General features: G+C 44.6%; 2 protein-coding genes across 8 annotated transcripts in view; one reads left to right on the top strand and one right to left on the bottom strand.

Moving 5' to 3' along the window:
- Positions 1-19,399: 19,399 nt before the first annotated feature.
- LOC132387377 (zinc finger protein 271-like) lies at positions 19,400-63,804 on the bottom strand. 5 transcript variants are annotated; one of them, XR_009509872.1, is made up of 4 exons: positions 62,578-62,930; positions 32,749-32,918; positions 24,929-25,099; positions 19,400-19,710 (listed from the first exon to the last, which is right to left on the bottom strand). XR_009509872.1 is itself a non-coding variant. In XM_059959747.1 (3 exons), the coding sequence occupies exon 3, from the start codon at positions 51,366-51,368 to the stop codon at positions 49,911-49,913; it is 1,458 nt and encodes a 485-aa protein (XP_059815730.1). In that variant the 5' UTR covers positions 51,369-51,749; positions 62,578-62,745; positions 63,722-63,804; the 3' UTR covers positions 48,080-49,910. The 5 variants fall into 5 exon arrangements, 2 of the variants coding, with proteins under 2 accessions (XP_059815730.1, XP_059815729.1); XR_009509873.1 differs by having other exon boundaries at positions 24,929-25,045; XR_009509874.1 differs by lacking the exon at positions 24,929-25,099.
- Positions 63,805-70,183: 6,379 nt separating this feature from the next.
- The window catches only part of LOC132387382 (zinc finger protein 226-like), a 12,527-nt gene continuing 10,621 nt past the window's right edge, over positions 70,184-72,089 (top strand). For 2 of the 3 annotated variants that reach the window (XM_059959754.1, XM_059959755.1), the window contains exons 1-2: positions 70,184-70,245; positions 71,374-71,479. The gene's annotated coding sequence lies outside the window, so the exon portion shown is untranslated. The remainder of the gene's footprint in view (positions 70,246-71,373; positions 71,480-72,089) is intronic. The other variant, XM_059959756.1, reaches the window with a different exon arrangement.

Genomic DNA, 72,089 nt, shown 5'->3' with positions numbered 1-72,089 from the left:
AATAGTCAAATTTAAAGTCACATCCACAATTGCAACATTGTGACTTCCCAAAGGACACTCTTTCCATCCTTTGGTATAAGTCATAGCTTATGTTACCCACATAAAACCTCCCTTTATCATCATCACAAGTACCCAGTACCCTATGGAATATTTAATGTTTTATCCACACACATCAAACCATCTACCCCAGCATAATACAAATTCGAGTCTTCCATTTCTTCCACATGCGCCCGTATTACCCTATCCGTTGAGGAAAGTTTCTTCATATAACGACGTTGTTGTTGACAAGTTCATTGGCAGTAATGTTTCTGAAGCGCAACCAATCATCACCCCAGTCATGGTCAATTCCATCACCATAAAATGCATTATTCTCTTCATATTAAATTAAATCTGTAAATACACAAACGGTAATATCTGCTCTTATTTCCAGTTTCAATCTTGAATTACTTTAAATCCATGTTTTCTATCTGGTTTTCAAACCCATTCAATCTAGGCTGCCAATCATCTTTGTACTCAAGTCGTCCATCTTTTCTCCCCCAATTCCGTTTCAAGACAGGGGAGGCAGCAACCAATGTATTTCTCCTCTTTGTTTTATTTACACATCTCCCCTGTTTTTCAAACTGAAAAAATGGACAAACTCCTTCTTGGTCAGATCTGTTGCCATCCTCTCGGAATAACTGTTCCAAATTGAGATCTTCCAAATCAGAACTATTGTGTACATCAATTGTCAAGTCTCCAAAATTGGGACTATCATGTACATCAATTGTTACATGTCGATGATGATAATTTTCCTTTTTCTCCCCCACCAATTTCAAGTGGTTGATGTGGTACCATCCAATTTTATCTGGAGAAGTTAGCACCCTGTATACTGATGGACTTGCTTTGTCTATGATTTCATAGGGCCCTGCAAACCTTGGATTTAAAAATGAAGTGGGTTGGTGTATATTAATCATCACTCTTTGTCCTGGGCTTAATTTTATGGGAAAGACCTTTGAGTCAAAGTAGGCTTTACTCTGCTGCTTCTTCTTTCCTATTTGATGAGCCGCCACATAATTGGCACTCTTTCACTGTCTCTACCAACTGTTGTACCCACTTTTCTGACACAATCCCATCTATTTCAGGTTCTGACAAATCTAACCCTAACAACTCCTCTAACCCTCTCATGTTTCTTCCAGTCATGAGTTTATAAGGGGTGTAACCTGTTGAAGATGCCACTGTATTCCTTATTACCATAAGGCAGAACTGTTTGCCATGTTGTTCGATGTTGTTGGACCATTTTGGCCATCATGTTTTTTAAAGTTCGGTTCATTCTTTCCAAAATTCCACTAGACTGTGGCCTATAGGGTATATGAAATCTCTGCTTAATTCAGAAAAGTGCCATGGCATCTTGCATTATCTGGGTTGTAAAATGTGTGCCTTTCTCTGATCCTATACTCCGAGGTAACCCCCAATGAATAAAAACCCTTTCCAATAAGACTTTTGCAGTAGCTTTGGCTGTGTTAGTCTTAGTTGGGAAAGCTTCCACCCATTTGGTGAAAGTGTCTACTACTACAAATATACATTTGCACCCTCCTGTGGTTGGTGGCAAGGGTCCAACATAATCTATCTGCAAATTAGTCCAAGGTCCTTCCACTGGTCTGGTATGTCGGAGGGCTCCTTTCTTTACATTTCCGTCAGCATTATATTGCGCACAAACCAAAAAATTCTTGACATCCTCCTTCATCCTAGGCCACCAACACACCTCCTTGAATTTTTTAAGTGTTCTTTCAGCTCCCAGGTGTCCCCATAAATCATGGTACCAGTGGATCATCTGATTTCTTCCTAACTCTGGAACCACAAACTTTCCTTCATATAGGACTACTCCATCTTTAACATGTTACACCCTTGTATTCTTCATACATTTCTGACCTTACTCCTTCTATTATTTTTTTAAATTCTTTATCCTTCTTCAGCTCCTCGGATAAATCCATAACCTTAATCTGTTGTTCCTTCTGCCTTCCCATCTCCCCAATCTGTGATTGCCATTCCTGTCCATTTAAAGCACCTTGCTTTGCTAACTCATCAGCCTTTTTATTCCCCCCAGGGGACAATTTAGAGTGAGCTTTCACCTTTACAACTCCATATTCTTTCCTCTTTGCTTCTTCAAATATATATTGCAGCAAAGCAGCAGATGGAAGGGGCTTTCCGTCAGCTGAAACGAACCGTCTTGCTTCCCACAGAGGCAAATGGCTGTTACAAACATACATACTATCAGAGGGTATGACTGATCCGGGTGGAAAATATTCTGGGTGGCTAACCGCATATGCTACCGCTGCCAATTCTGCTGCTTGTGCGCTCATGGTTTTGGGTAGCTTTAAAGCTATACTATACCTTTCCTGTCCTTGTTCATCCTCTATGTAAATGTCACACCCAGTTCTCTCTCACCATCCTGTACTGATGAGGAGCCAACTGCAAAAATTTTAAAATAGGTTTTTCCCTTCTCCTTTGTGTCTTTGGTCTCAAAGATTATTTTCTCTGATTTGTCTCTACCCCTCCTGTTTGTTTTGATACAAATGGTCCCTTGGGATCATTTGCTATCAGAACCTGACACTCATGTTCACCACCTTGGGACACCAGGTTGTCAGCTAACATAGTGGTTGCACTTATTCGTTTTGCAGTTATATTTCTCCCTTGCAACAGCAATGCCCACCTGGCAATTCTGTTTTGGCTTACTGAGCCATTTTTAATCCTTCCACCTAACAGTAATTGTATGTGGGTATGTTCTGTCAATATCGTAAGTGGATTACGTCCCACTATGTAGTTGAAATGTTGTACTGCCCAGAAACCCGCTGTCGTGTTTTTCACGTACAGTATATTTCTCCCTTGCAACAGCAATGTCCACCTGGCAAATCTGTTTTGGCTTCCTGAGCCATCTTTAATCCTTCCATCTAACAGTAATTGCATGGGAGTATGTTCTGTCATAATAGTAAGTGGATTAAGTCTCATTATGTAGTTGAAATGTTGTACTGCCCAGAAAACCGACAACAAGTGTTTTTCACATACAGTATACCCATGTTCTACTGGTCAGAGCATGCGTGATGCATACGCTACAGGTCGTAACATCCCATGCGTCTCCTGTAATAGGACTGCTGAGAGGGTGGTATCAGTTGTCGCCACCTCCAATCAGAATGGTTCATCCGGATTTGGGGTTTTCAAAGGCGCCATGGCCATTGCTTGCTTCAGAGCTGTGATAGCCTGGGAGTGTTCTGATTTCCATTCCCATGCCGCATTCTTTTTTCAGTAATTCCATTAAAGCAGCTGTCTTAGTGGAAATTCCATCAGTGTGATTTCTACAGTATCCTATTAGCCCCAGGAAGGACCTCAGCCCTTTCACATCTTGAGGAATAGGCAGTTTCATAACCGACTCTACTCTTCGTTTATCCACTTCTCTTTTTCCCGGTGTCAAGGGCATTCCCAAATAACGAACTTCTTGTTTCATCACCTGTGCCTTTTAGGATTTACCTTTAGTCCCAATGCATGCAATAATTGCAACAGTTCTGTCAATAGCTGATAATGTTCCTGCTTAGTTTTCGGCTGCAGGAGTAAATCATCTACACATTTGACCAAGCATTCAGGCATTGAGACCCTCTTTAAGCTTTCCCTTAAATGCTGATGAAATATAGATGGGGAATTATAAAACCCCTGTGGTAGGGCAATCCATGTATATTGCTGTCCCCGAAAGGTAAATGCAAACGTGTATTGACACTCTCTTTCTAATGGGATTGACTAAAACCCATTGTTTATATCTAAAACAGTAAACCCTTGCGCTTTTTCATTCTGTTTGACTACTGTTTCTGGGCTATTGCTACAGTTGGGGCTGTTAAAGGGGTTACTTTATTCAGCTCTCGATAGTCTATTGGCAATCTCCAACTACCATCTGGTTTCCTCACTGGCCTTATGGGTGAGTTACTAGTTAAGGTTACTGGCCTCAGTAACCGCTGCTGTACCAAACTCTGTATTACCTTACCTACATCTTCCTCAGCTCTCTTTGGAAATCCATATTGCTTCTGTGGCTTGGGGTCTGGACCTTGTATGCACACACTGCCAGCCATCTTTTCGCAGACATGATTGTACCGTGCAAATGCCCCTGAGTTTTGCGTAATGATTTACTGTACCATATGATCATTGCTCATCTCCTCTGGTTTTATCCACATTTCCCCCATGGTGCAGATTCTATCCTGATATTCACCTACTGGAATTTGTCTGTGACATGTATCATTCATACCGGTTTGCATTCGCCAAATCATGCAGTTAACTGGATCAAAACAAAGTCCCTCTTTGGCCATGTAATCACTCCCCAGTATATGTTCCTGCTCCCGGGGTAATTCAACTAGCACTATGGAATGTTCTAACGCTATGTCTCCTATTCTAACTTCTAAGGATGCAGTCACATGTCCCACTTGTGAATGATCTGTAAATCCACTTAAGATAATTTTACCTTGTATTTCCCAGTTTGCATTAGTTACGTTAGTGGTGTTGACGGTGGTTCGGGATCCTCCAGTGCCCCATAAAAAGGTAACAGGGCGGCCTCTGACCCTACCATTTACTAGAGGTCTTCCAGTTTCGTCCCACCTTGTGTTACACACCCATGTTGGTGAGACCTGACACCGTCATTGAAGCTCGGGTACAATACCCCAGATGGCGATGTCTCCACCACATTGTTTTGTGGGCTTGCTCTGTCTGGCCCCTCCAAGGTCAGACCTCCTTGCCCTAGTCTCCCACTTCTCAGGTTTGGACATTTTCTCTTGATGTGTCCCTCTTGACTATAATTATAGCATTTAAACACTCCACCTCCAAGTCTCTCTGTTCTCGACACTGTTTCATTTCCTCTGGTTTTCCGAGTCACTTGATAGTGTGGTGGGGTGATATTTGGAGTGGGTCCCCCACCCTCATTTTTCCAGGCACTTGCATTACCTCCAACAGCCAGCAATTTCCCATTAGCGGGTTTATTTGGCCTTTGTGTCTCCTTTTCCCATGCTCTACTCATTTTCCTCAGTATCCACGCCTCATTATGTGTACGGCCAGTGGGACGAAACATGTCTAATACCTTTTTAGATTCATCGGTAGAGTGAGCCACCGATTAACCATCTATTTAAGGGCCCTGGTCCTAAATGGTCTCGATCTACTTTTGCTCCATATACTCCTTGGAACACCGTCCATAAACGGGAGGCAAACGCTGTGGGATGTTCACCTCTCCTCTGGTAACATTTGGCTAACGCCTCTACAGGATCGACTCTGTTAATACCCATAACCGTCAATATTGCCGTCTTTAATTCCTCATTTGTGCCCCCACCTTGTTGTTGTATATTTGGCAAAGCCCAGTGTATATTTGGATGCAAACACATTATAATCAATTTCCTTACCTCGGTGTCATCCAGACCGTGTATTATTCTCTGATGATTAGTGGCTAGAAACAGTTCCCGAGGATAATCTCCGAACCCACAAATACCTATATCTTTGGCAATATCTCTGAGCTGCTGTACTCCGAACGGAGTAGTGTATGTTATATTCTGGTTTTGATTTCCTGCTACAGCTCCCCACTCTCGAATAGTAACTACGGGAGCTAGTGGTGCCGTTGGCACAGGCGATTCCTGAGTATTGTATGCGGGCGGGGGATCCTCAGGAAAAAGCGCTTCATCATTATCAAGACTATATCTAGTCGCATCATCGGCTAAACCGTTCCAATCTATATCTGCATATTCACTCTCTTCCCCTCTTTCTGATCCAAAAGTGCATATTATCCCCTTCTGTGCAGAAAGTTGGTCCTGCAGCTTTTGTATCTGCTTTAAACACTTTGTATGGTCACTAATATTACTTCTCTTCTCAGAAACTGATTTCTGTATCATATTTATAGCTGTTGTTAAATGACTGCACTTTTTCTTTAACTCTTCTGCTTGACTCGGCTACATTAGCTTCCTTTTCCAGTTTACTCTGTTCTTTAACGAGTTTCCCGCATTTCAGCTGAAACTGATCCATATGCACCAAATCCATACTTCTTTGTCCCTGTAAATATGTAAAATTTCCCTTGAGGATTTGTAACTCCTTTCTAAGCATTCTGTTTTTGTTTTCTAACTCCTCTCGGATTCTTTTGTTTTCGTCTGCTAACTTATCTCTCTCAGCGTCGGCTTTTTTTGCGATTTCCTATTAATTCCTGAGGGAGGCAGGTAACTGCTACTGGCTTCAGTAATCGCCTAAATTCCTTGTCCGACAATTTTCCTCGGGCAATTCTAAACAACACTTCGCCGCCTTTACCGCTGGTGTGTCCAGCACACACCCCGTATTTTGGCTATTCCCCAATAAGTACTTCTGGAGGAATTCCCTCCGATCAAAGCTAGCCAAGTCCTTCGGACTTGCAGATTTCCCTAAATTCTTCATCCTGGGTCTCTACCAACCAGTTACCCAGCCCCGATTTCTCTATTTCTCACCCACGTGGTCCGGCTCGAGTCTCGTGCTGACTCAACAAGAGATTTAACCTCGAGCCCACCCAGGGACGCCAATTCTGTTCGAAAGAGAGAGAGACAGATACCGCTTCTACCTCTTCCAATTATTCTGAGTGAGGTACAGAGAGTTCTGTATTTACTGACAATTACCTGTATTGTTCAAACTAACTGATACTTGAAGTCATACACTAAATACCCTGTGCGCACACCTGCTGAGTACCCCTGACTCTGCTGGATAGTCAAGGAATATCAAAGGTATTACCCGGGCGGAAGAATTTACGCTGGTCAGACGCTCCTTGTCCCTCGTGATCCCGACACACTCTCCACGTGCTTCACGCAGGGTTCTTCTCGCTTGTGTCTACGATGGTTATTCTTCGAAGTTACCACCCCCCAGCACCCACAAGGCATCCACTATTATATCCATTCCTTATCAATTCAAACGTCGCATTCCGCAGGTCATGTGTCTGGCCTTTAACACCTGGTCATTGGCCTTGGTCCAAAGCAGCATCCATCTATTGTCCTCTCCCCATCAAGGGACAGTTGCTGACTCATGGCTCTTTGTTTTCAGTCAGCAATGAGCTCGAATCACCTCAGGCATTCACAAGTCTGCATGTTATAGCCAACCAAAAAATACCTCACAAACAAATTCCTTATTTGAAAATGACCTCCAGTCCAAGAGTTTAGTGGTCATTGTGTCTTCTTTAAAACACTAATCAAGTCCAGCATGTCAAGCTCACAAAATGGAGAATCGAGTGTCTTCACAAAATGGCAGTTTCCATCCCCCAAACACACGGCAAGAACAAAGACTGTTCCACTGTCCTTGATTCATTTGAATTCACTGATTTGAAGATTGTCATTATTTCTGGCCAACACCTCAAACTCCATTTCTGTAGTTTGCCTTTTGGTTCCCACACAACCAAAGCAGATAAGGGAATGTACCCCAATCAATTCACCAGCCCCCAAATTGGTAACCATCTCCCGGACCAGCCCCCAATTTGTGCCGTACCCCGTAACTGGGTTGCCAAACCAGCCGAAATGGAAGACACTTTGGAATCTGGTGGTACTGTAACTAAAGGTGTTTATTAGCAAAGTACGTAATACAATACAAAAATAAAATGCAAATATGTATATATTACAGGATAACAGGATATACATGTTGTCCAAAATAGGGAGAGGTTAGCAGCGATAAGGAGGGGTGTAGGAGGCTGGAAGCCAACTCTGCAAGTGGATGAAGTGCCCCAAACCTCTCTCCTCACTACCATTCAGGGTCCAAAACAGTCCTTCCCTTGTGAGGCAACTCTTCAGCTTCGTGCCTGTTGAAGTTATCTTCTGTTTTCTGTCCTCCCGGTGTGGCCTCCTTTACAGTAGAGAGACCCGATGTAGTCTCTGCATTGAGACCTAATGAGATTCTGCAGATGTTGGAGATGCAGAGTAACATACACAAAATGTGTGAAGAACCCAGAAGGCCAGGTAGCATCTACGGGGGGGAGAAGCATAGCATACATTTATTCCTAAGACCCTTCCTCGGAAATGGAAGGAGGCTGAGTAAGATGTTGGGCAGAGGAGGAGGCGTACAAGCTGGCAGATGATAGTGAAGCCAGATAAGAGTGAAGGTGAGTGGGTGGGGGAGGTGGAAGATGAAGTGAGAAGCAGTGAGGTGGTAGGCAGAAAATGCAAAGGGCTGAAAATAAGGACTCTGAGATGAGAGCGGACTATGGGAGAAAAGAATGGAAAGGAGGCATCAGAGGGAGATGACCAGCAGAGTGCAAGAGAGGAGGTAAGAGGGGATGCAGAACCGAGAGCGTGGGGTGTGGGTGGAAATAAGTGGAGGTGGAAGTTAAAAGCATCGATGCTGTCAGGTTGGAAGCTACACAGAGGTGTGGCTCTCATTATGTTTGTCCAACAATGGACCGATATGTTGGAATGGGAGGCAGAGTTGTTTTGAAATGATGAGCCACCAGGAAATACATTTTATTGTGGAATGTGCTTGACAAAGAAATTTTCCAATCTACATCAGGTCTCACTCAGGTACAGGAGGCCGCACTGGGAGCACAGGATACAGTAGAAACTGACAGACCCGCAGGTGACACGTTGCCTCACCTGGACGGAGTTTGCAATCCTGAATGGTGCTGAGGGAGGAGGTAAATAGGAACGTGTGGCACTTCCCTCGCTTTGCAAGGATACGTTCCAGGAAATAGATTAGTGGGGGGAGATGAGTGGACTAGGAAATCCTGATGGAAAGCAGTGAGATGGGGCCGGGGGTGGTTAGAAAAAGATGCGTTTGATGGTTGGAGTTAAGAGAAGTTGTGGAAGTGACTGGAATATGGAGTGAAGGCAGATTTTCAGGAAATAGAGCAATTGGGTGTGAGATTGGCCTCAGTGGTGGTGGAAGGGAAACTGCATTCTTTGAAGGAGGACATTTCGGACGATCTAGAAAGCAAAACTTCGCCCTGTCAACGAATGTGGCAGAGACAAAATAGCTTTTTTTAAAAAACAGCGAACAGCATGGGAGGAGGTTTAGTCCAGATATCCATGCAAATCGGTATTTTTATAAACAAAAAGCGCCACTGGCAGTGTCTTTCTCGGGTCAGCTGTCGCCTGAATACTCCAGTGTGGATGGTGGAGGGGTTTGCAGAGATGGCGAGTGCTGTAGGGGTCAGAGGGGTTTACAGAGATGGTGAGTGCTGTAGGGGTCAGAGGGGTTTGCAGAGATGGCGAGTGCTGTAGGGGTCAGAGGGGTTTACAGAGATGGTGAGTGCTGTAGGGGTCAGAGGGGTTTGCAGAGATGGCGAGTGCTGTAGGGGTCAGAGGGGTTTACAGAGATGGTGAGTGCTGTAGGGGTCAGAGGGGTTTGCAGAGATGGCGAGTGCTGTAGGGGTCAGAGGGGTTTGCAGAGATGGCGAGTGCTGTAGGGGTCAGAGGGGTTTACAGAGATGGTGAGTGCTGTAGGTGTCAGAGGGGTTTGCAGAGATGGCGAGTGCTGTAGGGATCAGAGGGGTTTACAGAGATGGCGAGTGCTGTAGGGTTCAGAGGGGTTTACAGAGATGGCGAGTGCTGTAGGGGTCAGAGGGGTTTACAGAAATAGCGAGTGCTGTAGGGGTCAGAGTGGTTTACAGAAATGGCGAGTGCTGTAGGGGTCAGAGGGGTTTACAGAAATGGCGAGTGCTGTAGGGGTCAGAGGGGTTTGCAGAGATGGCGAGTGATGGAGGGGTCAGAGGAGTTTGCAGAGTTGGCGACTGCTGTAGGGGTCAGAGGGGTTTACAGAGATGGCGAGTGAAGGAGGGGTCAGAGGGGTTTACAGAGATGTCGAGTGCTGTAGGGGTCAGAGGGGTTTACAGAAATGGCGAGTGCTGTAGGGGTCAGAGGAGTTTACAGAGATGGCGAGTGATGGAGGGGTCAGAGCGGTTTACAGAGATGGGGAGTGATGGAGGGGTCAGAGGGTTTTGCAGAGATGGCGAGTGCTGCAGGGGTCAGAGGGGGTTACAGAGATGGCGAGTGCTGTACGGGTTAGAGGGGTTTACAGAAATGGGGAATGCTGTAGGGGTCAGAGGGGTTTACAGAGATGGGGAGTGATTGAGGAGTCAGAGGGGTTTACAGAGATGGCGAGTGCTGTAGGGGTCAGAGGAGTTTACAGAGATGGCGAGTGCTGTAGGGGTCAGAGGGGTTTACAGAGATGGCAAATGCTGTAGAGGTCAGAGGGGTTTACAGAGACGGGGAGTGATGGAGGGGTCAGAGGGGTTTAAAGAGATGGGGAGTGATGGAGGGGTCAGAGGGGTTTGCAGAAATGGCGAGTGCTGTAGGGGTCAGAGGGGTTTGCAGAGATGGCGAGGGCTGTAGTGGTCAGAGGGGTTTACAGAGATGGCGAGTGCTGTAGGGGTTAGAGGGGTTTACAGAAATGGGGAGTGATGGAGGGGTCAGAGGGGTTTGCAGAGATGGTGAGTGATGGAGGGGTCAGAGGGGTTTACAGAGATGGCGAGTGCTGTAGGGGTCAGAGGGGTTTACAGAGATGACGAGTGCTGTAGGGGTCAGAGGGGTTTACAGAGATGGCGAGTACTGTAGCGGTTAGAGGGGTTTGCAGAGATGGCGAGTGCTGTAGGGATCAGAGGGGTTTACAGAGATGGCGAGTGCTGTAGGGGTCAGAGGGGTTTACAGAGATGGCGAGTGCTGTAGGGGTTAGAGGGGCTTACAGAAATGGGGAGTGATGGAGGGGTCAGAGGGGTTTACAGAGATGGCGAGTGCTGTAGGGGTCAGAGGGGTTTACAGAGATGGCGAGTGCTGTAGGGGTTAGAGGGGCTTACAGAAATGGGGAGTGATGGAGGGGTCAGAGGGGTTTGCAGAGATGGTGAGTGCTGTAGGGGTCAGAGGGGTTTACAGAAATGGCGAGTGCTGTAGGGGTCAGAGGGGTTTACAGAGATGGCGAGTGCTGTAGAGGTCAGAGGGGTTTACAGAGATGGCGAATGCTGTAGGGGTTAGAGAGGTTTACAGAGATGGCGAGTGCTGTAGGGGTCAGAGGGGTTTGCAGAGATGGCGAGTGCTGTAGGGGTCAGAGGGGTTTACAGAGATGGCGAGTGCTGTAGGGGTCAGAGGGGTTTACAGAGATGGTGAGTGCTGTAGGGGTCAGAGGGGTTTACAGAGATGGGGAGTGATTGAGGGGTCAGAGGGGTTTACAGAGATGGCGAGTGCTGTAGGGGTCAGAGGGGTTTGCAGAGATGGCGAGTGCTGTAGGGGTCAGAGGGGTTTACAGAGATGGCGAGTGCTGTAGGGGTCAGAGGGGTTTATAGAGATGGCGAATGCTGTAGGGGTCAGAGGGGTTTACAGAGATGGGGAGTGATTGAGGGGTCAGAGGGGTTTACAGAGATGGCGAGTGCTGTAGGGGTCAGAGGAGTTAACAGAGATGGCGAGTGCTGTAGGGGTCAGAGGGGTTTACAGAGATGGCAAATGCTGTAGAGGTCAGAGGGTTTTACAGAGACGGGGAGTGATGGAGGGGTCAGAGGGGTTTAAAGAGATGGGGAGTGATGGAGGGGTCAGAGGGGTTTGCAGAAATGGCGAGTGCTGTAGGGGTCAGAGGGGTTTACAGAGATGGCGAGTGCTGTAGGGGTCAGAGGGGTTTACAGTGATGGCGAATGCTGTAGGGGTCAGAGGGGTTTACAGAGATGGCGAGTGCTGTAGGGGTCAGAGGGGTTTACAGAGATGGTGAGTGCTGTAGTGGTCAGAGAGGTTTACAGAGATGGCGAGTGCTGTAGGGGTTAGAGGGGCTTACAGAAATGGGGAGTGATGGAGGGGTCAGAGGGGTTTGCAGAGATGGTGAGTGCTGTAGGGGTCAGAGGGGTTTGCAGAGATGGCGAGTGCAGTAGGATTCAGAGGGGTTTACAGAGATGGCGAGTGCTGTAGGGGTCAGAGGGGTTTACAGAAATGGGGAGTGCTGTAGGGGTTAGAGGGGCTTACAGAAATGGGGAGTGATGGAGGGGTCAGACGGGTTTGCAGAGATGGTGAGTTCCCTAGGGGTCAGAGGGGTTTGCAGAGATGGCGAGTGCAGTAGGATTCAGAGGGGTTTACAGAGATGGCGAGTGCTGTAGGGGTCAGAGGGGTTTACAGAAATGGGGAGTGCTGTAGGGGTCAGAGGGGTTTACAGAAATGGGGAGTGATGGATGGGTCAGAGGTGTTTACAGAGATGGCGAGTGCTGCAGGGGTCAGAGGGGTTTACAGAGATGGCGAGTGCTGCAGGGGTCAGAGGGGTTTACAGAGATGGCGAGTGCCGTAAGGGTTAGAGGGGTTTACAGAAATGGGGAGTGATGGAGTGGTCAGAGGGGTTTGCAGAGATGGTGAGTGCTCTAGGGGTCAGAGGGGTTTACAGAGATTGCGAGTGCTGTAGGGGTTAGAGGGGTTTGCAGAGATGGCGAGGGCTGTAGTGGTCAGAGGGGTTTACAGAGATGGCGAGTGCTGTAGGGGTTAGAGGGGTTTACAGAAATGGGGAGTGATGGAGGGGTCAGAGGGGTTTGCAGAGATGGTGAGTGATGGAGGGGTCAGAGGGGTTTACAGAGATGGCGAGTGCTGTAGGGGTCAGAGGGGTTTACAGAGATGACGAGTGCTGTAGGGGTCAGAGGGGTTTACAGAGATGGCGAGTGCTGTAGGGGTCAGAGGGGTTTGCAGAGATGGCGAGTGCTGTAGGGGTCAGAGGGGTTTACAGAGATGGCGAGTGCTGTAGGGGTCAGAGGGGTTTATAGAGATGGCGAATGCTGTAGGGGTCAGAGGGGTTTACAGAGATGGGGAGTGATTGAGGGGTCAGAGGGGTTTACAGAGATGGCGAGTGCTGTAGGGGTCAGAGGAGTTTACAGAGATGGCGAGTGCTGTAGGGGTCAGAGGGGTTTACAGAGATGGCAAATGCTGTAGGGGTCAGAGGGGTTTACAGAGACGGGGAGTGATGGAGGGGTCAGAGGGGTTTAAAGAGATGGGGAGTGATGGAGGGGTCAGAGGGGTTTGCAGAAATGGCGAGTGCTGTAGGGGTCAGAGGGGTTTACAGAGATGGCGAGTGCTGTAGGGGTCAGAGGGGTTTACAGAGATGGCGAATGCTGTAGGGGTCAGAGGGGTTTACAGAGATGGCGAGTGCTGTAGGGGTCAGAGGGGTTTACAGAGATGGTGAGTGCTGTAGGGGTCAGAGAGGTTTACAGAGATGGCGAGTGCTGTAGGGGTTAGAGGGGCTTACAGAAATGGGGAGTGATGGAGGGGTCAGAGGGGTTTGCAGAGATGGTGAGTGCTGTAGGGGTCAGAGGGGTTTGCAGAGATGGCGAGTGCAGTAGGATTCAGAGGGGTTTACAGAGATGGCGAGTGCTGTAGGGGTCAGAGGGGTTTACAGAAATGGGGAGTGCTGTAGGGGTTAGAGGGGCTTACAGAAATGGGGAGTGATGGAGGGGTCAGACGGGTTTGCAGAGATGGTGAGTTCTCTAGGGGTCAGAGGGGTTTGCAGAGATGGCGAGTGCAGTAGGATTCAGAGGGGTTTACAGAGATGGCGAGTGCTGTAGGGGTCAGAGGGGTTTACAGAAATGGGGAGTGCTGTAGGGGTCAGAGGGGTTTACAGAAATGGGGAGTGATGGATGGGTCAGAGGTGTTTACAGAGATGGCGAGTGCTGCAGGGGTCAGAGGGGTTTACAGAGATGGCGAGTGCTGCAGGGGTCAGAGGGGTTTACAGAGATGGCGAGTGCCGTAAGGGTTAGAGGGGTTTACAGAAATGGGGAGTGATGGAGTGGTCAGAGGGGTTTGCAGAGATGGTGAGTGCTCTAGGGGTCAGAGGGGTTTACAGAGATTGCGAGTGCTGTAGGGGTTAGAGGGGTTTGCAGAGATGGCGAGGGTGTAGTGGTCAGAGGGGTTTACAGAGATGGCGAGTGCTGTAGGGGTTAGAGGGGTTTACAGAAATGGGGAGTGATGGAGGGGTCAGAGGGGTTTGCAGAGATGGTGAGTGATGGAGGGGTCAGAGGGGTTTACAGAGATGGCGAGTGCTGTAGGGGTCAGAGGGGTTTACAGAGATGACGAGTGCTGTAGGGGTCAGAGGGGTTTACAGAGATGGCGAGTACTGTAGCGGTTAGAGGGGTTTACAGAGATGGCGAGTGCTGTAGGGGTCTGAGGGGTTTACAGAGATGGCGAGTGCTGTAGGAGTTAGAGGGGTTTACAGAAATGGGGAGTGATGTCGGGGTCAGAGGGGTTTGCAGACATGGTGAGTGACGGAGGGGTCAGAGGGGTTTACAGAGTTGGCGAGTGCTGCATGGGTCACAGGGGTTTACAGAGATGGCGAGTGCCATAAGGGTTAGAGGGGTTTACAGAAATGGGGAGTGATGGAGTGGTCAGAGGGGTTTGCAGAGATGGTGAGTGCTCTAGGGGTCAGAGGGGTTTACAGAGATTGCGAGTGCTGTAGGGGTTAGAGGGGTTTGCAGAGATGGCGAGGGCTGTAGGGGTCAGAGGGGTTTACAGAGATGGCGAGTGCTGTAGGGGTTAGAGGGGTTTACAGAAATGGGGAGTGATGGAGGGGTCAGAGGGGTTTGCAGAGATGGTGAGTGATGGAGGGGTCAGAGGGGTTTACAGAGATGGCGAGTGCTGTAGGGGTCAGAGGGGTTTACAGAGATGACGAGTGCTGTAGGGGTCAGAGGGGTTTACAGAGATGGCGAGTACTGTAGCGGTTAGAGGGGTTTACAGAGATGGCGAGTGTTGTAGGGGTCTGAGGGGTTTACAGAGATGGCGAGTGCTGTAGGAGTTAGAGGGGTTTACAGAAATGGGGAGTGATGTCGGGGTCAGAGGGGTTTGCAGACATGGTGAGTGACGGAGGGGTCAGAGGGGTTTACAGAGTTGGCGAGTGCTGCATGGGTCAGAGGGGTTTACAGAGATGGCGAGTGCTGCAGGGGTCAGAGGGGTTTACAGAGATGGCGAGTGCTGCAGGTGTCAGAGGGGTTTACAGGGATGGCGAGTGCTGTAGGGGTTAGAGGGGTTTACAGAAATGGGGAGTGATGGAGGGGTCAGAGGGGTTTGCAGAGATCGTGAGTGCTGTAGGGGTCAGAGGGGTTTACAGAGATGGCGATTGCTGTAGGTGTCAGAGGGGTTTACAGAGATGGCGAGTGCTGCAGGGGTCAGAGCGGTTTACAGGGATGGCGAGTGCTGTAGGGGTTAGAGGGGTTTACAGAAATGGCGAGTGATGTAGGGGTCAGAGGGGTTTACAGAGATGGCGAGTGCTCTAGGGGTCAGAGGGGTTTACAGAGATGGGGAGTGATGGAGGGGTCAGAGGGGTTTGCAGAGATGGCGAGTGCTGTAGAGTTTAGAGGGGTTTACAGAGATGGTGAGTGCTGTAGGGGTCAGAGGGGTTTACAGAGATGGCGAGTGCTGTAGGGGTCAGAGGGGTTTGCAGAGATGGCGAGGGCTGTATGGGTCAGAGGGGTTTACAGAGATGGTGAGTGCTGTAGGGGTCAGAGTTGTTTACAGAGATGGGGAGTGATGGAGGGGTCAGAGGGGTTTACAGAGATGGGGAGTGATGGAGGGGCTGGAAGGTTTTTTTCCACAGATGGCGAGGCGTGTTTGGGAGCTTCTCCACCACGACGGAAATGCACTTTACCTCTAGTTCAAAAATGGCAATTTGCTTGTAACAAAATGAAATTGTCTCCGAGTGTTTCGCCTCTAATGCAACATTAAGCTGAGGTAACCTGTGCACCAAAGGGCAGACCTGTAGCCCCTGCACTGTATTCCATCTCCTGTTTCTTTGCCCATTCCTTTAATCTGATGAAGTTGTTTTATTACCTCTCTACTTCTTCAAAACTACCTGTCCCTCCACCTGTCTTGGTATCATCAGCAAACTCTGCAACAAAGCCATCAATTCTAACATCTATGTCATTACCATATAATATGAAAAGAATCTGTCCCAACACAGGTCCCTGTGGAACATCAATAGTCACTGCCATCCAACCGGAAAGGGTTCCCCATATTACTATCTTTGCCTCTTGCGAATCAGCTACTGCTTTATCCATGCAAGAGACTTTCATGTAATATCATGGGCTCATTACTTGTTAAGCAGACCCATGGGTGGCACCTTGTCAAGTACCTTCTGAAAGCCCAGGTGCCTATCATCAACTGATTCCCCTCCATCTACCTTGCTTATTACTTCTTCAATAAATTCAAAGAACGTCAACATACTTGTCAAGTATGATTCTCCCTTTAAGACAACATGATGAAAATGGCTGATTGTATCATGTGCCCCAAATACCCTGAAAATACATCCTCAACATCCGAATCCAATATCTTCCCAAACAGTGAGGTCAGACTACCTGCCTCATAATCTTGTATCTTCTACCTCTCTACCTTCTTGAAGAGTGGAGTGATATTTCCAAATTTCCAGTCTTCCAGAACCATACCAGAGCCCACTGATTCTTGAGGCATTGTTACTAATCCCTCCAGAATCTTTTCAGCCACCTCTTTCAGAACTCTCAGATGTGCACCATCTACTCCGGGTGACCTGTTTACCTTCAGACCTTTCTGCTTCCCAAGAACCTTCTCATGAGTAATGTAACTTTACATAATTCTGACCACTGACATCTAGACATTTATCATCCTGATCGTGTCTTCTGGAGAGAAGACTTATGTAAAATACTTATTCAGTTCATCTGCCAGCTCCACGTTCCCCATTACTACCCCTCCAGCCTCGTTTTCCAGTGGTCTGCTATCCATTCGCACGTTTGTTATATCCATATTAGTGTATTATTTTTTTCAAAATACCTTAGTCCCATTCCAATCTGGAAACTTCACAAAGAAAAACAAGAACTGAAATGACAAATTCAGAAAACCCTATTTACCACTTAGATGAAAATTACCGAGGACAGAACTGGGAAGAGCTATAATAGTCATTTAAAAAAATCAAATGTCTGATAAGATTTCTAAAGTATACATTTTCATACAAAATAAACAGGATTCAGCACACCAGACAGGTATATACAAATCTGATTTGAAATACAGACCAGAAAACTTAAATGAAAGGCCAACTCAGAAAAATGAATCATCACTATGGAAGAAAACATTAACCAGTGGAATGAGTATGACCCTCCATGGGAGACATCCCAATGATCTGAGCAGACCAGATGGTGACAAGGAAGCATCGAGCGCCCGACTCAGAGTTGGAGACCTCTTCCCAGAAACGGGTGCCTTGGGGAATTACATTTTAAAATAAACAGAAATACATAAAAGACAAACAAAAAAGGCAATAAATGCAGAAAATGCCGGGAGAAACCAGACACAATCCAACACATTCCAGGATCCTGCAGCAGTTTAACTCAATCTGATTACTTACAAAGGTACAATCAGGTGGTAAATATCATTCACCAAAATCTTGCTTTAAAACACAAACCCATTCATGACCACTATAACTTCATTATAGCACCATGAATTTAGGCCTGATCCAGTTTTAGAGTCAAAATCTTACAAACTATAGGATAATCAATACATTATTGCAGATAGGACAATCCATAATAACCAAATGGATATAATATTACAGGATAAGCAAGCAGGAACAACTCCCTCAATAGAAAAAACTATTCTGAACACACTAGTTCCTCAACCAATGGAGTACCTCACCACAGGCATTATTTGTGTCATCAGTCAGACAATTGAATTATTATCTCTGTCAATTAGCTTCCAAATGTTGCTACTCTGTCATTCGTTGTCCGCCCCGTTGCTGGTTCCCTTCTCCTCATCATACGGTCTTAACCCGACCATCATCCAGAGCCCCAAACTCTGCCCTGTGCAGACCAGCCTCTGGTTTCTAACCCCACTTGGTTGAACTAATGGTTTCCCATTCTGCTTTCAGCCTTTACAGGACAGTGGTGTTTTCTAACAACCCTTTAGAAGCAGGGAAAATGACCCATAATGTGGAAATGAGCCCTGAATAAGGGGGTTAACTGCCAATGTCATTCCTCTTCACCCCAGAAATTGGAGGATTTCAAAGGACTGTCATAGAACTGAATCACTGGCAGGGTTCAACCAGCCTGAATTGACTCTACTGTACTCTAGCTGTGTTATAAATTCACTAAGTACTGGAGACAGAGTTTAAAATAGAACTAATTATTTGTCTCAGACCCACAATATTAAACTCCAGTCCTATTAAAGGTGAATGTGCAGCAGAAGAAACTCCTGCCATGCCCAGTGACCAGGGTACAGAACTGGGTGTGGGGAGCAGCAGCAATAATTGCAGAGTTCATCACCGACAGTCACTCTTGAAATTGCATTCCGCAACGGTGATGGGCAAATCTCCAGCATGAAGCTTACTAAAACTTTCTCCCCAGTGTGAACCCAGCAGTGTGTCACAAGGTTAGATTACTGAGTGAATCCCTTCCCACATTCACAGCAGGTGAACGGCCTCTTCACAGTGTGAACTCAATGATGCACATTTGGCGGAGATGTCTGAGAGAAATTCTTCCCAATGTCTGAGCAGGTGATCAGCCTCCACCCAGTGTGATCTCGCTGGTGTCTCTGTACATGATTGATCGGCGGGATCCCTTCCCACATTTACAGCAGGTGAATGGTCTCTCCCCAGTGTGAACTCGCTGGTGTGCCAATAAGGAAGATGACCGAGTGAATCCCTTCCCACATTCTGAGCAGCTGAACTGCCTCTCAGCATTGTGAACTGACTGATGTCTCAGTCGGTGAGATGAGCAAGTGAATCCTTTCCCACAGACTGAGCAGGTGAACGGCCTCTCCCCAGTGTGAATTCGTCGGTGAGCCATTAGGTTTGATGACTGACTGAATCCCTTCCCACAGTCTGAGCAGGTGAATGGCCTCTCTCCAGTGTGAACTGTCTGGTGACTCAGTAGGTGACATGCCAGAGAGAATCCCTTCCCACAGTGTGGGCAGCTGAATGGCCTCTCTCCAGTGTGAACTCGCTGGTGACTCTGTAGATTGGATGATCGAGAGAATCCTTTCCCACATTCTGAGCAGGTGAAAGGCTTCTCCGCGGTGTGAACTCTCTGGTGTCTTTGTAGGTAGGATGACTGACTGAATGTCTTCCCACAGATTGAGCAGGTGAATGGCCTCTCCCCAGTGTGAACTGTCTGGTGTATCTGTAGGTCAGATGATTGAATGAATCCCTTCTCACAGACTGAGCAGGTGAATGGCTTCTCTCCAGTGTGAACACTCTGGTGTCTCTTTAGGTGGGCTGACTGAGTGAATGTCTTCCCACAGTCTGAGCAGGTGAACGGCTTCTCCCCAGTGTAAATTCGCTGATGTAGCTTCAGTTGAGATGAAGAAGTGAATCCCTTCCCACAGTCCATGCAGGTGAACAGCTGCTCCCTGGTGTGAACTCGCTGGTGAGCCATTAGGTCAGATGACCAAGTGAATCTTTCCCTATAACTTCAGCGGCTGACCAGCCTCTGCCCAGTGTGAACTGACTGTGTGTCCACAGGTGGGAAGACCTTCTGAATCCCTTCTCACACACAGAACAGGTGAATGGCCTTGCCCCAGTGTGAACTTGCTGATGTACCTTCAGTTGTGATGACCAACTGAATCCAATCCCACTGTCTGAGTGGGTTCTCCCATGTGTAAGATGATGGGCATGCCAGTCGGTCAGATGATTGAGCAAATCCCTCTCCACAGTCTGAGTAGGAAGGATGGTCGATTGAATCCCTTGCTCCACTCCTAAAATATCTGGACAGAGACAGCAAAACTGGTGTGTTGTGTTTGAATTCCCATAGACAAATTCCTTGTTGTTTTTAACCTGTAAAAAGATTTACAAAATCCATCAATGGGTATAGGTCAAAATTTCAGACGAGATCACTCGAATTGTCAAGGTGTAATCTGGCATCACACTGTTACAGTGAGGTTCTAACTGGGCACAGTGCTGGGTTCAGGAATGACCATCAAACTCTTTGATGCTCTTCCTGTCTCTGTAAGAATGGGACATTTCTGCCGTCTCCAATCTGTGACCTGGCTCAGTTTGACTCTCTCCATTGGTGTCATTCCCTGTTGCCACTGAGCTGTATGGCTGCCTGGCCCCACAGGAACTGAAACAGTCTCACACAAATAGTCTTTCTTGTCACGTAGATGGAATTTATTTGATGTACTGTTAATTTAAACGGCCACAGTTTTAATGCCATGTGAATATCTCCCACTCAGCTGTACAGGATTGTTGGTCAGCACAGAATTCGAGTGAATGTTAGTATTATTTCAGGCACTTGTCACAGTCATGGAAAAATACAATACAGACACAGGCCCTTTGGCCCATCTAGCTTATGTTGAACCATTGAAACAGTCTACTCCCGTAGCCCTACTATCCAGGTACTATACGAACCTCTTAAATGTTGAAATCAAGCACGCATGCACCACATGTGCTGACTACTCATTCCACACCCAGATGATCAACAGTGTCAAGATGTTTCCCCTCAAGTTTCCCTTAACGTTTCACCTTTCACACTTAACCCATGGCCTCTGGTTGTAGTCTCACACCATCTGAATGGAAAAAGCAAACTGGCATTTACCCTATCTATGCCCTTCTTTCACAAACAAATCTCCACTCAATCTTCTATATTCCAAGAAATAATGTCCTGACCTGTTCAGCCTCTCCTTGTAACCCAAGTGCTCCAGACCTGGCAACATCCTTGTGAATTTTCTCTGAACTCTCGGAACCTCTTTTACATCTTTCATGTAGGCAGGTGACCAAAACCGCACACAATACTCCAAATTAGGCCTCACCAATGTCTTGTACAAAGTCAACATAACGTCCATCTCCTGTAATCAGTACGTCGGTTTATGAAGGCCAATGTGACGAAATCTTTCATTCTGTCCCTATCGATCTGTGACACTACTTTCAGTGAAATATAGACCTGTATTCCCAAATCCCTTTCTTCTACAACACTCCTCAGTGCCCGACCAGTCACTGTGTCAGACCTACCCTGGTCTTTGCAGCTGGTCCAGTTCACAGTGCAGGCCATGACAGTCTTCCTCTCTGAACACTACACCACCAGACTTGGTGTCATCCACAAATTTGCTGATCCAGCTAACCACACCATCATCCAGATTACTGATATAGATGACAAACAACATCAGACTCAGCACTGATCCCTGTGGCACACCACTAATCACAGGCCTCCAGTCAGGGAGGCGACCATCTGCTACCACACTCTGGCTTCTCCCAAAGACAGTGTCTCGTCCAATTTACTATCTCATCTTGAATACTGAGTGACTGAACCTTGTTGACCCACCTCCCATGTGAGACTTTGTCAAGTGCCTTGCTAAAGTCCATGTAGACAACATCCGTTGCCTTGCCTTCATCCACTTTCCTGATAACTTCCTCGAGAGACTCTATAAGACTGGTTAGACATGACCTACCATGCACAAAGCCATGCTGCCTATCCTTAATTAATCCACATCTATCCAAATACTTATACATCTGTTTCCTGCACATACGTTCCAATAACTTTCCAATGACGGATGTCAAGGTCACCGATGTATAATTTCCTCGTTTATTATTAGAGCCTTTCTTGAGCAGCGGAACAACATTAGCAACAACATTGGGAACATCCAATCCTCCAGTACCTCACTTGTCACTGAGGATGTGCTTGAGCCCCGACAATTTCTGTACTTGGTTTCTGCAGGGCTCCAGGGAACAACCTGTCAGGTCCAGGGAATATATCCACACTATTTTGCCTTAAGACAGCAAACACCTCCACTTCTGTAATCTGTCCAGGGTCCGTGAAGTTAATGCTGCTTTGCCTCACTTCTATAGATGCTGTGTCCATCTCCTGAGTAAATATAGATGTAAATATAATATTTTAAATCTCCCCCATATATTTTGTCTCCTCATATTGATTACCATTCTGAACTTCAGGAGGATTCATTATTTTCCCTTGCAATCTTTTTGCTCTTAACATATTTGCACAATCCCTGAGGATTCTCCTTCACCTTGTCTGCTGGGGCAACCTCATGCCTTCTTTTATTTCTTTCATAAGTGTTCACTTGAATTTCCTGTACTTCATAAGTATCCCATTTGTTCCTATTTGACTGTACCTGGTATGCAACTCCTTGTTATTGAACTGGGAGAGGAAAGCCAAAGGGGTGATAGAAGATTCATGAGTTTGGGGAACGAAACAAGAATGTGCCTGATATCCCACTGGTAAGGCTTGCCAGTGCTGCACGGTGGGTGGGGTCTGTGAAACTAAAGTTGCAGGGGAATGGGAGCCTGAATAACAGAACAGATAGTGGAGAGTTTGTGGAGACAGATGTTGTTCTGTCCTCAGACAAGGTCAGGAATGAAAAACGTTGAGCATGATGCAGTGAATATGCTGAGCCCTGTATATTTCAATGCAAGGTGCAGCGTAGGAAAGGTGGATGTGTTCAGGGCATGGATCAACACCTGGAATTAAGACACTAGGATCTGGCAACTGTGGACTGGAACAGGCTGCTTTATGGCAAAGGTGTGCTTGGTCAGTGGGAGGCCTTCAAAGCGAAATTTTGAAAGTACAAAGTGGGTATGTGCTTCTCAGAATAAAAGGTAAAGATAGAAATTGTAGGGAACCTTGGATTTCAAGAGATATGGAGACCCTGGTGAAGCACAAAATGAAGTTGCATAACAGGGATAGGCAGGCAGGTTCTAATGGAGTATAAAAAATTCAAGAGGACACATAAGCAATAAATCAGGATGGCTAAAGAACAGCATGAGGTTGTTGTCGCAGAAAAGATGAAGGATAATCCTCAGGGCTTCCAGAGACAGATTAAGAGCAAAAGGATTGTAAGGCAGAAAGTTGGTCCTCTGGAAGACCGGAATGCAATCCATGTGTGGAACCAAAGCAGATGGGGGAGATGTTAAATATTTTTTCATCTCTATTTACTCAGGAGATGGACAAAGCGTCTAAGGGAGTGTGAAAAAGCGGCATTAAAATCGTGGACCCTGTACCAATTAAAGAAGAAAAGTTATTTTGCTGTTCAACATAGAGCATAGATGTCTACAGCATATTCCAGGCCATTCAGCCCACAATGTTGTGCCAACCATGTAACGTACTCTACAAACTGCGTAGAATTTCCCTAGTGCATAGTCGTCTATTTCTCTAAGCTCCATGTTCCTAACTAAGAAGCTGTTAAAAAAAACCTATTTTATCCGCCTTTACCACCGCTGCTAGCAGTACATTCCATGCATGCACCACTCTCGGTGTGAAAAACTTACCCGATATCCCCTCGGTACCCATTTCCAAGCACTTTAAAACTATGCCTCCTTGTGTTAGCTTTTTCAGCCCTGGGAAAAAGCCTCTGACTATCCACACGATCAATGCCCCTCATCATCTTATACACCTAAAAAAAGGCTCTAAACATAAAAAAAGGAAAATATTCTTTGCTTTGAAGATTTGTTAGAAGTACAGAAGTTAGTTTTTTTTTACACAGAGAGTGGTGAGTGTGTGGAATTGGCTGCCAGTGGCGGTGGTGGAGGCGGAAATGAAAGGGTCCTTTAAGAGAGTCCTGGATGGATACATGGAGCTCAGAAAATTAGAGGGCTATGGGTAAGCCTAGGTAATTCTAAGGTAAGGATATGTTTGGCCCGGCTTTGTGGGCCAAAAGGCATGTATCGTAATGTAGGTTTTCTATGTTTCAGTGTAGACAAAATATAAGGCTATAGAACGGGTAAATTCAAGCAGGCTTTTCAAATGATGTTAAGTGTGACAACAACCAGAGGTTATGGGTAAGTGGGGAGGTGAAAATTTATGGGGAACATGTGGAAAATCTCTTCAATGAATTGGCCATGAGAGTGCAGAGTGAAATGCCAGCACAAGTGGTGCAGGCCAGCTCGGATTCACCGTTTCAAAGAAGTTTGGAAGGGAGCCTAGATGGTAGGTGTTTGGAGGGCGATGGTCCCAGTGCAGGTAGATGCATTAGACAGCTTGAATGTACTTTCAGCATTGACTAGATGGGCAAATAGTCTGTTTCCATACTGAACTTCAACATGTTTCTATGACAGAGAAGCTGGCCGAACTTGTTTGGAAATTAGAGAGAGTGCAGAGGCGATTTACTAGGATGTTACCTGGGTTTCAGCAATTAAGTTACAGAGAAAGGTTGAACAAGTTAGGTCTCTATTCATTGGAGCGTAGAAGGTTGAGGGGGGATTTGATCGAGGTATTTAAAATTTTGAGAGGGATAGATAGAGTTGACGTGAACAGGCTGTTTCCATTGAGAGTAGGGGAGATTCAAACTAGAGGACATGATTTGAGAGTTAGGGGGCAGAAGTTTAAGGGAAACGCGAGGGGGTATTTCTTTACTCAAAGAGTGATAGCTGTGTGGAATGAGCTTGCTGTAGAAGTAATAGAGGCCAGTTCAGTTGTGTCATTTAAGGTAAAATTGGATAGGTATATGGACAGGAAAGGAGTGGAGGGTTATCGGCTGAGTGCGGGTAGGTGGGACTAGGTGAGATTAACGATTCGGCACGGACTAGGAGGGCCAAGATGGCCTGTTTCCGTGCTGTGATTGTTATACGGTTAAAATTTACTGGTCCTGATATAACCCGATTAACTGGAATCCACTGTACTGTTGAAATGTAGTCAGTTGTAACGTAGGGAACGAAAACAACCAGGGCAGATAATCTGTTAGTGATTTTGGTTGAGGAACAGAGATTGGTTTAGAAAGAGAGAAGGATTTCCCACTAGACAAAAGGTTATGGCATTTGTTACATTTGCCTGAAAAAGCAAGTATAGATTTAGTTTTGAAAGAGAGCACTTCTGGCATTATGGCGTTCTCCCCGTATCGCTCTGAAATGTCAGGATTGCTTAAGTGTCTGCTCAGGCAATTGAGATTCTAACATAGTGGCAAGGATAAGCCAAGCTGACACCTTTGGAACGCAATAATTTTTCTTACCCTCTGCGAACAGAACTATATAGACTTTTTACAATGTTTACATGATTCTTCAATACAGTTCAGGAAAATTATGTTTTACAGCCTATTGCATTGTTCCTTACAATTGTCCATCCACCTCCAGAGCCTCAAAATCCTGGAACCCTGAAGACAAGGTAGTCTTCTAAGCCTTGTTCTTGGCATATCATATAGTTGTGTGACACTGACAGCTGGTTGAATTCCTGCAAAGAACCAAAGTCAGGGTGTAACTCCAGCTCAGGGTCTTCAAAAGTACCCTGGAAGGGAAAAATAGAGATATTAAAGATAGAAATAGAGCTGTTTCTGAAGATGCCAGCAAAGGAGTCGCCATTAGGCACCTTCGTTCTCCTAAGCTCCTCCTCCTCTAAGGATATCCCAACATCCATGAGACAGTATATCTGATTGGCTTCTGTTCAAAATTAAGGTCAGACATACACAGCAGGAGGTGATTGATTTGCTTGCCCTTTTAAGAGGGACGCAAGGTTTGTAACAGCAGTCTAGCCACTAAATCCTGTTTGAAGATACGCCTAGTTCAAGAGTATCCTAAAGGGCAACAAGAGAATGCTTTCAAGGTGTATGTTATGCTCAAAGACCAGAGCAACAGATCCTTAGCCTGGTCAGTGTTCACTGATCTGTTTGCTATCCATTGTGATTATTCATCCTACATCTTGAACACCTGTAGTAGCCTAATGGAGAGATCAGCTAGAAGAGAGAGAGATTATCAGATTGAAGCATTGAATGGTGACATTACTCTTACACTTCCAACACTAATTGAGTGTAATGACATTCCAGACAGTCAGAAAGAAATACCAACGCCTGAGGCTGCTCTCTAGAACCTTAAGTGTTGTGCCAAACAGATCCCACCTGTAGATGATACAGGCCAAATCCCACTTTGCCTTGGTAGAGATATCCTCACAGCACACAAGGTCAGGAAGGATATCAGTGGTCATGGCAAAGCACCCTTTGCACAGAAGCTGAACCGAGGATGGGTTCTTGTTGGTGATATATGTTCAGGGAACGTACACAGGCCTACTGTTCACAGCTTTACAACAAACATTCTGGAAAATGATGGGGTGGTAAATTGGATTAGTAAATATGCAGATGATACTAAGGTAGGTGGCGTTGTGGATAATGAAGTAGGTTTTCAAAGCTTGCAGAGAGATTTAGGCCAGTTAAAAGAGTGGGCTGAATGATGGCTGATGGAGCTTAATGCTGATAAGTGTAAGGTGCTACATTTTGGTAGGAATAATCCAAATAGGACATACGTAGTAAATGGTAGGGCATTGAAGAATGCAGTAGAACAGAGTGATCTAGGAATAGTGGTGCCAAGTTCCCTGACGGTGGAATCTCATGTGGATAGGGTGGTGAAGAAAGCTTTTGGTATGCTGGCCTTTATAAATCAGAGCATTGAGTATAGGAAATGGGATGTAATGTTAAAATTGTACAAGGCATTGGTAAGGCCAAATTTGGAGTATTGTGTACAGTTCTGGTCATTGAATTATAGGAAAGATATCAACAAAACAGAGAGAGTACAGAGAAGCTTTACTAGAATGTTACCTGGGTTTCAGCACCTAAGTTACAGGGAAAGGCTGAACAAGTTAGGTCTCTATTCATTGGAGCGTAGAAGGTTGAGGGGGGACTTGATAGAGGTATTTAAAATAATGGGGATATATTGAGTTGATGTGGATAGGCTTTTTCCAATGAGAGTATAGGAGATTCAAACAAGAGGACATGATTTGAGAGTTAGGGGGCAAAAGTTTAAGGGTAACACGAGGGGGAATTTCTTTACTCAGAGAGTGTGGAACGAGCTTCCAGTAGAAGTGGTAAAGGCAGGTTTGGTATTGTCATTTAAAGTAAAATTGGATAGGTATATGGACAGGAATGGAGGGTTATGGGCTGAGTGCGGGCCAGTGGGACTATGTGAGTGTTAGCATCGGCACGGACTAGAAGGGACGAGATGGCCTGTTTCCGTGCTGTAATTGTTATATGGTTATATATATGGAAGGGAAAAGGTAGGAGTGACAACGCAGCAGCAATGGCTGGAGTTTCTGGGAACAATTCAGGAGATGAGTGATCGATACATCCCAAAGAAATGGAAGCATTGGAAAGGCAGGAGGACGCAACCAAAGCTGAAATGAGCCAAAGCCAACATAAAAGCCAAAGAGAGAGCAAACAAAAGAGCAAAAACAATTGGGAAGCTTTGAGAAACAAACAGAAGACCGAAAAACAAGTCAGATGAGTTTAGGACATAGAATGATGATTAATGAGTCAGTCATTAAAGAGCCTTGGCAGCACCCAACAGTCTGAGGCATTTAGAGGAACAAAATATCTGGGGCTTCAATATCTCTTGAGAACCAAGGTTCCCCACCAGTTACCTTTCACCTTTTATTTTGACAGGCACATACACACTCTACACCCTCAAAATTTCACTTCTGAAGGCTCCCACTTACCAAGTACTCCTTTGCCAGAAAGCAGCCTGTCCCAAACCACACTTGTCAGATCCTTTCTGATACCATCAAAATTGACCTTTCTGCAATTGAGAATCTCAACCCGTGATCCAGAACTCTCTTTTTCCTTATTTACTTTCAATTTCATGGCATTATGATCTCTAATTGCAGTCACCAGCCATGGATCATTTCCTAACAGCTTATTGCACACTTATACGTCAGGAATTCTAGGTAGTGATTAAGGCCACATTTGACAAACTCTACCCCATCTATTCCTTTTACAGCATGGGAGTCCCAGTCAATATCTACCTTTGTTTCTTGGCATGGTCTGGGACCTCTCTACAAATTTGTTGCTCCAAATCGCTCAGACTGTTGGGTGCAACCAAGTCTCAATAATGGCTAGAATATCATAAATCCCTGTCTTCAGCTCATTTGGAATCTGGACAGAAGGAATGGAGACAGGCTAACCCCTATTGATATCAATGGATCTGGGGTTGAGAGGGTGAACAACTTTAAGTTCCATGGCACAAACGTCACCAAGGATCTCACATGGTCTGCATATACTGGCTGTGTTGTGAAAAAAGCACAGTGCCTCTTTCACCTCAGATGGCTGAAGAAGTTTGGGATGGGGACACAAATCCTAAGGACTTTCTAAAGGAACACAATTCAGAGCATCCTGACTGGCTGCATCACTGCCTGGTATGAGAACTGTACTTCCCTTAATTGCAAGAACCTTTTACTGGTAAAGAGAAGAATTAATTAAATTAAATACCAGCAAATTCTGGAAGCAAACATCATACTGTCCGTAAAAAAGCCGAAGATGAAAAGAGAATGGCTTTTACAAAAAGATAATGATCCTAAACATAACTCAAAATCCACAATAAACTACCTCAAGAGGTGCAAGCTGAAGGTTTTGCCATGGTTCTCACATTCCCCTGACCTAAACATCATCGAGGATCTGTGGATAGACCTCAAAAGATCAGTGCATGCAAGACAGCTCAAGAATCCACAGAACTAGAATCCTTTTGCAAAGGAAGAATGGGCGAAAATCCCTCAAACAAGAATTGAAAGACTGTTAGCTGGCTACAAAAAACATTTAGAAGCGGTGACACTTGCCAAAGGGGGTGTTACTAAATACTGACCATGCAGGGTGCCCAAACCTTTGCTTTGGGCCCTTTGCCTTTTTTGTTATTTTGAAACTGTAAAAGAAGGAAATGAAAAAGCTTTCTTGCTTAAAATATTAAAGAAATGTGTCACCATTTTTGGAAATCAGTTCAAATTTTACTCGTTTAACTACTCACAGTAACAGAAATTTTGACCAGGGGTGCCCAAAATTTGCATGCCAGTGTAATTGAGCAGGCCACTTTTGAAGCGGCCGTCTCCGCCCAGAAGGCTGAGCTGTTCCTGCAACTCATAATACCACGATGACTGTTGTGAAAATATTGCTAAATAACTCCACACTATGGACTTCCAGAAGTGATAAGCTAGGACAATGGGCCAAAATAAATGAGGAAATCTGTAAAGAACTTGCTATAAAACAGCAGTTCCACTGCACCCATCATCTGAACGCAGCGGCATAGTGGAACGAGCCAATGGTACTTTGAAAGGTAAGTTGGCAAAACCTACACAAGAAACTGGATTGAACTGATTGAAGGTTTTACCCTTAGTCCTATTCCATATGAGAATCACACCATCAAGTAAGACAGGGCTATCACCGGCAGAAATCATCTACAGGAAGCCCATGAGAACCCCATGGGGACCCCGACCTTGTCTGCCGCTCCTCCCTGAGAGCTTACCTGCAACATTGGATATGCATACCTTGGGGGAGGAGATGGGAAAATATTTATGCAAAGTAACTAACACTCTCCAAAGCTTGCATTCACAGGTACGACAGGCCTATCGAGACGACGAAACCCCAACTAAAGGTGACTTCTCCACCATCCAGCCTAGAGATTTTGTTCTGCTCAAGAACTGGGATGATAAGAAGTTGGGACCGAGGTGGGGAGGACTGTACCAAGTGCTACTGACAACACCTCCTGCAGTGATGGTGGAAGGGCAGCTCCGGTGGATACATCGAACGGACTGTAAACAAGTTACTGGCAGAACTGATAAGACTGAATGATGTACTGGTTAATGCTGATTTTAATGACCCTAAGGGAACCTGCCCCTGTCTTGGGAGGCCCCCAGTTTAACAGTTTCCTGTCCCTCTACCACACCTACGCTAAGCACGTAGAGCGGGGAGCATGTTGGGTATGTGATGAAATTCCCCAACAGGGTCAGACTATGATCCCCATGTCAGTGGTGCCCTGAATACTAGCGAAGTAAATTCAGATCTGGTGTTTTCTGATAGCCGTAATGGTAGCATTGTCAATGGCACCATATCCAGGTCTGGAAGTTGAGACTGGGGATGGTGTTGCTTTGAGGGTTGGAGTCGTAGATCTCCTCCACAAGACCCCTCCAAGCTATGGCCGGGGATAAGAGTTACATCTCCAGCAGTGGCTAGTACTACTTGTTGGTGTAACTAGAACGAGAGTGCACCCCATCAAGTGGGAAGTAGTAACTGTACCAAGAGTCAAGCTTATGATACCCCTGGACCACTAAATGGAGCTTATTGGGTTTGTGGAAATAGGGCCTACCCCTGGCTGCCGGGAGAAAGAACAGAGCAGCGGCATGGAACCACACCCTACCAGACAGGTTCTCGAAGGGGGACGAGAGTTGGAGTGGTTGTTGCTACTTGGCCGACTTTGTGCCACACTTGAGGATCCTGGCTCAGCCTCAGGATCACCCCCATTGGAATAGACAATGAAGGGTTGCCTGTTAAATTTGGTGGAATGCTTTGAGAAATAATAAGCAGGGTGGCCAAAGGAGAATTGGTAGATATTGTGTACGTGGATTTTCAGACCTTTGACAAAGTGCCACATGAGGCTTCTTAACGAGCTCTGAGCCTGGTTGGGCGGCGATGAGGAAGGAGCTGATCTCGGGTTTGTGTAAATCGAAGGGCGGTTGCAGTGGGAAAGGGCCTGGACCGAGCCAGGCGGCTGCACCGTCTGGGCCGGGAATGTAGGATCAGTTCGTTGTGGTTCCCCAAGTTGTGAGAGTGGATGTCGGTGACGAGGATCTGTCTACATGGATGGGTGTGGGGTAAATGGTGGGAATGTTGTGGGGCTACTGACGGGGTGAGGGAGGTTGGGGACGTGGGTTATCGGACACAGTGTGACCCGGGAGGATGCGTTCTAGGGCAGATTTAGTTGTAAGCAAGGACGGATCTGGTCCATTGCATCAGACAACTTTCAGGAAACAACAAATCTCTCTTTATATTAATCACTGTCTAATTTTGCTGCTACCATTGTGTTTGTCACAGAGCCCAGAGTCTGGGAACAGCTCGATGGTAGGAAGCAGATGGTGATGATGGGAGCAAACACAAGGAAATCTGCAGTTGCTGGAAATTCAAACAACACACACAATATGCTGGTGGAACACAGCAGGCCAGGCAGCATCTATAAGGGGAAGCACTGTCGACGTTTTGGGCCGAGACCCTTCGTCAGGACTAACTGAAAGGAAAGATACTAAGAGATTTGAAAGTAGTAGGGAGAATGCGAAATGATAGGAGTAGACCAGAGGGGGTGGGATAAAGCTAAGAGCTGGAAACATTATTGGCGAAAGTGATACCGAGCTGGAGAAGGGAGAGGATCATGGGACGGGAGGCCGAGGGAGAAAGAAAGGGGGAGGGGGGAAGCACCAGTGGTCGACAGTGTTTCTCCTTATAGATGCTGTCTGGCCTGCTGTGCTGTGTTCCACCAGCATTTTGTGTGTGTTGGTGATGATGGGAGGCTGTTTATTGGAGTCAAGGCCCGTGCCTCCTGGAGCTCCCCAGGGTGACACCCATTGCTACTTGTCATCTATGTCAATAATCTGGTTGAGAATGTACAGGGTATGGGTAGTGAGTCTGCATCAAGTAATTGTAAACAACCACTTCTTTTTGCAGGATAGTAAATATAAACACCCCTCTTTCCCTCTCCACACTCAGAACTGACCAAAAGCTACTTCAGAAGATACAAGTTCTTCAAATGAGCAAACACTGAGGGAATGTGAGTGACTTAAAAGAGCTCGGACACTGACAGTACATTATTGCAACTGGGTCTGAGAGACTTAACTGATACATTCATTCTCACCTCAACTATTCCCTACTTTATTTTGTACAGATACCATAAATTCCAGTGTATAAGCCGAGAATTAGGCCCCAAATTTTGGTCCTAAAATTAGGGGGTCGGCTGTTACAGAGGGTGCCAACTTTGGAAAAACGAATACAGGGAAGACAGGTCGGATTTATTGGTTGTTTTTGAGTCAAATTCATTCCACTCTCAATGCATGAATTCTTTGGTTTGTTTAAAATCACATCTAGTGGCTGGCGCACGGAGATCAAACCACTGGGGATGACTGCAATCTCTGTGTTTTCAGCTTTCAGTGCTGCTTTTGTCTCACCTGACAAGTGCGCTTTGAACACGTCCCAGACAAGTAGCGACTTTTCCTTCCCAAAACCTTCCGAATGTCAACGCCACACCTCTTTAACCCACTTTGTCCATCCAGCAGCGATTTTGAACGTAAACAACAACACCTCGCAGGAATTTTCTGAGTAATCTTTGTTTTTTGTCTCAAGATCGAGTCTATTCATAAATCGGGTGCACCAAATTCGCGTAGCTTTGAAATTTTCACTGACCTCATGGTGTTTTTCGTCCCATTGAACTCGTATCATTTCTCTGGTAACAATGTATCCGGATGATCGCTGGTGATTCACCCACTCTAAAACATTTTCTTCCAGTTCTGGCCACTGGCGTGTTTTCCTGCGGTTTGCACATTTCATCTTTGGCATTTCCCTCAGCGTGTCCTCTGCCTTTCTCCACTCTCTCACTCTCTCTCGTTTACACTAAACTTCTTAGCAGCTGCAGAATTATTTGTTCCTTTGGCAAAATCAACAACCTTCAGCTTGAAGCCAGCACCATATCGCACTCGTTTTAATCTTTTGTACATGGCGGTCGCAAACTCAATACTGAATACATGTACTGATCCCGCCACCCCGTGTTATGTTTTAACGAGATTACGATCGGTGCAAAATGGTTTTGTGGGGGTAATATTTCAGAGGCTTCTTCACCATTGGTGACCTAATCCAAAAGTTTCCTCCCTGATTTATTTATTAAGAATTTGCTGATAACGCTCTTCACTGTGTAAGCCTGTTTTCTTAGCAGGTACCGGTTCACAAAAATTTCAGGCTCCGGTTCCTGCAAAGCTGAGTACAGGCATTGTTTCTGGTTAAATCAAAAACCTTTATAAAAGGGGACAGCTTATACAAAGGTAACATGAAAAAGTCCCTTTTTTAACCTTGAAAATGGGGGTCGGCTTATACTCCGGAATATACGGCATGTGACGTCTAAAGGACCAGTGTTTGAGTAAATGAGACTCACCAGACTTGTTCCCGACTGAATCAATGGAAACCCTGAGTCAAAAGGGTTTCTCTCTAGTCGGTGCTCTCAGTCCTCGTGCTGGTTCGCTTGCTGCTGCTCCCTCATCTTCATTCGTGGTTTGCTTCCAGTTGTGGGTATTTCTTCCAATAAATCTCTCACCGCAGGTCTAACTTTAACACGAACGATAATGAAGCATGTTAACAATACAAATGAGAACAAAATATTTCTGCTTGCTGAAATCTAAACATTGAAGACAAATATAACGGTCTCAGTGAACAAATCTGTAATTGTCCCTGACACGTCACCGAACCTGATATGGGATAGGAAGGAGTCATTGTTCAGTCATGGTAAGATATGAGATGTCGGGACAGAATTAGATGATTCGATCTATCGAGTCTGCTCCACCACTCAACCATGGCGGAGATTTATTCCAACACCATATTCCTGCCTTCCTTCTGTAACCCTGAACCTACTTAGCAATCATCAATATATTAATCTCTGTCATAAATATACCCAAATAGCAGCCTCAACCAACCTCTATGACAACAAATTCCACAGATCAGTCATCTTTTGGCTGAAATTGTTTTTCTCATCACAGTTTTGAAGGGAAGTATCTTTATTCTGAGCCTGTGCTGTCAGATCACAGACTCTCTGTCTAATGGAAACATCCTTTCCATGTCCACTGTATCCAGGCTTTCCAGCATTCGGTAGGTTTACTTAACCACACATCCCTCCGCAACTCCCACCGTCCCTCTGAACTCCATTGAGCACAGGTCCAGAACCATCAAATGCTCCTCATACATAAAGCCCATCATCCCTGAGATTATTCACGTGTACCTTGTTAGCAACAACTGCACTGAACACAATCCCAAACATAACAGACAATCAGGAGATTTAAACCATTCCAGAGTGAAAGCAATAAAAAGAAACTGGATTCACCAGAATCCCTCAAAAGTAAGGAACTGCTGTGGGGATAGCAACAAATTTAAAGATTCAGGTTCACAATCATTTGTCAGAATGGATTCAAAATTTATCATTTTTGTGCAGATCTCCAGTAACCTGAGTGTCTGTTTGATTTCCACTGTCTGACAGACAGGTGACAGCAAGGAGGAATTTCCAAACACAGTTCAAACACTGAACCCCCCCCCCCCAGATCTATTTCCACTTGTTCAACCACAGAACAGCCCATTTACTCACAGCCTCTCCTTGAGAAGGATGGAGTACAAACTCATTCTCTCCTCAGATTAGCTGCATTGCGTCCAAAGAAACTCCAGAAAAAAAAAACACTAGATCCCAGACCAGAAACACTCGCTCAACAGCTCATAAACCGGGGCAGCTTGATCCCCGGGGCCATGTTACTTGGATCTAAACAGGGTTGCAGTGCTGCCGGAGCTCACCGGAGCACCACTCCAGCACCTCTGTAAAAAAAAGTCAAATTAAACAAGCGGGGAATTTAACAGCGGCCGCATATTAAATAGAGGGAATTTTACAGAAGTGGGGGTTGGGGACAGGGGTTGGTGGATGGGGGGGGGGGGGGAATGCCACTAATAACATTAAGATAAGATGTTCGATAGTTTTTGGTGAAATCCTGGAGCCGTGACTGTGGTGGTCCGTGGATTACTCGCTAATACAAAAGTATTTTTTTTCTCACTTATAACCCTATGGCTTCTAAGCAAACAACGTTACTCCACTTGCTTGGTAATTATATTTTATGATTATTAGTGAATGCAACTGTGCAATACTTTGTCATATTATTAAATTAAGTGTTATTTGTTTTATTTTACCAGTTATATACAAATGCAGTGATTGGCTATAATCTTGTTAATGTCTTAACTATCACCGTATTTCTGTGGAGCTCTGGAATTCATATATATTTCTTTCATAGTTGTTTAGAGTTTGATATTATAAAAAGCCCAATTTGTGTACGTGCTTATCACATGAATGGTGCAAGGAAGTTACCCAGTACATGAAAGGAGCAGGTACACAAATTAGGTGTGACATACAAGGGGTGATTGATAAATTCGTAGCCCAGGTGGAAGGTCGATTTCAGAAAAACTAGCAATTTTCCATTATCTGAAACAGAAATACAACAAAAGTTACTGACTTCAAACTTTCTGTATAATCACTCAAAGAGTTGAACTGCAAGTGCATGTACCATGAGCTGTATAACTTTAGCCGTTCTAACAGAGGCCACAAACTAATCAATCACCGCTCGTACAGCTAAAAGATTGGCATTGCACCCCTGCTGCAGCCGCCCGGCAGAGCTCGGGTCCGGCCCTTTCCCAAAGCAAGTGGCCCCCAATGTACAGAAATCCGCCGAGGTCAGACCCCATTCACCCCCGCTCTAGTCGGAGAACCCCCAACAGCCGGAGTCGGCACTGCGCATGCGTTTAACGAGAGGTTTTCCGCAGCACCACCGGTGGCCGGAGGTCTACACATCGTCGCCAGTGGCCGGAGGTCCCTACAGCGCCTCCTGTCATCGGAGGCGGGAGGGACAACGGAGAGGCCAATCACAAACGCGGCAAAGTCTGCAGATAATACACACAAAATGCTGGTGGGACACAGCAGGCCAGACAGCATCTATAAGGAGAATCACGGTCACATTTCGGGCCGGGACCCTCCCTCTGGACTGAGAGTGGACGGGAAATGGTCAGAGAAAAGAGGTGAGGGTTGGGGATGGGGCAAAAGCTGGGGAGTGAGAGGTGGATCCAGGTGAGGGGGGAGGTGGGAAGGTGGAAACAGTGACAGGGGGGGGGGAGGTGAGTGTTTGGTGTAACACGGGGCTGCAGAAGATGGTAATTAATTCCACAGAGGATTAACAAAGAGGTTAGAGCGTATTTGTTATAGAGAGTGCAATGAAGATTCACCAGACTGATCCCTGGAGTGGTGGGTCATTATATGGAGAAAGACCAAATGTGATAACCCTTTCACTTAGAGAATCCAGGACTGAGGTGAACACTTTGAAATGCACAACATCATTACCAGTTGAACCAGGGATCCCAGTCATTGAAAAAGGGGATGGACTGTCCCAGACTGAGCGGAGGGGGAATGTCTCCACTTTGAGGGTGGTAAATGTCTGTAAATTCCCACCACAGAGGGCGGTGAAGACTCAGTGATCGTCCTCACATAAAACAGAGGCCGGCAGATGTGTGGGGATCGAAGGGATCGAGGAAATGAGGATCGGGCAGAAACATGTGGCTGAGATGGCAGAGCAGCCGCCATCTTGTTGATGGTTAGCGGGGCTGAATGGCCTCCTCCTGCTGTTTCTCACTTGATGTTTCAGTGTTCCTGTCCAGTGAGGCTGGAGGAATGTGAACAGACTGATTTAAATGAAACCTGCGCACTTCCTGTTTGGGTCTTATTTGTGTGTTGTACCGGGATGTGAATCGAGCCCATGACTTCGTGACCATAGCGGTGGAGGGAATGGGATGTTTCTGGTGTAAATATTAAATAATGTGGGAAATGCGGCGGATGGGGCGGGCAGTATGTGAGGGTGAGGAGCGGAGACACTGGTTCAGGTGTGAGACTCTCCACCCGTCACCTGATCCCGTTTCCTGTTCACGTTTCTCTGCAGATCTGCAGCATCAGCGGGTCACTGCTCTACATGTACGTGTAGCTTCACCTTTCACCCATTCAGCCAAGGCAGTGAGATCCGGATCTGTCGCTTCCTCTCGTTGTGGGTGGACAATGTTCTCTTCCTGCAATATTTTCAGCATATTTCATTGAAATGTTTTTACCTGCTGAAGTGCAGCCAATATTTCTGGATGTGTGACCCCTTTATGTGAGAATTTCGCCTTTTGATTTATCTGAGCTTCTCATAAATGTGTACAGTTCAGCTAAGCTTCACTCCAGAATTTACAAAGCAACAACCCAGTCAGTCAAATAGTTCCACACAATTAAAAGTTTATTACATTTTTTGTACTACATATATAATTTATCTATTTAATATGTATATTCTTATTTTAAATCACAATTGTCAATATCTATTGTTATGAATCAGGTTCTACTGCTGCCGTAGAGGCAACAAATTTCATGACATATGCCGGTGCTGTTAAACCTGATTCTGATATTGATATGGGAGACCCACCACCAGTCACGATCCCAGTTAAAGCAGATCGTAATGCGAGGTTGAAGCCTTTTTTATGTATTTGCATTCCTCAGAAAAGGCAAGTGTTAAGTTTCCTTCTGTGGTTCCAAAGCAGAAGCTCAGTCTGTCTAATGTTTGCACACAATTAAAATGGGGATATTGTTTATTATCATCACGTACTGAGCTACAGTGAAAATCTTGCCTGCGGTACCATCCACACAGATCAATACATTATGACAGTACATTGAGTTGATATACGACAAGACAATAACTGTAACAAAGCATTATGGCTGCAGAGAAAGTGCAGTGCAGATAGACATATGGTGCAGTGTCACGTCGAGTCCATTTTATCATTCATTTGGCTTATAGCCACAGACAGGAAGCCGACCTTGAGCCTGGTGTTACGCGCTTTAAGGCTTTTGTATAGCTTCCTTGAAGGGAGAGCAGGTTTGCAGCAAGAATGTCCAGGTTGTGAGGATCTTTGAGTTCATATCCTGCTTTTCTGAGGTAGGGGAAGTGTAGGAAGAGTCAATGGAGGGGAGGCTTGTTTCTCTGATGTTCTCGGCTCTCCAAAGTTCTCTACAGTTCCTTGCAGTCATGGGCAGAGCAGTAGCCATACCAAGGCGTGAAGTGTCGACAGCTGGATCCTGGACTTCCTGTCAGATCGCCGGCAGGTGCTAAGTGTGGACTCCCTCACTTCTGTCTCTCTGACCCTCAGCACACATACCCCACAGGGTTATCTCCCTGGCCCCCTTCTTTACTCTCTGTGCACCCAAGACTTGTGTCGCCACTCACAGCTCCAATCTGCAAATTAAACTTGTTGACGACACTACATTGATTGGCCTAATCTCAAATAATAATTTTCAATCAATCTCCTGACAAGACTTGGTCCAAACAAACTTGCCACCCTTCTTCAGGAGATTAGTCAGTGGAAGAGCGATACCAGCAAAGTTCTTACGGAACTTACGATAATATCCAACCATTCCCAGAAACCTTGTTACCAGTCGGAATAGAAACTTCAGAAAATTGCCTGGACTTTTGCCTGAACAGGAACCAATTTGCTTTGACCTACAACATTGCCAAGATAGGTCACAATGGCATAGCCAAATTCACTCTTAGGTGAGTTAACTGTAAGGCTGGCCTGGGAAAGCCGGTCAAACAGCTTTTCTACTGCAGAGATACGGTCATTCCAAGTGTCTCTCCCTGTAACTACGTCATTAGTACAGGTCTCTGTGTGTTCCAACCCTCTAATTACAGAATCAATCATTCTCTGGAATGTTCCTAGAGCATTTTTCATTCCAAACGGCAAAACATTGTATTCGTACAACCCAGAACGTGTCACAAACACGGAAATTTCTCTACCTTTGTCTGTCAATGGAACACACCGATACCCTTTCAACAGATCAATCTTTGTAAGAAATTTAGCTTTTTCAGCCTGATCAATGTAATCATCCAACCTAGGGATAGGATATGCATCTGTTTTTGTTACTGTATTTACCTTTCCATAATCAGTGCAAAATCTAGCAGTGTTATGCATATATAGGTATAAATATATATTTCCCAAACTTAGCTGGTAAATGATACAGTCTTACGCTGGTGTGGTAAGGATATTCAGTTCAGTTCACGGGATTGAAGTGAGTGAGAGATTTTGCATCCAAACAGGTGTCCTCGACCCTCTTCCGATGTCCTCCAAATCTTCCAAGTTAGCCAAACATGATCAACTTAAGAGCACTGTCTTCAAGTAACAATCTACCAACCCAGGCAAGGGTTTCTAGCAGATTTCACTGGGTTGCTCTTACATGCACTAATAGTCACAGACTGATTCCTCCTAACTTATCCTCAACCCCACCCTCGTGGGCATTTAAAACTTCAGTGACAACTCTTCCCACTAGCCTTTGTGTGTCTGCCTGTCCTATGAAACAAACAGCAACGCTCCTTTAAATACCATTGTGCTGAACACCAGCTGTCCATCATGCAGGCCCTCCGCTCTATCTGTCTCTGTAACAAGCTGCTTGTGCTCGTCTCTCTCTCTCTCTCTTTTAGACATGGTTCTTAGAGGCAGAGTCCATAATCACAGGCCGAATAATACCTTTGTTCAGCATATTTTCAATTTCTTGCTCAGCCAATTTACACTTTTCTACCTTCATGCAATATGGGTGTTGTTTAACCGGTTTGGCTAGACCGAAGTCTACATCGTGTACTGCGACCGTGGTTTGCTTGGGAACTTTGGGAAATAAACATTTAAACCTCAGAATTAATTTCTTCAGCTGTTGTTGTTGCTATGGCTGCAAATGAGCCAACTTGTTATCAAAGTTTTCTTGAACAACCGAGTTCATTAGCCTAACTGGGACCATGTTTGGCTTCTGAAAAGTCTCAGCCGAGTCAACTGTTTCATTCTCAGGGTTGCCAGATTCAAATGTTTTGACAACACTCACAGATGGTGCCTGCTTGTCAACATAAGGCTTTATCTAATTTATGTGTACCACCTGTGTTAATTTACATTGGTCTGGTCTTTTAATAACATAATTCACATAGTTAACGAGAGATTATTTCATGCAGTCCTTTGAGTTTCGCCTTAAGTGGATTCACCCACATTGGAAATAAAGCAAGCATGTTGACCCCCACCTAGTATTTTCTTTCACAGGCCTGCTTATTAAACCAAAACTTCATTTTGTTTTGAGAAATCTATAAACTTTGTCTTACTAGGCTACAGGACCGGTGTAGTTTATTTTTGAACTTCAAAACATAGTCTAAGAAGTTAAGATGTACATCCCATCTATCCACTGTTCCTTTAACAAGGTCAAAGGTCCCCTCACGCTGTGACCAAATACAAGTTCAAATGGACTAAAGCCCAGTGATTCCTGTACCGACTCTCTTACTGTGAACAAAAAAGAAATATTCCTTCATTCCAGTATTTTCCATTTTCATCACAGTATCTCTTCTTCATTGTTTTGAGGGTAGAATGAAATCTATCTAAAGCCCCTTGTGATTCCGGATGGTATGCAGATGATGTAATTCATTTAGTTCATAACCCATCTGCTGGAATAAACCAGATGTAAAATTACTTCCTTGATCAGACTGGATTGCTTTGGGCAAACCAAACAGAGTAAAAATCTTGGTAAGAGCCTTCGTCACATTTTAGCTTTAATATTTCTGAGAGATATTGCCTCTGGGAATCTGGATGAGGTACTCATAATAGTTAGCAAATACCGATGGCCAACTTCCGTCTTAGGCAATGGGCAAAGAAAATCCACTGTTCACCAATAGTATTCACTGAAGGGTTCACTGAATGCAGGTACAGGCCGGAGTGGGGCAACTGGTATGACCTGATTAGGTTTACCCACAACTTGACAAGTGTGATAGATTCTGCAAAAGGTCACAACACCTTTCCTCAAATTAGGCGGTAAAATTCCTTCATAATCCTGTTTACAGTTTTATTCACTGCAAAATGGCCACCTAAGGGCATACTGTGGGCCAAAGTTAAAATTTCTATCCAATAAACTTTAGGAACTACAACTTGGTGAACAGCTGTCCGTTCCTCACTCGCAGGTATAGCAGGTGGAACCACTTGCTGATTAACAATCCATCCTTGAGATAATACCCCACTTGCATTTTCTTAATCTCATCATCTGAGAGAGCAGTTTCTTTTAAAACTTCAATCTCAGGGTCTCGGTTCTGTTCTGCTATAAATTCCTTCCTAGACAGGGATGAATCTTTCTCATCAGACTTACTACCTGAATCCTTCATTGAAACAATGAAGGCAGAGAAGTTCCTGACAAGTCAGCATAACCTGAATCCCAATTTTGGCTATCATGGGTATCAGAATCATGCTGCACAGAACTGTCTGCACCAGCAGACTTTTTAGCCATACTTGGAGATACTTCACAGGAAGGATAAATGTTAAAATCCATCTGTGGGTCATCAGTGGTTGGCTTAGTTGTCAGCTGCACTGCAGCAACAACTTTACCATCTGCCAGGTCATTCCCTAACAGCAAAGTGACATTTTTCACTGGTAAACTCGAGCATAATCCAATCTTAATAGGTCTGGAAACCAGTCCTGATTGTAAAGTTACCTTGTGCAATGGCACAGAAGCCCCAATGCCTTTAATAAAATGCCGCTCCCAATGTCTTTAATAAGATTTATCTCACCGTGTTAGCCTCATCACCAAACTTTAGAACACTGTCTAATATAAGTGACTGAGAAGCCCCAGTATCTCAAAGAATTTTTACTGGTATTGGGGTAGACCCTTCCTATACTGTTACGTACTCGTGACACATGACAGTGGTACCCTTGTCACGTGACTGTGTTTGAAGCTATACTGGACTTGAGGTAATGGTCTTGTGATGGTGGAGTGATGTCATTTTCCCGCCAGTAGAGATCATGTGACAGGGTTTTTTCAGGTTATAAAAGGAAGACACCACCCTGTGAGGAGGGGCAGTTCGTGGCTGGATTTGCCAAGTTGACTTCATGCCGCTGCGTGATTTAATGTGATGTCGCAGTTTAGTTGAATAATGAAGTTTCATCTAATGCCTAAAGTTTAAAAGGTCATTGCCAGCAGGATCTTTACAAATCTGCTAGTTTGAGAATCAGTGGAGAGTGAAGATCGAAGTTCAAGGGTTACAGATCGAGGAGAATCGCTTTCTACAGTGAAACGGGTTCAGCCTTTGTTTGATCCTTATTTGGAAGGATTTCGTTGACTATTCTCACGTTAATCCCTGGGAATACCAGAAAGGATTGAGGATAGTGTGGAAGGAAAGGTCAGTGCCTTTAAGCCGTTCTGTTTCGTAGATTCTTCGTGGGAAAAGTTCGAAGTCGGGGATCGAAGCAAAGCGACGTGAAAGAGAATTTAAATCGTCTTATAAAGTATCTCCTTTTAAATGGACTGTGAGCATATCGAACTTTTGGCAATACCACTTTAAAGAACTGTTTTTGCAATATCGCTTTAAGAACTGTTTGAGCTGCCACACTGCAGTTGATTTCCGGTTACGTTACTGTTTGTTTACTTTTGGGAGGGTTTGTTTTCTGTGTTTAATAAACGTGAATAGAAACCCTTGCCGTGAATAAACGTGAATAGAAACCCTTGCCGAACTCATATATTTATTATTGCCTGGATATGTAACATAACTATGGGGTCTGCGTCCGGATTGGATCGTTTGAGTTCATATGCTTGCTAACTTTTGACTTGGTGTTTTGGAAAAGGGGAATACTCGATTCTTTTCTTTGATTGGCTTGTGAGTGGTATTCAGCACCGATGAATATTGATGAGTTTCTGGCTTCGCCAGATGCGGAGTTGTTGGCGAAGGCGGAAAAAACTGAGGTGTTTGAGATAGCTCGTAGATTGCAACTTAAAGGTATTTTGTCGACTACTTCAAAGGCTGTGATACAGAGGAAAGGCTCGTCACACTATGTGGATTCGGGTGTTTTTGATGATTCGGTTTTAGAGTAGTTACAAATTAGTAATCTGGAGGCAGTTGCAATTCGAACAAATGAGGTTGGAACTAAGTAAAGCTGATTTGGAGCGTTGTAAATTGGAGACGGATCAAAAGAAGAGAGCATTTGAATATGCAATGGAGGAAGTAAGTTCTGGGAATCAGTCTTCTGGTTCAAGGAAACCGTTTGTTGCTAGTCAAGAAATTAAATTGGTCCCTCCATTTAGTGAAACAGAAGTGGAAAGATATTTTCAACATGTTGAAACTATTGCTCAGATGTCGGAGTGGCCGAAAGATAAATGGTCCGTGTTGTTACAGAGTGTAATTAAAAGTAAAGCACAACAAGTTTACACATCTTTAACTGCTGCGCAAGCACTTGATTATGATATTGTGAAGATGCATATCCTAAACAATTACGAATTAGTCCCAGAAGCTTATAGGGAAAGATTCAGAAGTTTGAAAAATTCAGTGGATAAAACTTATGTGGAATTTGCCTATGATAAAGCTATGTGTTTTGAGAGATGGGTTTCTTCTAAAAATTTAAATGGGGACTATGATACATTGACAGAGCTGATTTTAATGGAGGAATTTAAAAGAAGCATTCCTGTTGGATTAAGGACCTACTTAAATGAGAGGGATACTGATCAATTGCAGGACTGTGCTAGATTAGCTGATGGGTATGTTTTAATCCATAAGAATAAATTTCCCCAGGGCAGAAATTTTAAGAGGAAAAATGACATGGAGTCTCAAGGTAAATCAGAAATTAAATCAGAGGTTAATGAGAAATGTAAGGAGGAAGGAAAGCCTGTGAAGGAAAGACAGTTTGGTCTTATTTGTAACTATTGTAAGAAGCCTGGCCATGTAATAGCTAACTGTTTCAGATTGAAAAAGAAAGAGAAGGAAGCAGTTCCAGATGACTGTGTGGAACATACTGAAGCACCTGTAAAGTTACAGGGTTTGATAAACACAAATGAGGCTTTGTTAGACTCTGACCAAGTTAGAAAGGGATATGATCATTTTATAACTGAAGGGTTTGTATCCTTGAAAGAAGGATCTACTCTGGTGCCAATAAAAATCCTTAGGGATACTGGTGCTTCTCAATCACTGATGTTAGACAGTGTGTTGAAGTTTAATGAAGAGTCTGATACTGGTGAGGTAAATTACATAAGAGGTGTTGGGAGTGATTTTATGCCTGTACATTTACATAAAGTAAATTTAAAGTCAGGGTTAGTTACAGGATTTGTTAAAGTAGGATTACAGCATAGCTTACCTGTGAAGGGTATTTCTTTATTGTTAGGTAATGAATTGGCAGGTGGACAAGTTTTTCCTGAAGTGCATTTGACAATGGATTCAGAGGAACCAGAGTTGAATTCTAACACAGATTCTTCCTGTGTTGTGACTAGAGCTATGGCTAAAAAGCTTGATGCGCAGAATGAGGTTGCTACTCAGGACTGTTCAACTCAGGATTCGAGTTTTGAGGATGTGTCAGAGACTTTCTTACCTTCGTTGTTTGAACAAGATTCTTTGATTAAGTCTGACTATGAAGATTTATCTCTGTCTCGGAAGGAGATGATAGCAGAGCAGAATAGAGGCTCTGAGATTATAAAATTAAGAGAGCAGGCTTTACTAGATAGTGAAATTGAGAAGGTGCCATTAGGATATTACTTGGAAAAAGGAGTGTCGATGAGGAAGTGGAGATCGCCTACAATTCCTGCAAGTGAGGATTGGAATGTTGTTTACCAGGTAGTTGTCCCGAAAGTTTATCGAAATGAGATTTTTACTTTAGCTCATAGTGTGCCTTTAGGTGGACATCAAGGGGTAAGGAAAACTGTGGACAAGATTTTAAAAATTTTTACTGGCCTGGTCTAAGAAAAGATGTGGCGATGTTTTGTAAAACGTGCCATACTTGTCAAATTGTGGGTAAACCAAATCAGGTTACACCAGTAGCTCCATTACAACCTATCCCAGCATTTGGTGAACCATTTTCTAAAGTTATTGTAGATTGTGCTGGTCCATTACCAAAGACAAAAACTGGTGTTCAGTATTTGTTGACTATCATGTGTACTTCTTCTAGGTTTCCAGAGGCAGTACCACTTAGGAATATAAAAGCTAAAACTGTGACAAAGGCCCTTATAATTTTTTTTTTACTTATTTTGGATTACCTACAGAGATACAAACTGATCAAGGCAGTAATTTTATTTCTGGATTGTTTCAACAGATAGTTTATAAATTGGGAGCTAAGCAAATCACTTCGTCTGCATACCATCCAGAATCGCAAGTTGCCTTGGAGAGGTTTCATTCTACCCTCAAGAATATGATTAGGACATTTTGTGTGGAAAATGAAAGTGACTGGGATGAGGGTATAAACTTACTTTTATTTGCAGTAAGGGAATCGGTACAAGAATCTTTAGGTTTTAGTCCATTTGAACTTGTGTTTGGGCATAGAGTTAGAGGACCTTTAGCTTTATTGAAAGAACAGTGGATTAGTAAGGAAGTACACACTAATTTGTTGGACTATGTTTTGAAATTTAAGGACAGGTTACATAAAGCTTGTAGCTTAGCTAAGGAAAATTTAAAGTTGGCTCAGGAGAAAATGAAGACTTGGTATAATAAAGAAGCTAGGATGAGGATGTTTAAGCCAGGAGATAAGGTGTTGGTTCTTTTCCCAGTGCAGACAAATCCTTTACAAGCTAGATTTCATGGTCCTTATGAAATTGTGTCTAAAATCAATGATTTGGATTACGTGATAAAAACTCCAGATCGTAGAAGGTCAACACAACTTTGCCATATAAATATGATAAAACCATATTTTAAGAAACAATCTGATACTATGACTGTTGTGGTTAGTGAGAATGAGTTTGATTTAACTAGGAACATGATATAGATGATTCATCTGACTTTCTTTCTAAATCCAACATTCTTTCTGTTAGGTTACCAAATTCAACCATTCTGGAAAATATTGATGAGAAATTAGCACATTTACAGCTAGAACAGAAACAACAGATGAAGGACTTAATTTTTAAATATAAGGAGTTGTTTCCAGATGTTCCGAGAAGGGCTACTATAGCTTCACATGATGTAGATGTTGGAGATGCCAAAGCTATTAAACCACATCCATAAAGGATGAACATAGAAAAATGTGAACTTGCTGAGAAAGAAATTGAATATATGTTAGAGAATAATATCGTTACACATTCTAACTTGAATTGGAGTTCGCCATGTGTTATGGTGCCAAAACCAAATGGTAGTATTAGGTTTTGTACATATTATAGAAAGGTGAATGCTGTAAGGAAAACAGATGCATATCCAATTCCTAGAGTAGATGATTGTGTAGATAAAGTTGGAAAAGCAAAGTTCCTTACAAAGATTGATTTATTGAAAGGGTATTGGTGTGTTCCATTAACGGACAGAGGTAGAGAGATTTCTGCATTTGTAATTCCAACTGGGTTATAGGAGTAAAATGTTTTTCCATTTGGGATGAAGAATGCCCCAGGTACTTTCCAGAGGATGATTAACACTGTGATTCAGGGATTGGAAGATACTGATGGTTATATTGATGATTTAGTGACAGGAAATGATCATTGGGAAGCACACATTATTGCGATGGAGAAATTGTTTGAAAGGCGTTCAAAAGCAAACTTAACTATTCATTTAGCTAAGAGTGAATTTGGACATGCCACTGTGACTTACCTTGGTTATGTTGTGTGTCAAGGTAAGGTAGCCCCTGTTCAGGCAAAAGTTCAGGCAATTTTAGAGATTCCGACTCCAACGGGGAAAAAAAAACTCTCAGAAGATTTTTGGGAATGGTAGGATATTATCGGAAATTTTGTAAGAATTTTGCCAATGTTGCCCTTCCATTAACTAACCTTCTGCAGAAGAATGTGAAGTTTGTGTGGACAGTGCCTTGTCAAGAAGCATTTGAAAAATTCAAAACAATGATATGTCAACAACCTGTGCTTAAGGCACCTGACTTTGAAAAACCTTTTTCATTGGCTGTGGATGCTAGTGATGAGGCTGCAGGAGCAGTATTAATGCAAAGGAATGAGGATGATGAGGTTGAGCATCCAGTAGCTTACTTTTCTAAGAAATTTAATAAGCATCAAAGAAACTATTCGACAATAGAGAAAGAATTGTTATCTCTTGTTTTAGCTTTGGAATATTTTGAGGTATATGTTGGTACAACTCAAAAACCACTCATTGTTTACACTGATCATAATCAGTTTTTCTGAGTAAGATGAAAAAAAAACAGAAGATTATTAAATTGGAGTTTGATGTTACATGAGTACAATATTGTGATAACTCATATTAAAGGTAAAGATAATGTGGTTGCTGATTGTCTATCTCGATGTTGAATGTACAATGCAATTTTTTAATGGCGTGTTTTTTTTTCAATTGTAACACTCCTACTGTATTGTGAGTTATAAGCTGTAATATGATGGTATTGTATATTGTGTATGTTATAAAATTTATACCTTTGTTTTTCTTGTAAGCAATTGTTAAACATTATTGTTCTTGTCAGACAAAAAATGTTTTTTTTTTGGAGGGAGGTGTTACGTACTCGTGACACATGACAGTGGTACCCTTGTCACGTGACTGGGGTTGAAGCTATACTGGACTTGAGGTAATGGTCTTGTGATGGTGGAGTGACGTCATTTTCCCGCCAGTAGAGATCATGTGACAGGTTTTTTTTCAGGTTGTAAAAGGAAGACCCCGCCCTGTGAGGAGGGGCAGTTCGTGGCTGGATTTGCCAAGTTGACTTCATGCTGCTGCGTGATTTAATGTGATGACACAGTTTAGTTGAATAATGAAGTTTTATCTAATGCCTAAAATTTAAAAGGTCATTGCCAGCAGGTTCTTTACAATTCTGCTAGTTTGAGAATCAGTGGTGAGTGAAGATCGAAGTTCGGGAGTTAAAGATCGAGGAGAAACGCTTTCTACAGTGAAACCGGTTCGGCCTTTGTTTGATCCTTATTTGGAAGGATTTTGTTGACTATTCTCGCATTAATCCCTGGGATTACCAGAAAGGATTGAGGATAGTGTGGAAGGAAAGGTCAGTGCCTTTAAGCCATTCTGTTTCGTAGATTCTTCGTGGGAAAAGTTCGACGTCGGGGATCGAAGCAAAGCGACGTGAAAGAGAATTTAAATCGTCTTATAATGTCTCTCCTTTTCAATGGACTGTGAGCATATCGAACTTTTGGCAATACCACTTTAAAGAACTGTTTTTGCAATATTGCTTTAAGAACTGTTTGAGCTGCCGCACTGCAGTTGATTTCCGGTTACTATAGTGTATGTTTACTTTTGGGGGGTTTGTTTTCTGTGTTTAATAAACGTGTTGTTTGTTAAAAAAAACCCTTGCCGAACTCATATATTTATTGTTGCCTGAATACGTAACAATACCAATACAATCCCATCTGACATAAAATGATCGAATCCCTTCTCAACTCAGTCAGACTTCTCAGTCCTTAACCGAGCCTCAACAGAATGTTCAGAGCCCTGTGGGTTGAGAGGTGCGTCAACATACTAAACACAGGCATTTGGGACTGCCTCCTTTTTCTTTTTCTTCTTCAGGATAGAACAGTTAGCTATCATATGAGCAGCTTCTTACAATAGTAACAAGTAAGACCAGAATATTTCTCCTTCAACTGCTTCCCTTTATCCATACTCTTATCACTAGTCTCAGCTTTAATTTCTGGTTTACCCTGGTGATCCCTGCTACTCTTTTGGAAACTCTTATTCTGGGTCAACTTAACCTGATGAGTTAAAGCGAACTCATCTGCGAATCCAGCAGACTCCTGCAATGTAGCAGCATCCTTTTCATCTAAATACATCTTCCTGTCATCAGGGATGCACCTTTTGAATTCTTCAATTACAACCAACTCTTTCAAGCTGATAAAATCATCATTTATATTTTTATATGTGCACCAGCGGTCAAAACACAAACTTCTCACAAGCAAATTCCATATAAGTCTGGTTCACAGATTTCCTTGAATTTCTAAACTTTTGCCTGTATGATTTTGGGGCCAACTCGTAAGCTTTGAGCACAGCCTGTTTCACTCATTCATGATCAGCTGCTTCATCCACTGTCAAGGCAGAATATGCTTGCTGAGCCTTCCCCTTAATTACACATTGTAAGAGAATAGGCCAACCCTTTTCTGGCCACTTTAAACTCCGAGCAACCTTCTCAAAATGCTGAAAGTATTCATCAACCTCTGCCTTGTCAAGTGTTGGTACCAATTTAACTTCCAGACCATCCTCAAACTTATCACCAGAGTCTAACGCGAGACACCTTTGCTGCAATCTCTCTATCTTTTCCAGCTTGAACACCCTCTGTTTTTCTGCCTCTCTACCCTCAAACTGCCTCTTCCTTTCCGCAGCCTCCATCTTTAATTTTTCTAACTTGTACTGGAGCTCAAGCTCACTCGGTTTACTTTCGGAAACACCTCCAACTACTCCACTTTAAACACACCTCAGATACATAATGTTCAGCTATAATCCTCTGCATCTGTGCCTTTCTCATTGTCAATTTCACCTTAGCAAGTTTAAACCATTTCGCAATACACAACAACACGATCCTTCTGGTGTCCTCTAATGCCTCAGAAGTTGGTGCTTCCAGACATTTATCAACATCCATTGTTGCTGATTTTGCACGCACAAATAAATCAAAAGGGATTTCCCCAATGAAATCAATAATTAATTAATCAACACGCCCTCAAATTTGTTCATATCTCAGACGCAGGCCCCAATTTTGTTACGAACAAAAACTTAGAAACAAAAGCTTTAGAAATGAACCAGCAGCAATAGACTATTCCTGGCATCTGGTATTGATGTTAAATCCATTATCTTTATTAGTATCTACTTATAATAAAGTAAATTAAGTAAGATAAACAAAAGTTAACAGTGTTATGTGTATATATGTGTGTAAATATAACTCCCAAACTATTGAGCTCAGGGGAAACAAGGCTTAGAGTCTTGAGATGGTAAAGTATGGAAGTTAAGTTCATCCACAGAATAGGTGATGAGAGAAAGATATTTGTAATCCAGGGTAAATGTCGAGAGAAAGCAATTACGTCGAATTCCAAAGGTTTCATTGTGGTAAAACGAGAGAACAGTCACTGCAGATTTTATCCGTTGTCATTTCAAATCCACATATGAATTATCACCGAAATTGACTTGTCACAAGGGGTATCATCTTCATGTGATTTATCACACCACACCCCACCAAGCGTTAACACATAAGTGGTTTTCACAGGATACGCCAAATCCGATCCACACCTATGGATCAAACAAGGTGACAACCACACATTCAATGTATGGTGAATCGATACTTAACCCACCCTTGTGGGCATAGGAAAGCTCTAAACAGTGACCCTTGGCCACTAGTTCCCTTGTTTCGATCCTTCCACTTTTCCTCCTTCATCTCCGTCTGACTCTGAGTGTCTGAGTCCTCGGTTAAATCAAAACAAGCTGTGAGCGATGTAAACAAGCTGCAAGCCAGACTGATTTGCCTTCTTAATCCCTCTCTCTCTTAAAATGAATGTCCACAGCAAACAAAAGCAAGGGATTAATAACATTGTGAACTGACTGGTGTGCCAGTAGTTGGGATGACTGAATGAATCCTTTCCCACATTCTGAGCAGGTGAATAGCTCAGAATGTGTGAACCGACTGGTGTTTCTGTAGGGTGGAGGACTGAGTGAATCCCTTCCCACAGACTGAGCAGGTGAATGGCCACTCCCCAGTGTGAACCACCTGATGTACCTTCAGCTTAGATGAGAAAGTGAATCGCTTCCCACAGTCTGAGCAGGTGAACGGTTTCTCCCCAGTGTGAACATGCTGATGACTCTGCAGGTTAGATGACGAAGTGAACTTCTTCCCACATTCTGAGCAGGAGAATGGCTTCTCCCCAGTGTGAACTCGCTGATGACTCTGCAGGTGAAATGACTGATTGAATCCCTTCCCACAGACTGAGCAGGTGAACGGCTTCTCCCCAGTGTGAACTCGCTGGCGTATCACTAGTTTCCATGACAAAGTGAATCCCTTCCCACAGTCTGAGCAGGTAAACGGCCACTCCCCGGTATGAACTCGCTGATGAGCCATTAGGTCAGATGACCGAGTGAATCTCTTCCCACATTCTGAGCAGGTGAATGGCTTCTCCCCAGTGTGAACTCGCTGATGACTCTGCAGGTGAAATGACTGACTGAATCCTTTCCCACAGACTGAACAGGTGAACGGCTTCTCCCCAGTGTGAACTCGCCGGTGTCTCACTAGTTTCGATGACAAAGTGAATCCCTTCCCACAGTCTGAGCAGGTAAACGGCCGCTCCCTGGTATGAACTCGCTGGTGAGCCATTAGGCCAGATGACCGCGTGAATCCCTTCCCACAGTCCGAGCAGGTAAACGGCCGCTCCCCGGTGTGAACTCGCTGGTGAGCCATTAGGTCAGATGACCGAGTGAATCCCTTCCCACAGTCCGAGCAGGTAAACGGCCGCTCCCCGGTGTGAACTCGCTGGTGAGCCATTAGGTCAGATGACCGAGTGAATCTCTTCCCACATTCTGAGCAGGTAAATGGCTTCTCCCCAGTGTGAACTCGCTGATGACTCCGCAGGTGAAATGACTGACTGAATCCCTTCCCACAGACTGAGCAGGTGAAAGGCTTCTCCCCAGTGTGAACTTTCTGGTGTCTCTGTAGGTCAGATGACCAATTGAATCCCTTCCCACAGATGGAGCAGGTGAATGGCTTCTCCCCAGTGTGAACTTTCTGGTGTCTCTGTAGGTCAGATGACCAATTGAATCCCTTCCCACAGATGGAGCAGGTGAATGGCTTCTCTCCAGTGTGAACACACTGGTGCCTCTGTAGGGTGGAAGAGTTGATGAATCCCTTCCCACATTCTGAGCAGGTGAATGGCTTCTCCCCAGTGTGAACTCGCTGGTGACTCTTCAGGTTAGATGACTGAGTGAATCCCTTCCTACAGACTGAGCAGGTGAATGGCTTCTCCCCAGTGTGAACTCGCTGGTGTCTCTGTAGGGTGGATGACCGAGTGAAACTCATCCCACAGTCCGAGCAAGTGAATGGCCGCTCCCCAGTCTGAACTCGCTGGTGTGCCATCAGGTCAGACGACCGAGTGAATCCTTTCCCAGAAATTCAACAGGTGACCAGCTTCTGACTGGTGTGTCCACAGGTGGGATGACAGACTAAATGCTTTCTTACACAAAGAACAGGTGAATGACCTTGCCCAGTGTGAACTTGCTGATGTACCTTCAGTTGAGATGACTGACTGAATCCATTCCCACTGTCTGAGCAGAAGACAGTGTAAAATGATGGGCATGCCAGTTGGTCAAATGACTGAGTGAATCCTGCCCCGTAGTCTGATCAGGAAGGATGGTCGATTCAATCCCTTGCTTCACTTCTTAAATATCCAGACAGAGACAGCAAAACTGGTGTGCCATGATTGAGCTTCCGGGAGACAAACTCCTTCTCATTTTTAACCTGTAAAAAGATTCACAAAATCCATCAAAGGGGGTAGGACAACACTTCAGATGAGATTACTTGAGTTGCCAAGGTTTGATCCAGCATCACACTGTTATAGTGAGGTTCCACCCAAGTTGGACAGAGAAATCATCTTCTAACTGGGCACAGTGCTGGTATCTGGAATGACCATCAATTCCCTGATGCTCTTCTTGTTTCTATAGGAATGGGGCATTTCTGCGGTCTCCAATTTGTGCCTTGGCTCAGTTTGGCTCTCTCCATTGGTATTATTCCCTGTTCCTGTTGAGCTGCATGGGTGCCTGGCCACACAGTAACTGAAAAATTCTCACACAAATAGTCTTTCTTGACATGCAGCTGGGATTTTCTTTTATGTATTATTAACTTAAAGTGCCACAGTTTTAATGCCTTATAAAAATTTCCTGCTGACATGAATGGTTGGTCCGCACATCTGTTCAATGAACTTACAGTGAATTTTTCGGTTATTTCAGGCTCTTGCAGAAAAGTACCAACACAGAAACAGGCCCTTTGGGCTACCTAGCTTGTGCTAAACTATTTAAACTCCCCAGTCCCACACCCTTACCATTCAGGTACCTACACAAAACTCCTTAAATGTTGAAATCCAGCTCGCATTCACCATTTGTGTTGGCTGCTCATTCCGCACCATGTTCCTCATGTTCCCCTTAACATTTCACCTTTCACCCTTAACCCATGGCTTCTGGTTGTAGTTCCACACCATCTCTGTGGTAAAAGCCAGCTTGCATTTAGTCTATGCCCCTCTATCACAATCAAATCTCCCCTCAATCTTCTACATTCCAAGGAATAAGGACCTAACCTGTTCAACCTTTCCTCATAACCCAAGTCCTCCAGACCTGGCAAAATCCTTGTGAATTTTCTCTGAACTCTCAGAACCTCTTTTACAAATTGCATCTACCTACTGCTGTCAGTGCTCTGGTTCATGAAGGCCAATGGGCTGAAATCTTTCCTTCCATCTCTGTCGAACTGTGACACCACTTTCAGTGAATTACAGACTTGTATTCCCAGGTCCCTTTCTTCTACAACGCTCCTCAGTGCCCAACCAGTCACTGTGACCTGGTAGGTCCTACCAAACACAACACCTCACTCTTGTCTGCATTAAATTTCATTTTCCATTTCTCAAACCATTTTTCCAGCTGGTCAAGATCGCGCTGTAAGCCATGATAGTCTTCCTCGCTGTCCACTACACCCCAATCTTGGTGTCATCCACAAATTTACTGATGCAGTTAACCACACACTATCATCCAGATTACTGATATAGATGACTAAAAACAACAAATCCAGCACTGATCCCTATGACACACCACTAGTCACAGGCCTCCAGTCAGAGAGGTAACCATCTGCTACCACACTCTGGCTTCTCCCACAGCCAGTGTCTCGTCCAATTTACTGGCTCATCTTGAATGCTGAGTAACTGAACCTTCATGACCAACCTCCCATATAAGACTTTGTCAAGTGCCTTGCCTTCATCCACTTTCCTGACAACTTCCTCGAGAGACTCTATAAGATTGGTTAGACATAACCTACCATGCACAAAGCTATGCTATCCATCCTTAATCAGACCACATCTATCCAAATACTTATATATCCGGTTCCTGCACATACGTTAGAATAACTTTCCCCCTACTGATGTCAAGCACACCAATGTACAATTTCCTCGTTTATTTTTAGAGCCTTTCTTGAACAGCAGAACAACATTGTCTGTCCTCCAATCCTCCAGTTCCCCACCAGTAACTAAGGATGATTTAAATATCTGTGCTTGGGCCCTGACAACTTCTGCAGTTGTCTTCTAAACGGTCTGAGGGAACAATTTGCTTTGCCTCAGTTCTATAGACTCTGTGTCCACCTCCTGAGTAAATACGAATGCAGAAAAAATCTCCCCCAGCTATTTTGTCTCCTCATATGGATTACCATTCTGATCTTACAAAGGATTAATTTCTTCCCTTGCAATCTTTTTGCACTTAACATATCTGCAGAATCCATGAGGATTCTCCTTCACCTTGTCTGCTGGGGCAAACTCATGCCTTCTTTCATAAGTGTTCACTTGAATTTCCTGTATCTCAGAAGTATCTCATTTGTTCCTATCTGCCTGTATGCACCTCCTTTTTATTGATCTGGGAGATGAAAACCAAACGGGTGATAAAGCCGCATGGTGGGGGGTGGGGGTAAGGGGGGTTAAACTAAAGTTGCAGGGGGAATGGATGCCTGAATAACAGAACAGATAGTGGAGGGGTTTTGGAGACAGGTGTTGTTCAGTCCTCAGACAAAGTCAGGAATGAAAAACGTTGAGCATGATGCAGTGAATATGCTGAGCCCTGTATATCTCAATGCAAGGAGCATGATAGGAAAGGTGGATGTGTTCAGGGCATGGATCAACACCTGGAATTAAGATACTAGGATCTGGCAACTGTGGACTGGGACAGGCTGCTTTATGGCAAAGGTGTGCTTGGTCAGTGGGAGGCCTTCAAAGCGAAATTTTGAATGTACAAAGCGGGTATGTGCTTGTCAGAATAAAAGGTAAAGATAGAAACTGCAGGGAACCTTGGATTTCAAGAGATATTGAGACACTGGTGAAGCACAAAATGGAGTTGCATAACAGGGATAGGCAGACAGGTTCTTATGAAGGATAAGAAATTCAAGAGAACACATTAGAGATAAATCAGGATGGCTATAAGAAGGCATGAGGTTGCCCTTGCAGAAAAGATTAATCATCAAGGACTCCAGGGATAGATTAAGAGCAAAAGGATTGTAAGGCACAAAGTTGGTTCACTGTAAGACCAGAATGGCAATCCACGTATGGAACCAAAGCAGATGGGGGAGATCTTAAATATGTTTTCATCTCTATTTACGCAGGAGATAGACAACGGTTCTATTGGAGTGTGAAAAAGCCACATTAAAATCATGGACACTGTACAGATTAAAGAAGAGATGTTATTTCACTGTTCAACATAGAACATTGAGCATAGAAATCTACATCATATTCCAGGCCATTCAGCCTACAACATTGTGCCTACCACATAACTTACTCTAGAAACTGCCTAGAATTTCCCTAGCAAATAGCCCTCTATTTTTCTAAGCTCCATGTGCCTATCTAAGAGGCTGTTAAAACACCCTATTGTATCTGCCTCAACCACCGCCGCTGGCAGTGGATTACACGTACCCACTATTTTCCAGGTAAAAAACTTACCCTTGCCATCCCCTCGGTAGCTATTTCCAAGCACCTTAAAGATATGCCCTCTCGTGTTAGCCATTTCAACCCTGGGGCAAAAACCTCTGACTATCCACACGATCAATGCCCTTCATCACTTTATAAACCTAAAAAAGGCTCTGAGCATTAGAAAGTAAGTTTGCTTTGAGGATCTGTTAGAATTATGAGGGTATAGATAGGGTAAATGCAAACAGCTTTTTCCGCTGAGGTTGGGTAGGATGATAACCAGAGGTCATGGGTAAGTGGGGAAGGTGAAAATTTAACAGTACCATTTGGGAAAGCTCTCTAATGAAATGGTCATGAGAGTGTAGAATGAGATGCCAGCAAAAGTGGTGAATATACGCCCGGTTTCAACAATAAGAGAAGTTTGATAGGTACTTGGATGGTAGGGGCATGAAGGGTGATTGTCCCAGTGTAGGTAGTTGAATTAGACAGCTTAAATGTGTTCTCGGCATTGACTAGGTGGGCCAAATAGCCTGTTTCTCTACTGAACTTCTCCATGTTTCTATGACAGAGAAGCTGGCCAAACTTGTAAGGGGAAAGGTAGCAGTGACAACAGAGCAGCAATGGCTGGAGTTTCTGGGAGCAATTCGGCAGCTGAGTGATCAATGCAGCCCAATGAAGTGGAAGCATAGGAAAGGCAGGAGAACACAACCATGGCTAAAATGAGAAGCCAAAGCAACATAAAAACCAAAGAGAGAGCAAACAACCAAGAGCAAAAACTATTGGGAAGCTTTTAGAAACCAACAGAAGATGACAAAAAAAAAAGTCAGATGAGCTCGCATGGATTTATGATTTGTAGTCATTAATGAGTCTTGGTAGCACTCAACAGTCTGAGGCATTCAGAAGAATAAAATATCCGGGGCCTCAATATCTCCTGAAAACCAAGGTTCCCTGCATCAGTTACCTTTCAACTTTTATTTTGACAGACACATACAAACTCAACACACTCAAAATTTCACTTCTGAAGGCCTCACACTTACCAAGTACTCCTTTGCCAGAAAACAGCCAGTAACAAACCACACTTATCAGATCCTTTCTGATACCATCAAAATTGACCTTTCTCCAATTTAGAACATCAATCCATGGTCCAGACCTCTCTTTTTCCATATTTACATTTGAATCTCATGGCATTACGATCACTAATTTCTGTCATCAGCCCTGGATCATTTCCTAACAGCTTATTGCACACTTCTACGTTGGGAATCCTACGCACTGATTAAGGGCACATTTGACAAACTTTACCCCATCTAGTCCTTTTACATTATGGGAGTCCTAGTCAATATATGGAAAGTTAAAATCACTTACTGCATCAACCTTTGTTTCTTGGCATGGTCTGCAATCTCTCTAAAAACTTGTTCCTCTAAATCCCTCAGACTATTGGGTGCAACAAAGTCCCAATCATGGCTACAATATCATAATTCCCTGCCCTGAGCTCATCTGGCTTTCCTACGATGCTTCTTGCTTTATGATATACACAGCTCAGCACATTCATCGCACCATGCTCAGCCATTTGATTGCTGATTCCATCTGAGGACTGAACATCTGACCAAGCCTTTAAAGGCGGGAATCTGTCCCCCCAGTTTAACTCCCTACTGCTCCAATACTTACCAACTAAGTTAGCCAACATGATTAAAACAAATAACATGGATGGTCTGACAATGACCAAAATCGAATGTGACGAGCTTTAACATATTGTTGGGACCTGACTTTCAAATCCCAATCAACCCTGAAGGGAACTAATATTAAAGGTGAAGATGTTCAGTGGGAAGAAGGACACAAGAGGGCGATATCTGGGGATCAGAAATGGGAAGAAAAACCTACCAAGAGACAGGTGGGGACAACAACCCGTTTTCAAATTAACAAGCTAGGATGCTTCCTGCCGTGAGTACCATCCCTCAGGAAGAGCCCAACGGAACATTGCAAGTTGCTGGAATTCCAATTCCGTTTATGATTGATATGCCGGCAACCACAGCCACTCTCAATCAGGAAGTAATATCGGAAAATGGATTCCAGCTATCAAACACTACAATCACTCTGTCTGGGTTCGAAGGCACGGAACGCACGTATTCACATACACAACCACTGCAGGTGGAATTCCAGGGGGATTGAGTAAAGCCAGTATTATTTGCCCCTCTAGGGACAAAGTTCCCAGTCACATTAGAGCAGTTAAAGGAAGAGAGAACATTGTACTACTGGCCGAAGTTCCGGATTTCCTTTGGTGACAAACAGGACAGGTGGTTCCCCATACACCGTGAGGGTTTGCCTTGGGTTCAAGCCAAAGAGCCTAGGGTTCCTTGCCTACACCCTGATGAAACAAGCCTCCAGCACCGAGGGAGGCGGGCCAGACTTGGCCGCATGCCAACTCTGATACTGGAAGGACTCAGGTGAAGACAGGACATCTGGTAAGACACTCTTTTAATATTGACCGAACCCAAGAGGCTGTACCCCATCTTTGCACAATTTCAGGCCATGAAATTGGCCTTGCTTGTTAATTTCTAAAACTGCCCCCCATCTGGATCACCATGAAAAGAGGACAGAGATTCCCATCCATTCTGCTATATCCCCTCAAGCCCGAGGCAATGTTTTATGAGAATGGAAGCCCTTTTGTGGATCCAGCAGGGAAACAATATTCTGGTGATGCGATAGTAACTGACAGTGAAGTAATTGAGCGGGATTCTTTTGAAACAGCCATCTCATCCAGAAGCCTGAGCTGTTTGCTCTGACTTGTGCCTGTATCCGAACAACAGATAAAAGTGAGAACAATTACACGGACTCCCGTTATGCATTTGGAGATGTACATGACTACCGGGCTCTCTGGGAACATGGGGATTCCTGACTTGCTCTGGCCACCCCATTAGTAATGCCACCTTTGTAAACAACTTACTCACTGCTCCGCAGCTACCTTGAGTTCTGGCCATTATTAATGTGCGGCCCACACCCGCATGTCCAAACAGGTCACTAAACCCAATGCTTTAGCAGATTACACAGCGAAAAGTGCTGCACAATCCTCGACAGTTGTAGTCTCCTCGGGTTCCCATCAAGCAATCCTCCATGACTCAAGCAGAACAAGTTTGCCAGACATGCAAGAGTTACGTACTTCTCAGGGGGACACCTGTGAGGAGGAGTGCAAGCTGTGGTCCCAGATGGGGTGCCAGAAAGACCCCGACCCAGGTTTTTGGATCACCACAGTGGGACAGGTTTGTGTTCCTACACAGTTTTTACCTATATTGGTCAATTATGTACACACCTGGAAAAGGAGGGATTGGTTGCTAACCTGCACCCTGCACACCGGGTACGACTCCCTTGACCATTTTCGTGTCTACAAGTTGATGTTACTGAATTGCCTAGAGTACATTGCTATAGATACTGCTTAGTTATTATAGATGCATTTCATAGATGGATTGAAGCTATTCCAACTACCAATAATACTGTTATGACTGCTTTGAAGGTATTATTACGGGATATAATTCCCAGGTACGGCCTGCCAGAGATGCTGAGCTCTGACAATGGCCCACACTTTGTGGCGAAAGCAAGCGAAGGGGTGTGTAACAAACTAGCTATCAAGCAACAATTCCACTCTGTACACCACCCACGGGCCGCTGGCTTATTGTAAAGTGTCAATGGCGCTCTGAAGAGTAAGTTGGCCAAACTAACAGCGGAGACTGGACTCACTTGGTTGAAGGTCCTACTGTTAGACCTATTCCACAAGAGGGTCACCCCACAGGGGAAATCAGTGTTGTCACCAGCTGAAATCATTTATGGACGGCCCATGAGGACACACTGTGGACCAATTCCTTGTGCACCATTGTTCTCAGAAAGTCTACCAGGTAAATTGGATATGCATACCCTAGGGGAAGAGATGGGGAAATGCATATGCCAACTAAACAAACTTTTCCAAGCATTCCATTCACAGGTACGATTGGCTTACAAGGAAGAGAACTACCACGCAGAGAGGAGTGACTATCCCACCCAAGAACCTGGGAATTTTGACCTGACCAAGAACTGGGATTGAGGGAAACTCAGAACTTGGTGGAGAGGAGCATATTAGGTGTTACTGACCACTCCACGGCTCTGAGACTGAAGGGGCAATCTCGGTGGATATATCGAACAGACTACAAACGTGTTACTGAAGGAACTGAGTAGAAGGGCTCTCTCGGAATAAAGGAAAATGTATTGGTTGATAGTGGTGTGTCGAACCTCGAGGTTTCTTGCCATGGACTGTCATTTTAAGAGAGAGTGCCTGAGTGACGTCATCCGCCAGCTTTCTCGGCTGCTGTTTTATTCTTACTGAGAGAGAGGGAGGGGTGGAACTATTTGACTCTGCAGCGTGTTTACACTTGCTCACAGCTTGTGTTTACATAGCTTGCAGTTTGCTTTATTTAAGCAAGGACAGTCAGAGACGGACAGTCAGACGGAGAGAAAGAAAGAGGATGGAAGGTTCGAAACAAAGTACCTAGTGGCCGAAGTTCGCTGTTTGAACCCTCCTGTGCCCACAGAACAATACTGAATGTGTGATTGTCACTTTGTTTGATCCACGGGAGTGGATCTTTATGTTTGGCAGTGTCCTGTGAAGACCACTTGTGCCAACCCTTGCCTGGGGGTGGTAACTCACTGGTACAGGGTACCCCGTGACAAATCACTGTTGGTGATAATTCCTATAATCCATATGGGGATTTTGATGGAGTATCCCGTGGCTACAACTTTTGTTAACCCTTAACTGGATTTGGGTGCGTTATCTGGTGACCACTTGTGAGAAAGTTATTCTGTGGAAATCACTGTCGGTAATACTTTGTGTGTTGGATCTGGATTGAGAGTACCTTGTGGAATCTACCTGTGTGTTAACCCTTGCCTGGGTGGTAGTTCCCTTTGAAGACGGTACCCCTGTTATCAGCTAGTTTTGGTGATAATTCAAATGTGGATTTGGAACGAAGACGGATAAGATCTTCGGCGACTGTTATCCTGTTTTATCACCGTGGAACTTGTGGAATTGGAAGCAATTGCCTACTCTCGACATTCACCTTGGATTACAAATATCTCTCTCTCATCATTTATTCGGGGGATGAGCTGAACTTTCATACTTTACCATCTTCAGACTCTAAGCTTGGTATTCCCTGAGCTCAATGGTTTGGGAGTTATATTTACACATATGTATACACATAACACTGTTAACCATAGAACACTACAGCACAGTACAGCCCCTTCAGCCCTTCATGTTGTGCCGACCCATATAACCCTTAAAAAAATGTACTAAATCCACACTACCATATAACCCTCTATTTTTCTTTCATCCATGTGCCTGTCCAAGAGGCTCTTAAATAGCCCTAATGTTATAGCCTCCAACACCATCCCTGGCAAGTCATTCCAGGCACCCACAACCCTCTGTGTAAAAAAACTTACCACTGATGTCTCCCCTAGACTTCCCTCCCTTAATTTTGTACATATGCCCTCTGGTGTTTGCTATTGCTGCCCTGGGAAACAGAGACTGACTATCCACCCTGTCTATGCTTCTCATAATCTTGTAGACCTCTATCAAGTCCCCTCTCATTCTTCTACTCTCCAAAGTGAAAAGTCCCAGCTCTGCTAACCTTGATTCATATGACTTGTTCTCCAAACCAGGCAACATCCTGGTAAATCTCCTCTGCACCCTCTCCATAGCGTCCACTTCCTTCCTATAATGAGGTGACCAGAACTGAACGTAATACTCTTAAAGTGCAGTCTCACCAGAGATTTGTAGAGTTGCAACATGACCTCTCTACTCTTGAACTCAATCCCCCTGTTAATGAAGCCTAGCATACCATAGGTCTTCTTAACCACCGTATCAACCTGTGCAGCAACCTTGAGGGATGTATGGATTTGAACCCAAAGGTCCCTTTTGATTGTTTTGATTAAGTTGTTATAGTATAAGTAGATACAAATAAAGATAGTGGTGTTAATATCAAAACCAGACTCCATGTCTGGTCTATAGCTGCTGGTTCAATTAAATTGTTACAGGTATGTAACACTGGTATTCGTGTTTATGTCTTTGAGAGGGATCACCCCAGCATCCAGGGTCCCCATGTTAACACATTTCTGTATCTCTGTCACACCGATGCCGAACAGGTAGTAATAGGGGCCTGCTGGGTTTGTGCCGAAATTCTGCAGCATAGTAAAACTATGACTCCAATGTCAGTAATCCTGCTCAACCAGAGTGAGGAACTCTCAGCCTGGGCTTTCACAAATAACGCCAGGGGAAGAGAGATGAGGAACTGGGGTCCAGTCAGAGATGACTGTGGCTGTCAGTATTCTGAGGGATGGTATCTCAGGCTCCCACCAAACACAACTTCCTAGACTGGGAAACATGCATCCTGACCATACTTGCAGGTGCCCAGCAGCGGAGAGGAACAACTGAGACAGTGATTTTGGATGATCCCTTTTCTCTCCTATGGAGTAGCCAGGAATCCACCAAAGATAATCAATTTGGCTACAGCACTTGAGGAGCTGGCCACAATACTGCAGGGGCTCTGACAGAAACACAGGCCCAAGAAAACAGACAATTCCACTGAAACGAGTGCAATCCAGCAAACAGTCGTACAGAATCATTTGGCTTTAGATTTTATCCTCACTGAGAAAGGGGGAACCTGTGCTATTAGTGACATAGAATGCTGCACCTATATCCCTGATGAGTCTACCAACATTACATCCCTTTCCGAGCACACTGCCAGGGAGATTGATTGCATCAAGAAAGTAGGGCAGGATTTACACAGGTTCACCGAAGGGTCGAAATGTTAGTATTTGAAGGCCTGTTTGGTAATATGTGAGGCATGATATTGCATTATGGCTTAATAGTTGTGCACATCATTGTTATATTTAATGTTGTGCACTGTTTTTATCCATTGATAAGTCAATGTTGTACACGGTTGCTTTCTCTGTGAAAAAATTACTGCTTGATCATGTAATGATCAAAAGGAGGGAGTGGTGAACTATGTAAAAGGGTTAACACTTCCTTAAACAATAGCCGCCTGTTCTTCTGAAAGAAATTGCTGATGATCAGCCAATGTACCAAGCCTTGCTGAGCCATATTTCTTCTTGAGGGTAGCTAGCTAGGGTTTCTGGATGTTTATCTGAATTGTGCACTCATGCGCAGAGATAGGACAGCTTCAATCTGTCTTGTGTGTGTAAGCCGTTATGACTATTTTGTAATTTATCTTAAGGGGCTGTAATATAGTAAATAACCTGCCTGCCTTCTGTGGTGGGTATCTGGGTACCTGTGGTGTAAGGGGAATTGTTAGTCAGTTAGTGGATTGGGCGGGAACAGTCATAGATGTTCCTGTTTGAGCGACTAACTGAGTAAGTCCCAGGTGCTTGGAGTAAAGAGTTTGTATTTATATGGTCTTTGAGTGACTTATTCCAGATTCGACTTCCACAGAATGGCAGTGGTTTTAAAGGGCTGGGCTGCTGGAAGCACATTACCAGACCTGGAGTGATTGCAACTGGATCTGACAGAGGCATAACTGGTTCTTCTGGGCACATTCAGTCTCCCTCCAACTATTTCTCACCTTCCTTTGTAATGTCTAAAGGACCAGTGTTTGAGTAAATGAGTCTCACCAAACTTTCTCCTGACTGAATCACTGGAATCTCCGAGTCAGATGGATTCTCTTCAGTTGATGCTCTCAATCCTCGGGCTGGTTCACTTGTTGATGTTCCCTCATCTTCAGTCGTGGTTTGCTTCCAGTTGGGTTTTTTATTCCAATAAATCTCTCACCGCAGGTCTAACTTTAACATGAAAAATAATGAAGCACATTGACAATAGTAAGGAGAACCAAACATTTCTGCTTAATGCTACTAAGAGCAAAACTCATTGAAATTTAAATGTTGAATATAATGATCTCAGTGAACAATCTTTTATTGTCCCTCACACTTCACAAAAAGATATGGGAGAAGAAGGAGCCATCATTCAGTCATGGTAAGACACAAGACACAGGAACAAAATTAGTTGATTCGATCAATCTGGTTTGCCCACCATTCAACCATGGCTGATTTTCATTCCAACACCATATTCCTGCCTTCCTCCTGTAACCCTGAAGCTACTTAGCAATCATCAATATATTAATCTCTGTCATAAACATAACCAAATGGCAGCCTCAACTACCCTCTGCGGCAACAAATTCCACAGATCAGACATCCTTTGGCTGAAGAAATTTTCTCACCTCAATTTTAAAGGGAAGCGTCTTTATTCTGAGCCTGTGCTATCCTCTCCATGTCCACTGTATCCAGGCTTTCCAGCATTCGGTAGGTTTACTTAACCATACATCCCTCCACCAACCCCACTGTCCCTCTGAACTCCATTGAGCACAGGTCCACAACCATCAAATGCTCCTCATACATAAAGCCGATCATTGCTGAGATTATTCTTGTAAACCTTGTTCGCAACACACCACGTGATCGTGCGTCACAAAGCGGAGGGCGGGGCCGATCTGCGGCGCACAGTCTCACGTGACCTGTTGGCGGGACTCCCCTTTCAGTGCTGAGAAAATAGACAGCCTGGGCTCCTGGTTTGGATCGCTTAATGCAGATTCCGTGAAGCCGATACATTTCTGACGAGCCCAGATAACTGGGTACTAAATGAGTAATAGGCCCTCATTTCGGGGCTCAAGGCCAACATCGGATCTCCCCGCCCGGGATCGGTCTCAATACTCACCGATTCTTCAGCCCGCAGACAGTGATCCCAAATCCGCAGAACGCAACCCACCTGGAGACTGTGAGCATGTGCAAAGATATAGGCGCATCATCCGGAGGGCGGGGCCTCGGAAGCGACGCAGAGTTGCAGCTCATCTGTGGTTAAATGGGAGGGGCAAATCGGATCACGTGACTCCTCCTCGCGCGCGCGCGCTCTCTCTCTCTCTCTCTCTCTCTCTCCACCCACCCCCCCTCCCCCCTTCCCGGGGCAGTGACTCCAGCTGTCCATTACTCTTTGGAAAGAAGCAAACATGCCACTCACATCTCCTCTCACCCTAAATGTATTAGACATTTCACCCCCAGGAAAAATATATCGTCTGTCCACTCTATTTATTCCTCTCGTAATCCTATAAATGTCCATCCAGTCTCACCCCAGTCTGCGCCGCTCTGGAGTAAACAACACAAGTTTGTGCAACCTCTCGTTACAGCTCATGCCCTCTAATCCAGGCAATATCCTGGTAACCCGATTCTGCGCCCTCTCCAAAGCCCCGACATCCTTGTGAGAATGGGGGCGACCAGAACTGTATGAAATACTTCAGATGTGGTCTTAAAACTGTGTTACGAACTGTTACGTTTTAGAGACGAACCAGTAGCAATAGAGTTCACACTGGAGTCTGGTTTTGATGTTAAAACCACTCTCTTTATTAGTATCTACTTATAGTAACAACGAAATAAAGGAAAGGTAACAGTGTTATGTGTGTATATGTGTAACTATAACTCTAAACTATCGAGCCTGAGGGAACAAAGCTTAGAGTCTTGAGATGGTAAAGTAGGAAAGTTCAGTCATCCCCGGAATAAATGATGGCAGAGAGATATTTGTGTTCCACGGTGAAACGTAGAGAAAAGGCCGTTACTTCGACATAACCGTCATCGAACATTTTATCCGTTGAATCTGTCCATATACGAGTTATCAGCGAAAGTGACCTGTCACAGGAATACCGTCTACCAGGGGTTACCGTACAACATACCCAGGCAAGGGTTAACACAAGGGACAACCATACACGTTCGTTGTGGTTCTGTGCACCAATGATCAACCCACTCTTCTGGGCATAGGAGAGTTCCAAGCCACAGCTGCAACAAACTGAAGCTATCAGCTTTTCCAGTCTCTCCTTCTCTCTTTAGACTGGCCGACTGCCTGTCTGCAGATCTCTCTCTCTCTCTCTCATGGTTAATCCACAGTCAGCGCTGTCAGCCTGTGACTGACGACATAGTCCCGCCTCCTCACGCCGGCGCTCTTAAAGAAACAGTCACAGAACGACCGCAGGCTCGTAACGGCTGCAACACAACTTCCCGACTTTTGAACTCAATGCTTCAACTAATGACAACCACGCCATTTGCCTTCTGAACCACCCGATCAATCTGTGCAGTCTCTTTCAGGGAGCGTTGAACTTGGAGTCTGAGATCCCTCTGATCATCAACAGAGTTCAGGATTTTGCATTTAACAGTGTACTCATTGTCTCATACATTCCACCTACCGAGCTTCCGAGATTATCATCACTAATCAAATCTCACTGAGATTTCTCAGGTCCTGTTGAATTTATTGCCAAGTGCACAAGTACGGGAAGGTACAGGTACAGAGAATCACTGACTTGTGGCAGCATCACAGGCAAGTACATTCAGATAACACACGGAACAAACAATGATACGATTCTCTGTCAGTAACAATCTATTATCTATAAATATGTCATTATCCGTATTTTAAATACAATACGTTCTGTCATATTCAATATTAAAATGTGCAATAACGGACTTGGAAATGTTGAATTTGGTCCCTGTTTCCATTCCTCCTGTAATCCACCACCAGTTCCTTTGTTTTTGTCACAATGAGGGAGAGGTTGTTATCTTGACACCACTGTGTCGGGGTGATGACTTCTTCTCTGTGGGCTGTCTCGTTATTATTTGAGATTAGGCCAGTCAGTGCAGTGTCCTCACATATTTAATAAACTGATTGGAGCTGTGGGTGGCGACACAAGTCATGGATATACAGAGAGTAAAGGAGGGGGCAAGGAGACACCCCTGTGGGGTATGTGTGCTGAGGGTCAGAGAGACAGAGTTGAGGGAGCCCATTCTCGCGATCTGACAGGAAGTCCAGGATCCAGCTGCACAAGACAGGGTGAAGGCCGAGGTCTCTGAGCTTCTTGTCGATACGTCACGCCTTCGTATGGCTACTGCTCTGCCCATGACCGCAAGGAACTGCAGAGAACTTTGGTGCGCAGAGAACATCAGAGAAACAAGCCTCCCCTCAATGGACTCTTCCTACACTTCCCCTGCCTCGGAAAAGCAGGCCATGTACTCAATGATCCTCACAACCTGGACATTCTTGCTGCAAACCCGCTCCCCCATCGGGGAAGAGACACAAAAGCCTTAAAGCCTGTACCACCAGGCTCAATGTCGGCTTCCTGCCTGTGGTTATAATCCAAATGAATGGTCTTCAGTCCGATAAAATGGACTTAACCTCACAATGTAACTCGACGTGACCCTGCACCAGATGTCTATCTACACTGCACTTTCTCTGCAGCCATAATGCTTTGTTACAGTTATTGTTTTGTCGTATATCAGCTCAATGTACTGTCGTAATATATTGATCTGTGTGGATGGTACGGCAGGCAAGATTTTCACAGTAGCTCGGTACGTGATAAGAAAAAAACGAATTCCCCATTTTAACTGTGTGGAAATATTAGACAGACTGAGCGTCTGCTTTGGAACCTCAGGAGGAAACTTAACTGAACTGTTGTCATTTCTGAGGAATGCAAATAAATAGAAAAGGCTTCAATCTCGCATTACGATCTGCGGTAACTGGGATCAGGTGACCGGTGATCAGTTTACCACCGACAGATGCCGGGGGGGGGGGGGACATAATAATCAGAAAGTCCCTAGTCGCAGCCGTATAAATAAAATGTGATATCAGTAGGTGTGTGGTGCATGACAATACACAACAGGTGCCGGAGTAGGCCATTCGGCCCTTCGAGACTGCACCGCCAGTCAATGTGACCATGGCTGATTATCCACAATCAGTACCCCGTTCATACCTTATCCCCGTATCCCTTGACTCCGCTATCTTTAAAAGCTCTACTTAACTCTTTCTTGAAGACATCCAGGGAATTGGCCTTCACTGCCTTCTGCAGCAGAGTATTCCATAGATCCACATCCCTGTGGGTGAAAATTTCCTGAACTCCATTCTAAATAGCCTACCGCTTATTCTTAAACTGTGGCCTTTGGTTCCGGACTCCCCAACATTGGGAACATGTTTCCTGCCTCCAGTGTGTCCAATCCGTAAATAATTTTATCTGTTCCAATCAGATCCCTTCTCATCCTTCTAAGAATGTGAAGAAGATAGACAACCTGAGCAAAGTCACAGACTGATGAAGGGGAGGAATGGTCCATTTTGATACAGAGGGAAGCGGAGAGTTTGATATTGTTCCTGATGCCGGAACTGTAGCCAGTTAGAAGATGAAATCTTGTTCCTCCAAATTGTTTTGAGCTGTGACAGAGTTTTTTTTATCAGAAGACACCATGGAGACTAAAATTATCTGAGTTGAAGTGTCCTTCACCCACTGACGTGCTTTGTAACGTTTTAACAGTGTAGAGAAGTCAAAGGATTTGTGTATGGGAATCTCAAACACAACAGCACGTTAGTTCCGCTGTATCTGTCAGTTCGCCAGTACTTGAATGCCACCGATCCTTGAATGTGGAGGCAGAGATGTTGGGGACGACAGCGCCCCACTCGCTGCAAGGAGAGCCCGAACACGTGTCCATGACCGTGATCTGATTTGATACATTGCCATGACTTGATAGCAGTGTGACGTCATTCACTGACGAAAGGTCTCGGCCCGAACGTTGACTGTTCGTTTCAACGGATGCTGCCCGACCTGCTGAGTTCATCCAGCTTGTTTGTACGTGTTGATGTCATTCACTGGCTCTCATTTTGGAAGGGATTCAGTCGGCCATCGCAGATACACCAGCAGCTTCGCACTGGGAAGCGGCCGTTCACCTGCTCCGTGTGTGTGAAGAGACTCAATCAGTTAACCCACCTTGTCATGCTCCGGTGAGTTCACAATAAATAGAAGCCACATTTCTGTCCGGAGTGAGCAAAGAGTTTTACTCAATCATCCCGGCTGCTGCAACGCCAACAACTTCACATAGGGAGGAAGTTCAAATCAGCTCCGTGTTAAATGTTTAACCATCACGGTGACAGAAGGCAGCTGCAGGTTCATGAGGGACTGTTACTGTGAGATTCTGCAGTTCCTGCGACTGCTCATCGCACCCAGGATTGAACCCTGGTCACTGAGCATTGGAGGTTTCGGTTCTGCTGATGTTAGCCTTGAACTAGACTGGTGTTTAATATTGTGGATCCGTGAAAGATAAATCAGTTCTGTATTCACTCCACTGTCTCAGGTAGTTACTGTCTTTACCACACTCACAATGTACGCTAGAAAGGCCACTCGGCCTATCTTACCCCTGCCCATGTTTCTGTTCCATATCAGTACATCAAAACCTATCCGTGCCATTCCCCTATCACTCTCCCTGAGATGATAGGTTTCAACTAGTCACACATAGTGGGATAGGAGATTTCCGTTGAATTTCATAGAATCATAGAAGTCTACAGCATATTACAGCTGTGCCGACCATGTAAATTACTCTGGTAACTGTCTAGAATTTCCCTACCGCATAGACAGCTATTTTCCTGAGTTCCATTTACCTCTCTAAGAGTCTCTTAAAATACCCTATTGTATCCGCCTCTACCACCGGCGCTGGCAGTGCATTCCACACAGGCACCACACTTTGTTTTAAAAAACTTAGCTCTGGCATCTCCTCTGCAGGTACTTCCAAGCAGCTTAAACCTATTCCCCCTCGTGTTAGCCGTTTCAGCCCTGGGAAAAAGCCTCTGGCTATCCACACGACCAATGCCTCTCATCATCTCATACACCTGCATGAATCTCCTGCATGATTTTCTCCGGGCTGAACAAGACGATGAGCTCAATGTGGTTTTGACGTTCTTCAGGGCTCCGGACGAAGTTGGTTAAACTCCTTCTTCCCCGCTCTTTTCAACGTTTTGGGTCATTTTCACCAATTTTAAAGGACTGTGCCTCAGACAGCTGGGTTGTTGCAATTGTTACGTACCAGCAGCAATAGGTCACTAATGGAGTCTGGTTTCGATGTTAAATCCACTATCTTTATCAGTATCTACTCCAAATATAAAAGATTAAACGAAATAAACAGAAGTTAACAGCGTTATCGTATATATATGTACGTACGTAGAGCTTCCAAACTATCAAGCTTGGGAAACAATGCTTAAAGTCCTAAAATGGTAAGGTAGAAAAGTTCAGTAATCCACGGAATACGTGAGAGAGGGGAGAGATTTATAAATCCACCCGAACATGTAGAGAGAGGGCAATTACGAAGAATTCCACACACATTCCACGCTGGGTAAACGAAATATCAGTCGCCAAAGATCTTATCCGTTGATTCGTTCCGAAATCCACTTCGAACTATCACCAGGTGACAGTGACAGGAATACCGTCTTCAAGTGGTTACCGTAGAACACCCCGATACCAGGTAAGGGCCAACAAAAGTGATACCACAGTATACTCCAGCAAATTCACAAATATGGATTATACGAAGTGACAGTCACACATCCGTTGTGCACGGCGTGCCGATCATGAACCCGATTTTCTGGGCATTGCAACCCATAGCAGTGACAAGCGGAAGTTCCAACAACTTCCCTCTCTCTCTCTCTCTCTCTCTCTCTCTCTCTCTCCCTCTCTCTCTCTCCCTCTCTCTCTGCCGCAGCTTGTGTCTGACGTCACAGTCCCGCCTCACTCAGACATTTAAAGCGACACTCACAGTAAACGAACCTGCGGTCTCGCAACACAATGCATCTCTAAAGTCTGATAGTTGACTAGCTAGTGAATCTTCCATGGTGCAGTCGGAAACCAAAGAGTTGCCAGCCTTAGTCAGGGCTTTGGGGCTCCAGAGAGAGATGGGGCCTGGAGTTCACGAGGAGGAGGTGGAATCAAACCAGCAGGCTGTGGCTACAAAAGAAAGATCGGAAACATTTGGAAACAGGTTGCCCGAAAAAAAAAAGGTGGTTAATTTCTGGAAAATAGTAGTGGAAATTAACAGATCAGGCAATAAATGTGGAGAGGAATAAATAGACAACGTTTAGGCGGAGTTCCTTCTGCATTTTGTGTGTGTGCGTCTCTGTATTTCCAAAATGCAGAATCTCCTGCGTTTCAGATCTGCATTTTACTTTGGCATGAGATACACGTTGATACTGAGTATATTGTTTATCGGAGCCGCTTTCTGCGTTAAAACAGCTGCAGATTTTTCTATACACACGAAAAAAAATGAGGTACGGACATTAAACTAGTGCTTGCAGAAATGTTTAATGGCACCGTGACTACCCATAAGCCCCTGCGTTATAGTTTTTGGCCGGCATTGAAGCACAGATGAAATGCGCAGGCGTCAGGGTTGTGGCGTCTCTGAGTATGACGCATGCGCACAGTACTCAGAAGGCCTTTGAAATATCGTGTGCAGGTAAGAGCGATTTTCTGTCTCTTTACCTTAAACACCGATTCAGGGCAATTCCTGTGACCCGCAACCCCAGGAGAGTCCTGCTCTCTTCCCTCTCTCTCAGCCCCCGATCCGTACACGGGCCCCAGGGAATGGGAACCGATGGTTCTCAGACAGAGCTGAGCTCCAGCTTGGGAACTCAGAGAAAGGGCACAAAATCTTTTACATCACCAGTTGAGAAAATCACCTTTGGTCTACCTCCAGTCGCAAGCAAGAGGAAATCTGCAGATGCTGGAAATGTAAGCAACGCACACAAAATGCCGGCGGAATTCAACATTAGCACTTTTTTCCATAGATTCTGCCTGGCTTGCTGAGTTCCTCCTGCCTTTTGTGTGTGTTGCTTGCTCTAACTCCTCTTGCTCTGGACTTTTCTACCAGTGAGAACATGTTTTATCTCATTCTGTCTGGGTACATAATGATATCAAACACCTTTGCCCTGGCAACAAGTAGCATTCACATCACAGATGTGCCAGACTACAATGAGACAGACTACTGCCCTTCCCTTCATATTCATTGGCATTGCCATCACTGAGTTCACCACTGTCAGTCATTTGGGGGTGGGTTCAGGGGAAATATTTATGTCCAATATAGAAACTGTTGTTACCTGTGTGGATTGTGGTGATGCAAAAGTTGCTGGAGAATTTGCAAGTGGGCAGAAGTGGAGTGATATTTGGAAATCTGACTTTTTAAAGTGTAATTTAGCAAGCAAACCACATATGAACAAAGTGCAAAAGCTCTGGTGAGAAAATCCTTCATTACCCTGTTACGTACCCCGTAACTGGGTGTCTTACCAGCAAAAATAGAAGTATCCGTTTATTTTCAAAACAGTGTTTATTAGTAAAATATACAAATCAACATCAACAATGCAAATATACAGATAATACACGTTAGCAATACTAAACTTAAAAGTGTGGGTATAATAATAATCAATAATAAACAAGCTATCGTTGTCTAGGGGATAATGAATTGTCATATGTGAGTATAAAGTTCAGTTCATACAGGCTGAGGTAGTTGTTGGTTGATGTGTTGTAATTGTCTTGCAAACCTTCCTTTACGATCTTGATCTATTGATGTGTTGTTGTGGCCATTCAGGTATGACCCCTATCACCTTTAGCTAGACCGTTCTTCTATGGTGGACTCGTCACCCAGGCAAGGGTGGACACACCCACAAGCCCCCACCGGCCTCGCTATAAACACTGTGAGTTAAAATTCTTCATTCGGTCTCTGATGTCACCAACTTTTCTCGTGGGTTCCAACACTTAAACAGTGCTCACTAGTGTGTCTCTTGGTGCGTCTGAGAGGTGTATCCCCAGACCTCACTTTTATCCCTACTCACAGGCTCTCAGGTGTCAATCAGTTTTGAATGGCTGAGCCCATCAAACCAGCCCACTCGGGCTGTCCACTGAGGAATTTTAATGAACAGAATAGTACCAAGTAAACAGCCCTCTCCGGAGCCGTGAGTCTTACAGGAGTCATAATATGGTCTCTCTCCCCCGGTGTTATCTAGCCCCTGCCTGAAGCAAATGTTCCATTCCAAAATGTTTTGCTCCATCTCTTTCTCTCTCATTAACAGGCTGGCAACAGTAACGGTTTGTAATTCTCCCAGGGGAGGGGGACATGGGCAACCCTGCACCCTTCTGCCCATCAGAGCTGTTCATCCTTCGTAACAACCTGTTCCAGGCCTGTTAAACCAGTTGCGTGAGAGTGCAGATGAACTCGATTGAACCCAGAGGAGATCAAAGTTCCTATCGACAGTGATTTGCTAGCTATTAAAATGAATGCCTCTCCATATAAAATTCACTGTGCAC

This window comes from Hypanus sabinus, unplaced genomic scaffold, assembly GCF_030144855.1.
Source record: "Hypanus sabinus isolate sHypSab1 unplaced genomic scaffold, sHypSab1.hap1 scaffold_180, whole genome shotgun sequence".
Taxonomy (NCBI): domain Eukaryota; kingdom Metazoa; phylum Chordata; class Chondrichthyes; order Myliobatiformes; family Dasyatidae; genus Hypanus; species Hypanus sabinus.
Note: the sequence above shows the minus strand (reverse complement) of the source record. Positions and strands in the feature narration are given on the sequence as shown.

Coding starts and splice junctions, on each gene's coding strand:
- LOC132387377 (XM_059959747.1), bottom strand. CDS start 51,368: ATGGCACACCAGCGAGTTCAGACTGGGGAGCGGCCATTCACTTGCTCG.